We start from the raw sequence: 72,089 nt of genomic DNA, 5'->3' as shown, positions 1-72,089 counted from the left end.
TCCATAGATGCTACCTGAGCTGCTGAGTTCCTCCAGCGTTTTGTGTGTGTAGCTCAGAACTGTAGATGTGCTGGAGGGAACAAGGTCATTCATTTATTAAGTGTTCATATAATCACCAAGGAAAGAAGTCACAGAGGGAGACAGTCAACAGGCCCACCTGAACCCCTCATATATCATGGCTTATGATCTGTTCCCTTCTAGCACTCCTACACTCTAAATCTTGGGATGTCCCCACAAAACTTCTACTTATGATGGGATCTCTGCTGTCTTTTAAGAGTCCTGAGTGGGGATGCACAAAGAATGATACTTTGTCTTAAAGTCCATAAACAAATCATTTAGACAACATTAGTTTACAGAGAATTAGATTACAGAGAAAATGTTTGTTTCCACAATTTATTGATTGGTTGATACTACCATTGTAGGACGAATATTCCAAATCCTTTTCTATATAAAGCCACAGTAAAGTGGGTGGGTAGAGGCGCAGCAAAGGACAGTAGAGAATTTAAAGAAGCATCTAGCAAAGTAAAGTACCTAAGTTAAAGAAAATGGAAAATAATGTCCATAATACTTTTAATATGTATGCTTGTGAATGTAAGAGCCAGTTTTGCTTTGCCTGAAGTGGTGCAATCACAAAATCAGTGCATGACTGTAACGATGACATAATGTCAGTGTTCTGCTGCTGATACTGGCAATGTGCCTGGTCACTCCCGATCTCTGCTGGTACTGAATGAAAACCGTGTGTGCGACGTTTGTACATCCAAAATACTGCAGGATGTTGGATGAGGAAGAACAGAGGATTCTCCCACTCCCCTGGCCAAAGTTCTTTTCTCCATCCACACCAGCAAATAGTACAGTGAAAACTCACAGGTCATCTTGACATTTGTGTGAATTGTTTGGCCATAAGTGGTGATTTAAATATTTATCTACTTGCAGGTAGTTATTTCTTCAAAATAATGACTTTATATAGAAGTTAATATCTTGATCAATATAATTATGATTTTCCTGACACTAAATAGAATAAGATCTTGTCCAGATTCAGATTACATACTGTCAGTTTTATTACAAAAATTGACAATATTTCAATTAGCCATTCCACAAAGTAGATTACAAAATATGATGTATAATTTTGTCAATATTGAACAGAACAGGGAATTGTTATTATTTTGAAGTTCCAACTACAGAGTTTTGAATGTTTCAATGTTGGGTTGAAATAGTGTTCCTGCCAATTATCAGGAGTAAGAGTGCAGGATCTGAAATGCAAATAATTCATTTCTATCATATTCAGAAATGAAGAATGCTGATGAGGAACCATCTGAGACATTGAATAGGTAGGATCGTAAATGTTCTACAACCTAATGTCTTGTGCTGTCTTGCCGTATACTTTGGGTAGCACAGCAATGCTTGCAAGTGATTGAACCATCATTAATACCAAGTATAATGATCACCATAGGTCATCATCCTCAAACTAAGATTCACCCTAAATCAAGTAGAAGATAAATGGGTTCATGTATTTTTCCTTCTGCTACATTTGGATGGACATAAATGATTTGCCATGATCACTTCAATGCCTATGTTGTAAAAGAATCACATAGATGAGATCACATAAATGCATTTGTTAACAATGCCAACTCTAGAGTACAACTCATTGGCATTTATTTTCCTATTTGCTGTCTTTGATATCTAATTTCACATTAAATCCTTACAGGTGAAAAGTCTATTTTCAACAGTGTAGTATTGATTCAAATTCCCAAGTTACCAAATAAAATGTCAAAATGCTTGCACCAAATGCATTGCAAAACAAAATCAATGTAATAGTTATTACAGCCATTCAGCAGAATGTGTTTCTATAAGCAGAGCATTGGAGGCAACACAACATGTACCCCATAGCTGTAACAATGCTGCTGCTAAGTATCAGGATTCATCCACCTCCTCCTGTCTTGTGCATTTGCCAAGAAGGAAAAGGATGCAATGGTCCTTGTCAAGGTTCATCCTGAGCAGCTGAGTAATGTTGGACTCTGATCTGCAGGCTGTTCCCAGGGTCACCTACTGAGACAAACATCAACTGCTGCTGGACGATCATCAGCTCAGTGAAAGACACCCTTTGGTCTGCGTGGAACTTGTTGCTCCTCCAGTGTAAGGAGATGTCACATTCCATGGTGCCGGACTATGTGCTGAGGGATGCACTGAAGCTTAGTGCAGGCTCTGTGGGGACAGACCACAGTCCAGGGTCCACCATTGGCATTGTTTAAGGAGGAACCATGAGTGCCATTGACACATTGTAAGAGAATGAATTGAATTGATGCATGTAGACAAAGACATGTAATGATTGTATTTACTGTATATATTATGAATAAAGTATATTTTTGAAATTAAAGAAATACTGCAAGGTGCTCTGAGACTGCTCCTGACTGGAGTGAGGTAAAGCTTTGGGCCTTTAGAGTAACTGCAGGGGGGGGTCTTGTCAATCAATGTTGTGGCTATCATGCACAGGCAGAGTATTTTCCTTATTTTGAAAGCAAGGTGGTTAGTGTGGCTTGCTGTGTTATTGAGGCTGCCTTTGGGAGAAGTACAGATGTAAACTGGTAATTATTGTAAAATTGGAAGAAGAATGAATAACAGTACACTCTGGTGTAACCAGGTGTAATGGACAGAATAAAACACCATGGAGATAAAATATCATTACAGGGTTCACAGCTCATTGAATTGTTTGTCGCCGCAATTAATGGGAAAAGTGTTGGAACCTCCTGCGAAATTCCTCAGATTTACATACATAGAAGGCAGGATAACCTAGCAGTGTAGTGGGTGAAAAGGCCACTGGACCAATTATTTTAATTCTATAAACATAATTATAAACATTAACACAGGTGTCATGGTTCCGAGTGCTGGTTCTCAATTCTGCCCCTTACCCCCATTGATGGTGCCTTGTTGTGCAGCACATGGTTTCCATGCACTACTAATTGCCTAATGACACACACCTGAGTGCCATCATGAGACCAGTATAAGAACCCTGGTTTCACAAACACTGGTTGCCAGATTATTGGTCTATCTCTGGGTATACTTTGTCTCCTGGCTGCATAGAGCTGTTAACTCTAGAGCAGTCCTGGTTTCTCCTAGAAAACCCTGTTTCTGTGTTGGGACTCTGTCTCAGAGTCCTGAGGCAAAATTCCTTCTGTTTGCTGTTCTGCGTTTGGTACTGAGGAAGCATCCCAACTCCAGTCGTGTTCTGCATTTGGGTTCTCGGATCTCGCTCTTTGTGTGACGTTGTGACAACAGGGACAATCACAGATTAAATAAACTAAGATCTACAGATCTTAATCAAAATGCCATGGTTTGATCTAATAATACTCTTTTAGTTCTTTAACTATAGTCCAAGATTATCCATAACTCAAAAAATATACAAGCCTAAACTTCATGACCAAAGTGATTCTTCAAGAAGTATGTGAGAATTTTAATAAATCCAATGAATATTTGTTTTATAAACTTTATATAGTTTGATGCTATTTCTTTACTCAAAGCATGATCAAAAACACAGATGGTTGAGAGGAGCTACTTGCCATGTTCTTGACATTGCTTACATTCCTTCATGTATTCTCCAACTCCACCAAACAAAACTCTTTGCAGCTTGATAGGAATATATGTGAATGTACTCCATGTAATTGCTTTAGTAATATTGCTTTCCCTTGTGATGGACAAACAACTCTGGACACACAACAGAGCACTCCAGCCTGGGTGTTTATCTCATACCCTTTTCTGTAACAATAAGTGATTTTCCCATTCCCATTCCCATTCCCCTTCACACTAAATGTGCTCATATGGTAGAAAAAGGGTGGGATCATGTCTCATTTGGTAGCAAGCTGTTGGGTTATGACTGGAAAATTGTCATTGTGTCTCACCCAAGATTGAGAAACACATCAAGGTGCAGTTGACTCAATACTGATTGAATTGTCCAAGCTTATTTCCAGAAAATGTTAACCCTCATCTCTACACTGTAGCTGGGGCTACCTAAGATGCTCTTAGAATTAACTAAAAACATACGCCAAAGGAAAATCGTGGCCATACATGCACTGTGGAACTTTGCCATTCTGTAGACTACAGCTAATCATTCTTTTTCCAGTTCTGGGTAATGTTACTCTGCTTTGGAAAGAGACCGTGGCATCTGTTTCCTCCATCACATTTGTTTTGATTGTCAAAGATGAAACCAGCGTGACAATGGATTAGAATTTGGAATCAGCAGTGATCTGCCCATGGTCATGGTCAATCTACAAGTAAAGTTCCCAGTTACTTTGAGTGGTTCTCCCTGTGAGAACCCATGGATTGGTGTCAGCCTGATACTCAACGGCAAGGGCCTGTCTGTCTGTGACACAAGTCCTATCACACTTGCAGGCTAGGCATGCTCCAGCCATAAAACTGCTGTAGCCAGTTAAACCACATAACCAATGTAGTGGGCCAAAACTTGTCCAAAATTTGACCAAAACTTTTACCATCAGAAAGATTAAAAAGCAATAAAAGATTAGTCGAACTATTAAAAAAGAGTGAAACAAATATTCTTAGCACCATTGAAATTAACTTAATCCATGAATAAGATCTAAAAGTACTGAACTTGCCTGAGTTCCTCCAGTTGTTCATGTGGATTTCCCGGAACCTCCAGAACTTCACACGCCTGTGCTGGAATTCAAAAGGAGGCCGATCAACCAAACTGAAAATCTATCAGTACAGTGGCACAGCTAGAAGAGCTGCTGCCTCACTGTTCGAGTGACCTGGGTTCAATCCTGATCTCCAGGGCTGCCTGCGTGGAGTTTGCATATTCTCCCTGTGAACATGTGGGTTTCTTATGGGTGCCAGGCAGCATCCATGGAGAAAAGCAGGTGGTCAACGTTTCTGGTCAGGACCCTTCTTCAGGACTGAAAATAGGAAAAGGGGAAGCCCAATATATAGGAGGGAAAAGCAGAGCAGTGATAGGTGGACAGAAGAGGGGAAGCGGGGTGGGCACAGGGTGGTGATAGGTAGATGCAGGTAAAAGATTGTGATAGGCCGGAGGAGGGGAGAGCAGATCCACTGGGGGATGGGTCAAAGCTAAGAAGAGAGAGAAAAGAAGGCTAGGAAAGGGAAGAAGAGAAGAAGCGTGGGGGGGGGGGCGTTTGGGGGAGGGAGTTGGGGATTACCTAAAGAGGGAGAATTCAATATTCATGTAATTAGTCTGCAAAGTTCCAAGACAGAAAGTGAGGTGCTGTTCCTCCAGTTTGCATTTGGAATTCTTTGTTTCTCTTGGTATGGCAATTGCTCTGCCCGAGACCGCAAGAAACTGCAGAGAGTTGTGATCACAGCTCAGCACATCACGGAATCCAGCCTCCCCTCCATGGACTCTATACTTCTCTGTGTACACTTCTCGCTGCCATGGTAAAGCAGCCAGCATAATCATAGACCCCACCCACCCCAGTCATACTCTCTTCTCCCCTCTCCCATCGGGCAGAAGATATGAAAGCCTGAAAGCATGTACCATCAGGCTCAAGGACAGCTTCTATCCCACTGTTATAAGACTATTGAATGGTTCCATAGTACAATAAAATGGACTCTTGACCTCAATCTACCTCGTTATGACCTTGCACCTTATTGTCTATCTGCATTGCACTTTCTCTGTAGCTGTGACACTTCACTCTGCATTCCGTATTGTTTTACCTTGTACTACCTCAATGCATTGTGTAATGAATTGATCTGTGTGAATAGTATGCAAGACAAGTTTTTCACTGTACATCGGTACAAGTGATAACAATAAACTAATTCCTAGATAGAAGATATAATGATGATAACAAAATGGAGAAGCAATCAATTGCAGATGTTGGATTGCTCCAGCATTTTCTTTTATTATTACACTAAAATGGGGACTAAACTACCAAGACAACTGGACACTTTACTCTGTACTGTAATTGTTTTACTTGTACTACCTCAATGCACTCTATACTAACTCAATGTAACTGCACTGTGTAATGAATTGACCTGTACAATCGGTATGCAAGACACGTTTTTCACTGTACCTCGGTACAACTGACAATAATAAACCAAGACCAATACCAATACACTCACAGAGAAATATAAGAGCAAAACATTGCAGATGCTGAAAAACTGTCATTTTAAAACAAAACATAAAATGCTGAAAATACTCAGCAGGTCTGGCAGTATCTGTAGAGAAAGGAAAAATGTTGACCCTTCTGGGACCAGGGGTGAAATTAACTTAAATTTCTTACTGGTGCAGTCATATCCCAAACATAGCATCAGCCACTTCCTTACCAGTGCATTGTCCCAGCCTACTATGGCATCTTTTACTTGTGTCAGTGGCCTGTCATCAGCATGAGATAAGTTTGTAACAAGTTTCAAGCAAAAGAAGAAAAAAGGGGAAAGGAAGGAAAGAACAGAGAGGTCTCAGATCAGGTGAAAAACATAAAGGGTTAAATGGCATAAGATAGCGTATGCTAAAGATAAATTTTACTGGGACCAGAGACAAAAAGGAAGAGGAGCTGTAAATTGGAATAGAAGAAGAATTATCTGAAGTTGTTACTTTGCATCAACAACTTAAATTGATATAACACCTTTGTATATTAAAACATCTCGAGGTATTTCATGGGAGCTGTATTCAGGAAAACAAACTGATGCTGAGTCAAATAAAGAGAAATTAATAGTATTACATAAATACAAGTTAACATTAATTGTTAACGAATATTGATTTTGTTGCGGTCTATGTCATTTATCTAATGCATCTAATTACTAGTTGGAAAAAGTTCAACTATCATTAAGAAGTTAAAAAGGAGTATCAGTTTTTTATCACATACTGGTTATGAACAGCACAGTACTTGGCTGAACTTAAAGTGCATTTCAATCAAAAATAACACCATGTAATAAAAGAATAATTGTTTTATTTCCATTTGAATATTTCACTGGAACATTAAATTGAGTGCTGAGAGTTAAGACTGATTTGTTTTATTTTCACCTTTCATCTTTACTGTTATTCTGGTGAGCACATAATAATAACATGCTTATGTTAATTAACCATTGGCGGCTGTGAGTAGAATTGGTGGAATTCTGCACAGCTGTCAAGGAAACCCTTTCCCAGTGTCGTCTCCTGGAACTTTGTCCCTTCAATGCAGTCTTTTAAACAGATAATTTAACAATGTTACATCTCTAAAGCTTTGTCTTTTCTCATTTCATGAAACTGTTTTAGGTTAAAGTATTGTTACGTACCAGCAACGAAAGAAACACACCAAGTCATGTATAAGTGTTAGAAACTATTTTATTAATAACTACTTGTGATAATAAGAAAAAATAAAAGTAAAAATGTTAGAATGTTAGAAGTAAAAAATGTTAGATATCAAATATTAACCCCAAAACTAAACTCGAAGTGTGTGTGTGTGTGTGGCAAATTTCCAAACTCCAAGTCCAGGAATAGTTCTCAAAGTTCAGTTCAGCAAGCCATAAGGTGAAACGTGAGCAAAGGCTTCTGCAAAACCACCGTTGACTGGAGAGAAGACGTAGAGAGAAAATAGAGAGAAATTACGTAATCCAAATGTTCCATGATGGAACCCATACAACACTTCAGTCACTGACGATCTTCACTGCTTTGTTCCAAGGTATCTGCCACCCTGAAAGGCATACGAGATGTGGCCGTCCACACAAATACCTGGTTCCTTCTACAGGTTAACGACAAAGTGGACTCCACTGAATTATTCCAAAAATCCATACGTGGATTGTAGTGACGGACACAGTTATTGTTTTTCATCCATCGATACAGAGACCAGCAGGCAAGGTGTCTCTCTCCCTCTCTCTCTTTTCTCTGACTGTCTGCTCCAAAACGTCAGCACGTCGTTATCTCCTGTTGTTGTCGTAATCACACCACACACAGAGACACACACACACACACAGACACACACACACACACACACACACACACTACTGTGCTATGTCTTAAAGAGACATTCACCAAATAGTAACCTAATCCGTAACAGTATAATTGTATGATTTGATTAATGTAATAAACCTCAACAGAACCTTTCATTGAGAAGGAACCATTATCTGCTAATGGAGCAGTTGCTGGAAATCTGAAATAAAAAGGAATACTTAAAGTACTCGGCGGGTCAGGCAGCATCTCTGGAGAGGGAAACATTGATTTGATGTTGCAGATGGATAACATTACATCAGAACTGGCCTATTCTGAAACAAACAGGAAAGGATGGTTATCTGATATTGTTGAAATCAATATTGAGTCAGGTGGATTGCAATGTGCCTGGATGTTATTCCACAGGCTTATATTGGCCTTTGTTGGAACAGAGTATGAGGTCAAACACAGAGATGTTAGAGTGGGAATTGGATGAAGAATTAAAGTGACAGAAAATTGGAAGCTCAGAGCTGACCTTGCAGATTGAGCAAAGGTGTTCAACAAAGAGGTCACCTAATCTGCACGTGGTTTATCCAATGTAGAAAGGACCATACCATGAACATTGAATGCATTACACTAAAATCGAGGAAGGGCATGTGAATGGTATCTTCACCTGGAAGGACACTTTGGGTCTGTGGATGGTGGGAAGAGAAGACATAAAAAGGCAGGAGCTGCATCTCCTGTAGTTACGTGGGGAAATGCCACAAAAAGGGGAATTAGATGAACCAGGGAATCGCAGGCCCTTCAGAATGGTAAACATTCCTCCTTTTCAATCTCCTCTCAGCAGTCAGAGAATTTGGAGAAACTGTCAAGCACATGATGGGAAAGGTATCTTTCAGAAACATTTTTAAAGGCAGAATGAAAAGTAAGAGGGAATTCTACACATGCAGAATTAAAATCATAATCCAGGCAAGAAATAATACAAAGCATGATAAAAAGAACTTTACCATCAAGATGAAGATGAGAGAATAGGAACTGCATAATAACAATTCCAAAAACTGCTCTGGATTTTAAGATGGTCTAAAAGCATCAAAAGTTGACTTTCTTTTTAAGTCAAATGGAAACCAGGAAACAGTTTGCTGTGACTAGTATGTTCCTATTAATATAATGTTTTGCAGTGGGAAGAGAGTCTGTGTTTGCTGATTTATCTTCCTGTGTGCAAGTCAATTTGATAGCGAGAACTTAAATCAATGGAGAAGCAAACAACAGTGGGAAATTAGCATCAATCCACTGTGCAATCAGGATCACTGGCTTTATATGTGTTACTCATTTTCAATCTTTTGTTTTGTTAGGGGACAAAGAAGAAATTTACTTCTGGTTGCATTTTCTAGAACAGTGCATGAATATTAGCCACCAGTTGGAGTAATTGCATCCCACACATTCAAAGCTGTTGTCTTTAACAGAACCAAATGTACAGAGAAGAGTACAGCTGGCTGTGAGCAATGCGTTTAGCAATCCCGTCATGTTAGTAGGCGTCCGGCAGTACTATGGCTTTGTGACTAGACGTAGAGTGCAGGATATTTGTAACCAAATTCCATTGTAGTTAGCAACAACTAACATAGAATTAATATTGGCCACATTTACTGCTGTTGTACATTTAATGCAGTACAACTTGTGCTGTAGATACTACATTAGATAAATTGTGTTTTGGAACTTCCTAATGGATATGATAGAAGATTTCAGAAGATGATGTGTTAACATATTAATGTGCTACCACATGCCACAAATATTTCATTACTCACAGAAGTAGCCAGCTGGATATTTACTTAACTTGATACAGGGACCTCGGCTGTTTTAGAAGGAAGAGGTCAAATAAAATGCTGCACTCAAGGCAGCTCCAACTTCCTGTCAATATTTGCAACTCTCAATGTTCCAACCTCCAAATCTGCAAAGCACAACTGACCCTTTGCGCACAGTGAATCAATCTGTTAAGAAGAGCAGTAGCTTCTCAAGTTTTAACATAATTTGAAGGTTTTACTTAGAATGGCTGTCAACATGTGTAATTATCTTTCAAACAAGATATGCTGAAATCTCAGAAACATCTGTATGAAGTATCAGTCAAGCTTGCGTTGTAATGCACAACTACTTTTCATTCTAATGTGGAAATCAGGTCTTTTTTTATTTTTTGAAACAACTAGGAATTAAAAAATTAAGGATTATTCCATTTTCTCAATCAGGCATCCTACTGCCCCTGTGAAAATGGAATTATGCAAATAAAATTGCCTTGGGTTCGATCATCTGATTGTGCTGAACTTCTTTTGGGGAAGTGATAAGACCCTGCAACATGCTTCGGAACTGTGGCTTGGGAGGAGAAGAATTAAATTTCCTGTCACTAATCACCAACAGGCAACTAAAGTTGAAATGTTCCCAGATGACACAAGAGACTGCAGATGCTGGAATCTGGAGCAACACACAATCTATTGAAGGAACTCAGTAGGTTGAGCAGCATCCGCGTGAGAGAAGGGAACTGTCAATGTTTCGGGTAGAATCATGTTGTACTCTGATTACCCCAATGGTTGAAAACCTTACTGTTGTTCTCCATGTAGGTTTAAGCTTGAAATAAGCCTCCTTTGCTTATATAGGCAATATTTTGATTGCCTGATGGCAATGAGCCATTTAACAAAATGTGTGAGATTCTAAATTCATACAGATTGCATGTTTTATTCAATTGCAGTTGTTCCAAAAATCTACCTCATTAAACTCAATAGAGTCAATGACATCAGTATATACTCTTAGATTGATGTTGCAGCCTAAGATTGTGAATTGAGCTGTCCGCGGAGTCATCAGTTAACTCCATTTTAACTGACTATCCCACTTACTGTTACCACCCTCAGTGATGACCTACTTTAGCTTCTCAGCAAGAAGTAATTCAGTGAGTTTCTTGGTGGTCACAATTGATAAGGTTTCCGCTGTATTATCTTCCATCACCCCTTTGAAACAACACAAGTAACTGTGCTGTCTAGATTTACTCTAAAACATTTGAAAATACTCACACATCTCCCTTTCAATTTTACTGCAGGTTCACCATTGAACAAAGAGTAAGCCATAGTCCCAAGCCACACAATTATGCAATGGTGTCTTTATTGCATACTGTCAGATATTCCAAAGAATAACAATATTTAGATCTCACATGGCTTTTGCTTTTCACAGCATTACTAGTTGATGAGGGGAAAGGTGTTGATAAAATAATAAAATACAGAAGAAGCCCAACTAATTGAAAGAGTTGTCAAATTAACCAGTACCAATATTCATATTAATATAATTGGTAATAATAAACCAACCAAAGACTGTTGGAAATCTGGAATAAAAGTGTTGGGAATACTCATTATATGAAGTTGTTGAACACATTGTTGAGTCTGGAAAGCCATAATGTGCCTGCTCAGAAGGTGAGATGCTGTTTCTTGAGCTTACAATGAACTTCATTGGAACAGTGTGGGAAGCTTAGTTATTTTCCAATGGCTACTTTGGTCAGGCCACAGGATAACACTAGACACCTGAAACAGATGATCCATTCCAATTTCTGTCATAGGAGGAGATTACCAGGTGGACAGAAAAAGAGATTCAAGGATATACTTAAATCATCCTTGAAGAAGTGTAATAACATCCCCACTGACCGCTGGGAATCTCCAGCCCCTGACCTCTCAAAGTGAAGGAAGAGCAATCGAGATGGTATTGTCGGTATTGTTGGGTATCGGTAGCACACAGAAGCACTGTATGAGCAGTGGAAAGAGTGCACCACCTCACAAACTATCCACTCACCTACCATGTCAGCCACCTCCTGCCCATCTCTGGAAAGGTCTGCACTTCCCACATTGGCCTTGATCGACACCTAAGAATCTACAACTGTTGAATTAAGGAAAGTCACCATCAATCCCAGGAGCTTGAGAAGAAGAATAGGAAGCTGAGGACAGATTGGGTAAAAGGCAGAGACTTAAAACCACAGACAACGAGAAGTTCAATATCACATTGCAATTCATGGTGAACTGCAAAGTGGTCACAAAATATGCACATCGTAGATGAGATCACAACATTAGCAGTCAACACAATTAATTAAAATTTAAGAAGTACAAATAAATCAGTACTTCACATGGAAAACATGTTTAAGGCTCTTAAAGAGTCTCCTTGTGGGCATATTCTCTAGAGCCGTAGAGAGATACAGCACAGAAGCAGGCCCTTTAACCCAAAGTCTGCATTGATAATGAGTCGCCACTTTACACTAATCCTACATTAATCCCGTTTCTTATTCTCCCCACATTCTCATCAACTCTCCCCAGATTCAACCACTTACCTACACACTTTACAGTGACCAATCAACATACCAACCCACACATCTTTGGGAAGTAGGAGGAAACCGGAGCACCCAGCGTAAATCCAGGCAGTCACAGGAAGAACATGCAAACTCCACACAGACAGCACCCAAGGTCAGGATTGACCCCAGGTTTCTGGTGTTTTGAGGCAGTGCCTCTACTACCTGTGCCACTGTGCCACACACATTCAGTTCTCAGGTCCAATGCATCAACGAGCGTGTTGGTGACAATTCCTGCTCTTGCTCTGAACTAGAAAATCTCATCACTTTTGCTGCCAACTTTCACCCTGCTCTCACCTTCACCTGGCAGTTTTATTAAATATATTATTGAGCAATAACTAGGTTACGAGAAAGATGAATAACAGAACATTAGTAACTTGGCAGGCTGGTTTTAGAAGATATGCTGTGAGATATTTTAAAAGACTACTTTTGCAAATGACGCTTGCATGTTCTATTTATCTATCCTTGTGGGAAAGGAGTAGAAATAAGTAATTTAAAAATATATATTTCTTTCAGTATGCCTTGTAGACTAGCAAAGAGTTATCAGGATGTGATAATATTCTGTAATGTGTAATTTGACCATTGTAGGGCACTGTTGGTTTACAATGGTGAAATGATGTGTACCTCTCTTGCTGGGAAAAACACATAAACATACAATGGCAAACGGGAAAAGCTTTCTTGATCCTTAGAACCCTTCAAATCCTTATGGGATTCTGATCAAAAGGAACCACTTAGGCTAATCTTAGTTCCAAGTTCTGTCTATGCCCTTGCGGATTACCGCACCAGTATTTATCCAAATGTCTTTTTATAATTTGATGAGACTTTCTGCTTCTACCACCTTTTATTTGAAAAGCTTTTCCTTAACCTCCCCCCTAATCCTTCTACTAATTGTCTAAAACCTCTTACCCCCACTTAGTAACCTCTCTGTTCAGGGAAATTGGCCTTTCTTGATCACTTGATTACAATTTTATGTACCTCGATTTAAACTTTCCCTCCACTTCTTCTGTTCCAAAGAAAGCAACCTGGTCAATCCCCTCTCATAGTAAAATTTCTCCAGCCCTGACTGCACAAAGACTGTTCGCCATCTAAAAAGCACAAGTTGGCAGTATGATGAAATACTCTCCCTATGCCTGAATGACTGCAGCTTCAACAGAATTCAAGAAGTTGCACTATCCTGAACAGAGCAGCCTGCTTGATTAGCACTCCAAGCATCACTGTAATCATTCAATCCCTCCACCACTGGTGTGCCAATGCTCCTGCCTGTAACCAGCGAGAAGAGAGCTGCAAATCCCTTGGAAAATGAGGCACGCATGCTGTAAATGTTGAGAGTCCAACAACTCAATGATGTTGGTAACTGGGAAAATGCAGAACAAGAGACACAAGAAATTCTGCAGATGCTGGAATCTGGAGCAATACACAAAAATTGCTGGAGGAACTCAGCAGGTAAGGCAGCATCTATGAAGGGAAATAAACAGTTGATATTTTGGGCTGAGACCCTTCATCAGGACTAGAAAGGAAGAGGGCAGAAGAACGAGCTGCATGCCAATGCTCTTCTGGCTGTACATTGCTTTTGTTTATTCATTCTAAGATATTCTTCTTATTGTCCATACTTTCTTGGTTTAACATTAGGAAATATCTTCAGGTGATTTGTTCTCTGTTAGTCTCTATGTAAACACATGTTGTTGTTGTAGAGGTATTGTAAAACACTCTTCTTGAAGACACTAAGTTGCTTAGGAACTTAAGAAGTATTTGGAGGAGCTCTTAAAACACCATGGCATAGAAGACTAGGAGGCAATAACGGATTTACCTTGTATTGATCTGCCTCGTCACACTGTCAAGCACTTACCATTGCTCCATTCCCCAAACACACACCTCATAGCTTACACACACTGTTAGTTATTCAACCATGGCAGGCACATTATCCAGCGGAAACAGAGGATAACTGATGATACTGCACCCTCTAGGGGAGAACTGCATAGGAACAGTAAGACAGACAATGCAACAGGGAAGGTAGCACTAAGGTTATAAGCTAATTATCTTCTTTGCCTAGGCTATACATGTGGTTTGATATATAATTGGTTTGGTCTTGTATTCCTCAATTCTGATTGCAAAGATGCAATTGCAAAGATGTGCTGGTCAGCAGGTTAATTGGCCAATGCATGGGTGAATTGTAGTATCTGGGGAGAGTTGATAGAATGTATTGAGAAAGGGGTTAATATATGATGAGTATACATGAGTGTAAATGGTATGGAGTCGGTGAGTGGAAGGGCCTGTTTTCCATGCTGGATTTCTTTATAATTCCATGAGAATTCTAGCAGAATCCTGTTTGTTTTTTGTTTCTTTGCTCATGGGATGTAGGCATCACTGGAAGGCCAGCAATGAATAGTTATTCAAAATTGCCCCTGAGAAGGTGGTGGTGAGCTGCCTTCTTGAACAACCATGGCACTTGTGGGAAATGTTAGATAGGGAAACATTCTTAGGGCAAGATGGTGCATGATTGGAGACAGACTTGTGGATAGTAGTGTTCCCATGCTGCTTTTGTTCACATATTTCTCATATTTCCTTATGATTTAAAAGGAGGACATTGAGCCCATTGAGTCTGTTTGGCTTCCAACTCATTCCCATTAGTCCTATACATCCAACTGTATCACTCCCAGTGGACCACTGTCAAGCTGTGTCAATGCTAAGGCATCGAAGTCCAGTTTTTGATGTACTCCATGAGAGTTTTGGCTTAATCCTTGAATGGCTTTGTCACTGCAGATCACACAATATATTGCAGAGATTTCTGTTGGAGAGATCTCCTTGGATGAAGCATAATAACCTGGTTAATATCTGTTCCATTCCAATGTCTGGGAAAGCACATTAAAATTCCAACATTAACTGTAAGCACATTTCAGCAGAAGACCCTTGGGAGAGTCTCATCCCACTGAGGTCTTAATAATAAATCCATTTAAGACAATTGACTAAAACATTGGAAATTTTCAGAAATTGGGGATCTTGCAGGCAGATCTATAGAGTGCAGCAAAGATGCTGGAAAATAAACTAATGAAACAATTGCCGCCTGCCCAAAGTGAACACAAGCAGGCAAGAAGGGAACATTGCAAAGCACAAGATTTAGCAATTTGTTTCATTCTTACCTCAGCAACTGTGCTCTACACCTATTTCCTCCACTGTGATGAAATGGATGTTGTATTTATATAATAACACGTGTACTTGGTTTGTGGATCCAATGGAGGAGTTGTTCAGTGATTTATATTTAATTCCAATTTTATCAAAATTGCCTCTCAGAAAGATAAATTGAGTCTGAATATGCTGAATGTTTAAAACACCTTAAAGTGCTGGAAATTAATTCAAAATGTATAGATAAAGTAAACCAAAGAAAAATAAGCAAATCACTTACCTTGGTATGTAGGATCAGTTCTCCTTCAAATCAGTGGAGCTGCCCCAGTTATGCCAAACGTTCCTTATGTAAAGCAAGGGGCATCCAGCCCATCAGCTCAGTTTGCCTATACTCATTGAAGAATCCAGCCACAGCGTGGAAGGTTAGATGCACTAATATCCAAACCAAGCTTATCACTGACTACTGTGCTGTAATGCACCGGCACAGAAGTCACCAGTGAGGAAGATAACTGGCAGCTCTCCGAAAAAACAATCGCCAGATGGAAGTATGCTTCAGCCCAATAATGATTCTGGATGTTTTTAGAATCTATTGGCCTCGTGCCCTAATCCCAGCTCTAAATTTACAGGATGAATGTTGTAGTTAAATATCTTCAGAAAAGCAATCTTAGTTTCTTATCTTGGTTGAATAAGGAACTCAATTCATTGTCCTATATATTGATGGGGCAACCTGTGTGTTGCATTCAGATGGCACAATTGAAATGCTGATCATACCTGTTTCATAGTTTTGAGCATAAGAATATAAGAGATAGGAGCTGAGTAGACCATTCAGCCCCTAAATGCTGCCCCACCATGGCTGATCTAATCTTTGTACCAACTATTTTCTGATTGGTTTGAGTAATCGCTGACCACCCCTACACCCACGGGACAATAACCTGCTCATCTCAGCCTTAAATATAACCAATAACTCAGCCTTCAGAGCTCTGGGACAGAGAATTTCAAACACTCACATCACCGAGAGAAGCAATTCCTTCCCACTGACTTTTCTGAAACTGTGACCCCCAAATTCTCCCACCAAGGGAAACATCCTCACAGCACCTACGCTGTCAAGTCCCTCTCATTCTACTAAACTCCGTTCACTATTGGACCCAACTGCTCAACTTCTCTTATTAGGGAACCATTTCAACCAAGAATCATCCTAGTGAGCATTTTTTTCAAATGCCTTCAAATGCATGTATACCTCTCCTTAAAAAAGACCATGTAATTACATATTTCTTAAAGTGAGCACCAAATCAAGCAGTTGAAACTAGATCTCTATTTTTTTTCTCTTTTAGAGTTAAGAGACTCCAGAAACCACAGGCTTTTCATAGGCAGTTCTTCTAATAGGTTGGGGGTAGAGCAATATCATTCATAGTTCAGAGCTTAGGCTAGTGGGGGATATACATCAGAACCAGGGTCTTTGAGCAAGTAGTAGAAGAGTCCAGGAAACAGCTTGGTATCCAGCATTTGACCAGAACACCACAGAATAGAGATGGAAGTATTGAGAGTCCATCAGACTGACTGACAACAGATCAGTCAAGCTTCCCACACTTACTGAGATGCTTGTTCATGCAATGTCAGAGAGCAAGAATGAATCAGGGTCATTGTTGCTTTTACATGGAGCATCAGCCAATGCAGCCAAAATTGGGGTGCATATTCAGCTCTATGGACACTACAGCAACATAGCCGCAGACGGCAACTCCGAGAGGTAGGACTGCAGTCACTTTTGCTCTGACAACTTTCCTTTCACCATTCCCCACAACCTTGTTTCATTCTTGGTCTCTCTTGACCTCCACCCTACATTCCCTGTGTTCTCTCTGTCTCTCCCCTTTCTCTGCAACTAAAGGAATGCTTGAATTCTAATTATTCCTACTTCTGATGGAAGGTCATTGATCTGAAACTTTCATTCTGTTCCTCTCTCCACAGACAATGCCTGATCTGTTATTTCCAGCATTTTCTGTTTTTATTTCAATTTCCAGCATCCACAGGTTTTTTTTGCTTTTTGTCTTCTCCACAATTTTGCTCCACGATGAAGATCTGCCTCAGAGCTGTCTGTGGAGATAGTGAGAGACGTGGTAGACATGGGGGAATAAAGCTTGCAAGAGCCCCCCAGCAGCCCCTATTCACCAACCTCACACTGAGCTTTACATGAACTGAGTCTGAGCTCTCAGGTGAGTGGCCGTTTCCCACTTAGCCTCCTAACCTCATTGATGCAAAACAGATGGACTGGACTAGCCAGGCCAAAGCTCAGCTCCATTGATCAACTATTAGCTAAACAGAGATAAACCATTCCAACTGCTCAAGTTTTGCTCTTCACATAAAGCGATGTAGTATAAAACTGTTATACAACCAGGGTCAGAATCAGATTCAATTTACTATCACTGACTTATATGATGTGAAGTTTATTGTTTTGAGGCAGTAGTACAGTGCAAAGACATAAAATTACTGTAAATTGCAAAAATAAATAAATAGTGCTAAATAAAAGGAATAACAAGGTAGTTTCATGGGTTCATGGACCATTCAGAAGTCTGAGGGCAGAGAAGAAGCTGTCCCTGAATCGTTGAGTGTGGGTCTTCAGGCTCCTGTACCTCCTCCCTGATGGTAGTAACGAGAAGAGGACATGTCCCGGATGGTGAGTATCCTTGGTGATGGATTCACTACATTCAGTTGATAGAAGTTAATTCACGCATCGTGAATCAGCTTTGTAGATGGTGCCATACACTAAGTTACATGCCTTTGGATAAGATAGTTTATAATACAAAGGCTATTAATTAAACAAAGTCATACAATGAGATAAACATTAGCAAGTACTCCACCATTGTTCTTCACATAAGAGTAGATTACAATAAGTCATACAGCAAAGAGATTCAGTTGATGGAAGCTAGTTCATACACTGCCAGTGAACTTTGCAGATGGTACGTCCTCAACGTTAGGTGTCTTTGAATATGATAGAGTACTTCATACTGCAATGGCTATTAATAAAACAAAGGTCAATGGCTCCATTATTGCACAGAAGAGGAGGTAAGACCATGATCATACTAAATGGTAGGGCAGGCTTGAAGGGTCTGGTGGCCTATTCCTGCTCCTATTTTTTTCTTCTTTTCACATGAAGAGAACTTGGCTGGTGGTAAGAGGTGCCCTCACAGATGAAATATCATCCCCAACACACTCTGCCCATGGGACGGCTGCAGTGGGGAACAGCCAGTCACCCACCTCTTTGCAGACTGTGGATTTGCTAAGAGGCTGTGGAGAAGGAGGCAATGGTCCTTGTCTCGTTTCATCCCAAGCGGTTGCATAACAGAGCACTCTGATCTATGGGCTGTTCCCAGGGGCACACACTGTGCAAGACATCAAGTACTGTTGGAAGATCATCAGCTTGGTGAGAGACACCCTTTGGTCTGCCAGAAACTTGTTGATCTTCCAGCACAGTGAGATGTCCGTAAGGGAATGCTGCCGACTGGCACATTCCAGACTGCAGGAGTACGTGCTGAAGGACGCATTGAAGCTCGGTGCAGCCAATGCAAAGGCTCTGTAGGGAAGGACCACAGTCTTAGCTCCTTCCACTACTGCACATGGAGGGGTTGAGTCCGTTGGCGAAGTCCCTCAAACACTGAAATGGTATATTACCCCAGGGGGACACATGAGTAACAATAGTGCTATGGTTTTATAGAAATAAGTTAACACTACTGAATGTATTGACCATGAATGTAAAAGGTTTTGCACTGTTTATTCTTTTGTATGTCTTTTTATTAAAAATAAAGTTTACTTTTGAAATTTAAAAAATTAACAAGCTATCACCCAACAGGTAGATTCAGTTGAACAAAGTTACTTGATTCATCACGAATGATGTTTGCAGATGGTATCACATTCTCAGTTAGATGTGTTACGGACTCAGTGAAAGTCCCTTTAAGATAGAGAGTGTGTGTGTATGTGTGTGTATGTGTGTGTGGGGCGTGCTTACGTCAATAGAAGATAAAGGACGTAATGACGTTGTTGAAGAAGTAAGAAGAAGAAGAAGGAGAGAGAGAGAGAAGGGAGAGAGACACCAGCCTGCTTGTTTTCTCTATCGATGGATGAGAAACAATAACTGTGCTTGCCACTGAAATCCATGTATGGAAGTTGGAAGTAATCCGGTGGAGTTCACTTTGTTGCTGACCTGTAGAAGGAAACAGGTATTTGTGTGTGGACGACCACGGTTCGGATGCTTTTCGGGGTGAGGAAGTCACTACCGAGTAAACACTGAAGTGTCGTTTGGGTTCCATCGTGGAACATTTGGATTTCGTATGTACTCTCTCTCTATGTTTTTCTACATCTACATCTTATCTTCAGACAACGGCGGTTGTTGAAGATACCCTTGCTCATGTTTCACCTTATGGCTTGCGGAATTGAACTTTAAGAACCATTCCGGAACTGGGAGTTTTGGACTTTGTCACACACACACACGAAGAGTTTAGTTTTGGGGTTAACGTTCGAGGTTTAACATTCTTGAATTCTAACATACTAACATTTTTTTTAACTTTTATTTTATGTATTATCATAAGTAGTGATTAATAAAATAGTTTTTAACACTGAATCATGCTCAGTGTGTTTCTTTTGTTGCTGGTTTGTGACAAAATTGGGGGCTCATCCGGGATTGAATCCCGAACAAATCTCGTCAATCTGGGGTACAATCCCAGACGACACTCGTTAACCTTGGGAACTATCCCAGACGAGATTCAATCCAAAGATTTTTGAGGGAGGTCTGATAAATTCTTTTTAATTGGCTTGTGTGTGTGGAAACCAGCAGCAATGGATATTAAGGCATTTTTGGAGTCACCAACCCAAAAGGGATTGGAGGTGGCGAAAAAGGATGATTTGATAAAGACTTTCCAAGGCTAACCTTACAGTTAACTTGGCTAAAAGTGAATTTGGCCATGCCACTGTGACGTATCTTGGTTATGTTGTAGGTCAAGGCAAGCAAGCTCCTGTTCAGGCAAAAGTTCAAGCAATATCTGAGTTCCCTATTCCCACAGGTACGAGGACTGTTAAAAGATTTTTGGGAATGGTTGGATATTACCGAAAATTTTGTAAAAATATTGCTGATATTGCTCTTCCCCTAACTAATCTTCTGAAGAAGGGAGTAAAGTTTGTTTGGACAGATTCTTGTCAAGAAGCATTTAAGAAGCTGAAAGCCATTTTATGCTACCATCCTGTGCTCAAATCACCTGACTTTGAAAAGCCATTTTCATTAGCAGTAGATGCCATTGATGAAGCTGCAGGAGCTTTGTTGTTGCAGAAGGGTGACCTTGATGATATTGACCATCCTGTAGCTTACTTTTCAAAGAAATTTAATGAGCATCAAAAGAATTATTCCACCATAGAGAAAGAATTACTGTCGCTTGTTTTAGCCTTGCAACATTTCAGTGTACATGTTTGCACCGCTCAGAAACCATTGACTGTGTATACAGATCATAACCCATTGGTGTTTCTGAGCCGAGTCAAAAACAAGAACAGAAGGCTATTAAACTGGAGTTTAATTTTGCAAGAGTTTGATCTCATGATAACTCACATTAAAGGCAAAGATAATGTGATTGCTGATTGTCTTTCCCGATGTTAAATGGGAAAGATGTATCTGTACTAATCTGATAGTCTGTAGTTGTGTAGCATGATAATTATTAACATTACTAACTGTATGCGCGGTTAAAATTTTCTTGGGAAAATTTTTTTTTAGGTGGGAGGTGTTACGGACTCAGTGAAAGTCCCTTTAAGATAGAGAGTGTGTGTGTATGTGTGTGTGGGGCGTGCTTACGTCAATAGAAGATAAAGGACGTAATGACGTTGTTGAAGAAGTAAGAAGAAGAAGAAGGAGAGAGAGAGAGAAGGGAGAGAGACACCAGCCTGCTTGTTTTCTCTATCGATGGATGAGAAACAATAACTGTGCTTGCCACTGAAATCCATGTATGGAAGTTGGAAGTAATCCGGTGGAGTTCACTTTGTTGCTGACCTGTAGAAGGAAACAGGTATTTGTGTGTGGACGACCACGGTTCGGATGCTTTTCGGGGTGAGGAAGTCACTACCGAGTAAACACTGAAGTGTCGTTTGGGTTCCATCGTGGAACATTTGGATTTCGTATGTACTCTCTCTCTATGTTTTTCTACATCTACATCTTATCTTCAGACAACGGCGGTTGTTGAAGATACCCTTGCTCATGTTTCACCTTATGGCTTGCGGAACTGAACTTTAAGAACCATTCCGGAACTGGGAGTTTTGGACTTTGTCACACACACACACGAAGAGTTTAGTTTTGGGGTTAACGTTCGAGGTTTAACATTCTTGAATTCTAACATACTAACATTTTTTTTTAACTTTTATTTTATGTATTATCATAAGTAGTGATTAATAAAATAGTTTTTAACACTGAATCATGCTCAGTGTGTTTCTTTTGTTGCTGGTTTGTGACAGATGCCTTTCAATAAGATAGATTACTTTATAGCACAAAGGCTATTAACTGAACAGAGTTAAGTCTTACAATGAGATAAACATTTCCAATTACTCCAGCATTGTTCTTCACATAATGAGAAGCAGATCACAATCTGTTATAAAGCAATAAGATTCAATTGATGTAAGTTACTCCATACTTTGCAAATGAGCATTGTAAATGATGCTGCACTTTCTGTTAGATGCCTTTGCATAACAGAGTATTTCATACTTCAATGGCTATTAGCAAAACAGAGTTGAACATGACAGGGAAATAAACCTTTCCAACTGCTCCAGCATTAATCTTCACATAAATGAAAATAGTTTACAATCTGTCATACAATCTGTCAAATAGAATCTGTTGAAAGAAGTTACTTCATAAACTGCAAATATGCTTTGTAGTATGTGCCATACTCTCAGTCACTTGCCTTTAAATAAAATAGTCTACTTCATATTTCAGTCATCATTTACTAAACAGTTTTTCAAAGACCTAAACTGATACAACTACTCCAGGATTACTCCTCATATAAAGAAAAGCAGTTTTCGATCAGTCGTACAATAAGTAGATTCATTTGATGGAAATCATTTCATACATTATGATAGAACTTTGCAGATGGGGCCACACTCTCAGTTAGATGCCTTTCAGTAGGATGGACTAGTTTATAATTCCATGGCTATTAACTAATATAGTTGTGTATTGCAAAAAGATAAAGTTTAACAACTACTCCAATATTGCTCTTCACATAAGAAGAAGTGGTTTATGATCTCCCATGCAACAAATGGAATCAATTGAAGGAAGTTTCATATATTGCAAATAAGCTTTTGTAGTTTGTGCTGAAATCTCAATTATATTCCTTTGATAAAGAACTTCACATTACAATGGTTCTAAACAAAATAGAGTTAAGTCTTACAATGAGATGAACCATTGCTCCTACTCCAATTCTGCTCTTCACAAACAGCAGAATTGGATATTTGGATATCAGTATTTGGATAGACAGGGCCTGTTTAGGGATGGCTTTGTGCATGGTAGGTCATGTCTAACCAAGTTTTTCGGGGAGGTTACCAAGAAGGTCGATGAGGGAAAGGTGGTGGACGTTGTCTACATGGGCTTTAATAAGGCCTTTGATGAAGTCCTGCATGGAAGGCTGGTCCAGAAGATTGCTTGGCATTCAGGATAAAGTAGCCAATTGGATTCAACATTGGCTTAGTGGGAGAAACCAGAGTGCGGTAGTAGATGCCTGTCTCTCTGGAGGCCTGTGACTAGTGGTGTGCCACAGGGATCAGTGCTGGGTCCATTGTTGTTTATCATCTATATTAATGATTTGGATGATAATGTGGTAAACTGGGTCAGCAAATTTGCAGATGACACCAAGATTGGGAGCATAGTGGACAACAAGGAAGGCTACCAAAGCTTGCAGCGTGATCTTGACCAGCTGGGAAAATGGGCTGAGAAATGGCTGATGGAATTTAATGCAGACAAGTGTGAGGTGTTGCACTTTGGGAGGACAAACCAGGGTAGGACTTACACAGTGAATGGTAGGGCACTGAGGTGTGCGGTAGAACAGAGGGACCTGAGAATACAGGTCCATAGTTCCTTGAAAGTGGCCTCACAGGTAGATAGGGTTGTGAAGAGAGCTTTTGGCACTTTGGCCTTCATAAATCAGGGCACTGAATACAGGAGTTAGGATGTTATGTTGAAGTTGTACAAGATGTTGGTGAGGCCCTTTTTAGAGTATTGTGTGCCGTTCTGGTCACCTACCTACAGGAAAGATATCAATAAGCTTGAAAGAGTTAGATCTTATAGAGGTACACAAAATTATGAGGGATATAGATAGGGTGAAAGCATGCAGGACTTTTCCCCTAAGGTTGGGTAAGAGGACATAGGTTGAGAGTGAAAGGTGAAATACATAAGGGGGATCTGAGGGGAAACTTCTTCACTCAGAGGGTGGCGCAAGTGTGGAACGAGCTGCCAGCAGAAGTGGTAGATGCAGGTTCAATTGTAACATTTAGAGAAGTTTGGATAGGTACATGGATGGGAGTGGTTTTGCAAGGGATATAGTCCAGGTGCAGGTAGATGGGACTAGGCAAAGATCAGGTCGGCATGGACCGGATGAGCCGAAGGGCCCGCTTCTGTGCTGTGTGCTCTATGACTCGCTCTCTGTAAGAGAAGTGGTTTACAGTCATAGATTCAATTGATAGACGTTACTTCACTCATTGCACCTGAGTTTTGCAAGATTGCTGCCACTCTCTGTTCCATGTTTCTAAGATAAAGTACTCCATTCTATAATCACTTTAACTAAACAGTCCTTACTCAGAGAAAAATGCATTCCATCTAGCCAGTTATACTCTTCACATAAAGAGTAGTTTCCATTTGTCATACAACAAATAGATTCAATTAATGAAAAAATATATCATACATTACAATTGAACTTTGGTGCAACACTCATTGTTTCCATGCCTTTGCATAAGATAGAGCTCGTCAAACGTGCATTGCTATTAACAACAGAGTTGAGTCTTCCAAAGACATAAGCCATTCCTACTCCAACACTGATGTTCACATAAAGAGTAGTTTGCAACCAGTCATACAACTGGTGGATTCTTACTTCATACATTGCAAATGAGCTTTGAAGACGTACAACACTTGCTATTAGATAATCTTGCATAAGATAGAGTACTCCATACTTCAATGCCTTTTAATTACAAAGTTAAGTCTTACAATGAGATAAACAATTACCACTGCTCCAGTATTGTTCTTTCATAAAGAGAAGTAGTTTACAATCTGTCATATAGTAGATAGATTCAAGTTGATGGAAGTTACTTCATACATTGCGAATGTGTTTTGCAGATGGTGCTGCACTCTCTGTTAAATGCCCTTGAATAGATAGAGTACTCCATGCTACAATAACTTTTAATGAAATAGGCTGAGGAGAGAACCAATAATGGTCTTTGAAGTTATTAAATCAAAAGCTCCAGATGCTGCATACCTCTGCCTTTGGTCTTACACACCTCTGCATAGGGAAAGGTTTCTTACTATCTACCCTATCTATGCCTCTCATAAATTTGTATAATTTGGAGAGGTCCCCACTCAGCTTCCTCTGCTCCAAGGAAAACCCAGCCTATCCAATCTCTCTTCGTAACTGAAATGTTACATCCAGGCAACGTTCTGGTGAATGTTACATCCCAGGCGACATTCAAGCATTATTGTGATTCTATTGGAGTGATGGGGAGTGTGCGATTGATTGCATTGGTGAGGTTAATATTACTCAGATAACTGTTAGGTTAATTGAGACCGGTGTGATGTTAGTAGGGTTGATTTTATTTGATTAGTTTTGGTGCATTGCTGTTGATATGATCACTGTAAATGTGCTTGCTACTGGGATTAAATGTTCACTTGTTTCCAGAAGTATTATACCTGTTCATGGTAATTCCTGTTAGTATTAATGACATCTGTTTAACTCCTGTTTCTGTGACTCAAATTGGTTTGATTGCTGTTGGTATGTTTTCTGTTGCTGTGATTGCTGTTGGCATAATTGATGTGATCTATATTAGGAAGATTCCTGTTGGTGAGATAGCTGTTGGTTTATATCCGGCTCAAGTTATTGCTGTTGATTGATTTTTGTTGTGTGATTCCATGAAATGTATTCTATTTGCTGACATTTCTGGTGACATTCCTATTGACGTGATTCCTCTTGGTGCAATTTAGTTGATGTGGTTCATGCTGGTGCCATTCCTGTGAGAGGGATTGGAATCTGGCCATCAACATTCTCACAAAGGTGAAGAGGGTCAAAGGCACACCTTATGACAACAAACTAAAAGTAATGAACACATACCATGATCACAATAACAACTACCTAACTAATCAGATTCGCATTCATAATACTTATATTAACAGAAATCATGTCAAAGCTGTTCACACCAATTGCAAATATTCTCTGGGATTTAATCAACCTAAGCAATATCAATCAATTCTAATCAATTAAATCTATGAAATTACATCAGTAGGATTGACACCAATAACAATTATACCAAAAGGAGTCTCGCCATCACTAACAACAAAGGGAAACATATCTTACTGATGGCACCAACAAGACTCACACCAACACCAACCACACTATTCTAAGAGGAATCAAAGCAACAGAAATCAGATGGCAGGAATATCAACAGGAATCACATCAACTACATTCATGGGCTACAACTACCACTCAACGCTAATAATCATTGCTAATGATCATCACACCAACAAAATCATGTCAGAGGCAATGAGACTGACATGAATGTCACCAATGTCAATCCCACCTTATTTGAAAATAGAAACGAGAGCAGGGGAAGACCATATGCTCAGTCATTAATTAAGATTATGGCTGATCTAATCGTGGCCTTATTTCCAAACTTTCTCTACAGCAGCCCCGTATTTACTCAATCAGCTGCCCCAGCTCTCTGGGGTGGAGAATTCCAAAAAGCCACGGCACCCCTGCCTTAAATTGGCAACTGCTTGTTCTGAAATGTGTACCCTACAGGGGGGACACATTCTCTCCTGTTAACCCCCTCAAAATCTTCAATAAGATCACCTCTCATTCTTCTCAACTTCAATGAATGTGGTCCAAACTGCTCAAGCTTTCTTCATAAGAACAAATCCTTCATCGAAAAGATCAACCTTGTGAAACTACTCTGAACTGCTTCTACAATAGTATTCCCTCCTTAAACACAACGGGCACAGTACTCTAAGTGTGGCTTCACCACACACTGTACATTTGTAGAAAGACTTCCCCTTTGTACTCCATTCCCCTTGCACCAAGACCACCCTTCATTACATTTCTATTACTTGCCATGCCTGCACGCTAACTTTTCTGTGTTTCTTGTACATGGACACCCAGATGTCCTCTGTACAGTGGCATTCTGCAGTCTCTCTCCATTTAAACAATATTTTGCTTTTCTATTCTTCCCACCAAAGTGAATAATCTCACATTTCTGCAGACTATATTCACATTTTGCCCATTCAATGTATCCATATCCCTTTTACAAGGCTCTTGGTGTCATCCTCACAACTTACTTTTCCATCTGCCTTCATATCATCACCAAAAGTGACTACAATGCACTTGATGTCCTCATCTACATCATTAATATAGACCACAGCTATTGAGGACCTGGCAGGGTCCCTGTGGCACCCTACAAGCTAGAGATTGCTAAACATTAAAAAAAACCTTTATCCCAACTCTCTGTTTCCTATTATCTCCAACGTCATGAATTACGTCATGCAGTAAGTAACCAATTATTGAATACTTCCAGAGATCCAAATATTTCACATGTACGGATTTCCTCCTTGTTGCATCCTCAAAAACTCTGATAAACTTATCAAAATTGATTTCCCTTTAATTAAACTATTTTCATTCTACTTTATTGTGATATAATTTCCCCTAAGATAGATTCCAGCATTTTCCCATGTTAGGTTTTAACTTAACTGCTTTCTGGCTCCCTCCTTTATTCAATAGGTGTATTACATTTACAGTTTTCCAAAGTGCTTAAACCTTTCCAGTTTTTAGGGAATATTGGACAATTACAACCAATACATCCAACATCTCTACAGTCACTCCTTTTAAGATACGAGGATGCAGGCCTGGAGACATCAGCCCATTAATTTGTCTAGTATATATTCCCTGCTGATAATTATTGTTTAAAGTTCCTCCCTCTCTTTTGCCCCCTGATTTCCCACTATTATTGGGGTGCTTTTAGTATCTTCCACCAAAATACAAAATATTGTTCAGCCTCTGGGACTTCCTTATTTGCACTGTTAATTCCACAGTCTCAAGCCATAATGAACCAATGTTTACTTTGGCCACATTCTCTTACATACTGGTAGAAGCTCTCACTGTCTGCTTTTATATTTCTTATTAGCTTAATCTCTTAATTTCCCCTTTTAAAGTCACCTTTTACTGGTTTGTAAATTTTTTCCATTCTTCTGGTATACAACTAATATTTGAAACATTGTACACTATCAATATACAGTATGTTATCAATCAAGTAAATGGGAATCTCATGAAAATCATCAATTATAACATCAGGAATTGTAAGATCAATGACAACCAGTAGGAAGCATACCTAATTATCACACCCCACAGCAAGCACATCATTCCTTCCATTTGGAATCACAGCAAGAATTAACGGTGGTGCAGCCAATAGAGCTGTCACCACACAGCTCCAGTAGCGCTGGTTCCACCCTGACCTTGTGCTATGCGGAGTTTGGCATGTTCTCCAGTGATTGTCCTCTGAGTGAGTTTCCTCTGAGTGCTCCAGTTTCTTCTCACATTTCAAAGATGCACAGGTTGGTACGTTGGACAATGCCTCCAGTGTTTGGCTAAGTGGTAGAATCTGGTGAGGATAAAATGGGATTACTGTAAGATTAATGTAAGGGCATGCTTGACTGTTGTCACAGACTCGATGTGCAGAAGGGCCTGTTTCCATGCTGTATTACTCTCTATGACTTAAAAAATCAGGGTAGCAAGAATCACACCAATATAAATAACTCCAACAAGAGGTGACAGGATTCAAAAAAATGCTGTTGCTGTTGTAATTTCTGGTTTCATTGCTGTTTTTGTGATTCCCATCAGTTGGTAACATTTCTATTGGTATGATGCTGGTGCCGTCCCTGTTCCAGTGTAATTGTTGTTGCTTCAGTTGACGTTGCTGATTGTCCATTCATGTCATTGCTGTTAACCTACCAATGGAATCTCTACTGGTGGAAAAGCTGTCAGTGTGACAGATGGTGTGGTTTCAATAGTTGTATTTTTTTGTTGATGTAGTACCTGATGTGATTGTAAGGTTTGTTGGAGTGATTGCTGTTGTATTACTGTTGATATGTTGGCGTGGTTCCTATTGCTTTTGATGGTTGTGAGATTCCTGCTCATATTGCTGTCATTCCATTTGATGTGATACCTGTTGGTGTAATTTCTGTAAATCAGATTTCTGTTCATCTAACTCGTTGGTGTGATTGGCGGTTTTCCTGGAGATCTCCTTGCTCTTTGTGTGATTATTAACCAAAGAATCTCTGTTGGTGTGATTCCTGTTGGTGAGGTTATAGCAGGTCTGATTCCTGTTTATATTGTTCCTTTTGGAGTAATTGCAGTTGCTGTCATTAATGTTGGTGAGTTCCATCATGGTGTATCTGCAGTTAATAAACTTGGAAAAATAGAAGCGAGAGAAAGCTATTTGGCCTTCAAGCTTACTCCACCATTCATACTGTCATATCTGATCATCCATCTCAAAAACACAATCCACTTTCTTCCAATATTCTTCAATGTCTTTTGTATCTAGAAAGTTATTTCTTTAAATATATTCAGCAACTTGGTCTCTGCAGACTACAAAGGTAGAGAATTCAACAGGTCCACCATCCTCTCTGGAGAAATTTCTCCTCAGCTAAGTCCTGTCATATCCCACATCCTGAGACTGTGACCACTGTTTCTGGAACACCCCCAGGTAGGGGAAACATACTCCTCGCATCCAGACCCTCTATCCCTGTGGTATTTGTACATTGAATGGGATCTCCTAAACTCTAGTAAATAAGACCTGCAGTATATGACCCAATTTTTCCACAAATAATTCTTATCCACAGAAACCAGTTGGTCTGTTTGCTGTTGGTGACATTTGTTTTGATGACAATATTGAAACTTTAACACACATTCATTAGATTCCATGAGATTGTCAAGTATAATTCTAAATTGTGTGATTTCCATTAATATAATTATTACAGTTGGATTGATTGATGTAAGCCATTGGTGTGATTTTTGTTGGTATGATTAATGTCGATGTGATTTTCCCTTTGTTTTATACCTACTGCTGATTCTGTCCTACTGCTTTAGGTGATAAGCTGTGATTGATGGAGAAGATTCATGTTGATATAGTAGGCAACGCACAACCATTTTTAGTATGATTTATATAGGATTCTTGCTGATGGGCTTCCTGTAGGGGGAGATTCCTGATGATGGGAATCCCCATGGGCTTCCTGCTGGTGAGATTCCTTTTGATGGGATTCTAGATAATGGGACCCTTGTTGTTGGGATTCCAGTTGGGAAGATTGCTGTTGATGATATTCCTGTTAGGGAGATTCTACGAATGGAATTCCTGCCAATAGGATTCCTGTTGATGTGATTCCTGTTATTAGGATCTATGTTGATTGGATTCCTGTTGGGGGGGAATCTGGTTGATGAGATTCCTTTTGGCAAGGTTCCTGGTGGGGATAGACCTATTGATGAGATTCTTTTGATGAAATACCTGTTGTGGAGATTCCTGTTGATGTGATGCTTGTTTATGGGTTTCCTGTTGGGGATATTTTTGTTGATGTGGTTCCTGTTACAGAGGTGGTTCCTGTTGATGAGAATCCTATTGATAAGATTGTTGTTGTGGCGATTCTTGTTGGTGAGATCCTGCTATGGGATTCCTTTTGCTGGGATTTCTGTTGAGGAAACTCATGTTGACGGGATTGTGATTGATGGGAATGGTATTAATGAGTTTCCTATTGGAGATATTCCCGTTGATGGGAATCCTGTTGATCAGATTCCTGTTGATGGGATTCATATTGATGGGATTACTGTTGGGGAGATTTCCTGATGATGGGATTTCTGCGAATGGAAACTCGTGATGATGGGATTCCTATTGATGAGGTTGATATTGATGGAATTCCTGTTGGGAGAATTCTAAAAAAAAGGAGGATTCCCTGTTGAGGAGAATCCCTGCTGGTGGAATTCTTTGGTGATTCCTTTGGTGCTGTTTTCCATGGCGAAGTTTCGCTCCTGGTGTGCTTACTATATCCTCGGGTCGATTCCCTCCGGTGCTGGTCCATCCGACCCGACTCCCGTCGGCGGCATCCCCGATGACCGGGACCCTTCTGCTCCCGTTCCCCCTGGGTCGGGGTCCTGGCGGGATGCGCGCCTCCTCCCCGTCCTCCTGCGGATTGGCGGGCGGCGGGACGCGCCCCCATCCCCCGTCTCGGTGCCGGCGCATGCCCACAGCCGCGCCTGCTCGCCGCAGCCCAGGACTCTACCGGATCCGGAGCGGCCGCAGACGCGGGCCCCCGCTCTCCGCCGATGGGGCTCGCCGCTTGCCATATAGCTGCCCGAGGGTAGGCGTGATGCCAGCCTAGGTCCGGGGCTGCAGCGAGGGGGGGGTCGGTGGCTTCACCCGGCTCCGGTGACGAGGGGGGGGGGGTCGTTCCGTGCCGGGTTGTGCGGGCAACGAGGCCGTCCGAGGATGAGACGCGCTCGGAGGTTGGTCCATCTGGTCGTCTTCTGCCCGTTCTCCAGGGCTCTGCAGGTACCCGGAAGCCCGGGGCTTTTAAAACGCGGGGGAGGGGAGGGGTGCTGGGGAATCGCCGACCTCCCTCCCCCCAAAATCCAGCATCGAGAGCGTTACCCGGGCTACTCAGCAACTAACAAGTTGCGTTTATGCAACCCCATTTAACACAGCAGAGCTTTATCCAGCGAAAATTGTCACGCAGCCAATTAGATGTTAAAACAGGTGACCATAAGCTTTGCAAAGGGGGTCGGTTTTAAAAGTGGGTCTTAAAGGATAAGAGGGGTTTAAGGAAGGGGATTCCAGAGCTCATGGGTCGAGCAGCTGGGGACAACCCATGCCCATGGTGGAATGATGCGGTTCAGTGACGATCAGAGATCTGTAGAGATTTCACAAGCTGGGAGGTCTGGGGTCACGGGCACATTTGTAAACAAGGCATCGAGTTTATAAAGCCCGCTTCGTTGAGATGGGGCAGTGGTTGAAACTGCCCCAAGCCATCTCTTCCCCAGTGTCACTTTCTCTTGCTGATCCTGATTGGAGTCATAGAATAATGCAGCAGGAAAACAGGCCCTTCGGCCCAACTCATCCATGCCGACCATGGTGCCCACCAAGCCAGTCCCATTTGCCCATGTTTGTCCCATATCCTTCGAAACCTTTCCTATCCATGTACTTATCCAAATGTCTGTTAAATGTTGTTATTGTACCTGCCTCAACCACTTCCTCTTCCTCCATCACTTGACTGTAATAGCAAACATCTTTTATACTTTAGATGGGATTACTGGGAATATTAGGGAATCACCTTCTAATTTTTACACAAGCCAGTTATTCTAAATGTCAGTTTTTATGTGGCATCCAGTGTATCACTGGTCTCTGTACCTCTAGTCTGCACCACGTTGGTTCCTCTACGTCACCCAACCAGTTTCCTCTAGTTTTATGTATTTTCCTTTCCATTGTGCACTCTGTACTAACCCCTGTAATCAAAACCTCTCGTCTGAACAAGAAGGCTGAGGTTTTCAGACATTTGTTGCTGGTGTGCTCTCAACTGCCTCATTACGGGACAGTGATGATTCTTCCGTTTCAAAGTATCAAGTTTCAAGTATCAAAGGATTTGATATTAACTAGGCCCCTGGAGGTGTGCGATTGCAGAGAACAGCCATGAATGCACTTCCTTATGCAAAAACATGGTTACCAGAGAATTATTCAGCCCATTGTAGACTGCTGCCATGTCTAGAAGGACACTTGATATACAACCTTTTGAATAAATAACCTTTAATCTAGGTTAACACTTCCGCAGTATTGTAGAGGTGCTACACTATAGGCAGCACTGCACTGATAGAGGGACAGGACTGAGGAGTGCCAACCTGTTGAAATATCAGACTTGAAGGAGTGCTGTGCTGTGACAGGGAGCTCTCCACTAAATGATGTGGCCTAAGTGAATGTTGAATGTGCCCATATTACAAATGTGATGTTAACTGCTGCAATACTAATTCAATGAAAAGCCCAAAGTTTACCTGAATGCCCTAACCTGTATTAATCTCTTAAGCACATCTAAAACTGATGATGTTGTCACTTACCTAATTCTTTCGTTGGATCCCATTGTGTACAAATTGGTTTGTCCATTTCCCACACTTCAACAGTAACCAGACTTCAGAAGTATTTCGCTCATAGTGGAGAGCACGTGGACACCTGTGACTTTGCAGGCAAGGTGTCGGATGGTGTGCTGTTTATAAGGACAAGGTCACAATAGAATTGGTCGGCAAAAGAAGCAGAAGTGATATGAAAAGAACATTTTTCATGTAGTGAGTTGCAATTTGTTTGAAAGGCAGATTCAATAGTAAGATTTAAAAACAGAACTAGATATACAGTTGAAAGAAAATACACAGCAGTATTAGGAATGACCTTTTACATGACTCCAACATCTTGTAATTCTGCTTGGGTGGTACAACCCCCTAGTATGAACACTGAATTTTTCAATTTCAGGTAACCCACACCCCCTCACATTCACCTGTCCACGCAATTGTCTTCTCCCTTTCCCATCTCCTCCCTTTCCCCTGCTGGTTTTCATCTGCCCATAATCCCTCCCCAACTGGCCCCACCCTCCTTGGACTGCTATGTACTGGGAATCTTTCCTCTTCTCTCTCAGCCCTGATGCAGGGTCTTGACCCAAAATGTCAGTATACCACCTTTTGCCTCCACGGATGCTGTTTGAACCTGCTGAGATTCTTCCAGCATTCTTTTTTTGTTCAGATTCCAGCATCTGAAGTCTCTTTTATTTTCAGTCACAGTGATGATGTTGCTTTACTGAAGAGGCAATTTGATCAGCAATAGTCACTGGGCTTCTCCTGTGCAGTTTCATTCTGTGATTCTAAATCAATTTACACAATAAGTTTCACCCCAAAAATGATTCATACTCACACTTTGGAAGCTATAATAATATAGTCAAACACAGCAACCTCTTTCAACAAAGCCAAACCCCACAACTGCAGTAGATGATACTTTGATGATATTTGTTTAAAGGTACACATTGTCCAGAATACCGGGAGAAGTTGAATGTTCTATCTGAAAGGACTTTGGAAATTAATTCAATAGTACTTTCAAAAAGGACATTGACAAATACTTAAAAGGAACCATTTGCAGAGCTTTGGAGAACGTTCCAGGGAATGGATAGCTCTTTACAGAACCAAGTGCTTCTGATTTTGCTGCTTGTTTTTATGAATTCTCCTGTTCTGGAAATGGTGCTGTGGGATATTTTATGTCGAATTGGAGAGCGTGGATGGGCCTCAGTTTAAAGGAAGCTGCCCTCATCTCAAAGTCACAGCCTGGACCATTTGTTCAATTTCTGAAGCAGAGTTTAAAGCCACAACCAGTACAAGGTGAATTCAGATTTACTTCTGTGGTGAGTGAGGTTTGTACACTCAAAGATTCCTGTAAATTTCAGGCAATTGCTTGGTGAGACATGGAATTGAATATTTTCTTTCTTTTTTCCTCTTTAAAAAAATATACAATTAAATTGCATTAACTCTTAGACTTTACCTGTCCAATTACAGTCCCAGCACAGAGAGCATAGGCCAAACCCCCAGTTCAACACCAGTCTAAAGGCCATGTCAGCGACACTGGTCTTTATTTAATTCTCATCACTATCTATCGATTCCTGTACCCACTTCTGCATTTTACAATCCACCATTCTTTGTTCTGCAGTTCAGTCTGCTCTGTCTTGTCAGATCAGACTGGGTTTTACCTCTTCTCCCAATCTGCTTTCTTCAAAGAACAGTGTTTTCTTTCTGATTGGTCATTTGTGAGGTGCCCGTGTGCTGGATGAACACAACTCCCCTCCCACCCACGGATTCAGCTTCTCCAATGGATGCATGTAAATCACTTCAGCCACAGCAAATGCACGCGCCCCAGTGGTTGCATGGTAACATCCCTCTCACTTCCACTGGCTGCATGTGACAAATCCATTCACCATCACTGGATGAATGTAACTACCACCACCGATTTTCTTTCACAACATGGGGCATATCCATCCACTGGACTACAACGTTCCCAAGTGTCCACCCTCCTCAGTAACTTACGGCAGCCGTAGGATCCTCATTTTTTTTCCGATACAATCTTGAAACTGACAATGTTGTCATTCTCCATTGTGTCACTGGTTGGTGATCCCACATATTCGTTATCCCTTTGGTGATTAATGCAACTTGTGCAGTGAAGCTGTGAGATGAGCTGTAGTACAACCTATTTGGGATTTAAACTACTTGTGTTTCTTTTTGTAGAAGCGTCTCCCTGGTGTCAAAGTGAAGTACCTGTTCTTAATGTGGTTAGGAATCCTACTCGGCAGTTGGGTGCTTTATATGCATTACTCCTCCTATTCAGAATTAATGCCGAGGTCATATCTGCCAAATGATAATTGTAAAGTACTAAGGGTGTGGACAAATTAGCCTTTTTCAATCAATGCATGTGAAAAGACTGAAGAATTACTTCAATAGTTGATGCTGAGTTATTAAAGAAATCATTTAATTTTTAAAAAATCAATAAGCAAGTGAAAACACCAGAACCGCAAAATAAGCAAATCTGATTTTAAAATGGTCAGGATTTGTGGCTCATAATGTTATTCAGTATCATCATAGTAAAGTGTGATGCCACATAGTAAATGCCGCAGCCTGCATCAGGTTTATACAATATCTGTAATTTAACAAAATCACATGTGCGATACTATAGGGCATGCACTTAGGGTGGGGGGGGGGGAAGGAAGGTTCAAAGGAGACATGTGGCACAAGTTTTTTTTTAACACAGACTGGTAGGTGCCTGGAATGTGCTGCCAGGGGTGGTGGTGGAGGACCGTTACGATAGAGGTATTTAAGACGTGAATATGCAGAGAATGAAGTATTATGGGACAACGTGCAGGCTGAAGGGATTAATTTAATTAGATTGTCATTAGCTTAATTAGTTTCAACACAACATGGTGGGCTGAAGGCCTGTCCTGCACTGTACTGTTCTACGTTCTATAACTGAGAAAAAGGGTGTTTATTGAATCCTTTAATTTCATGCAATTTATTCTAGACCCTAAGCTTCCATTCAGGCCGCTAAACTCAAAAGCAGGACCTCAGATAAACGAAGGCAATGAATGATAAGAGGCAGAGGGAACCCTTAACAACATCAGAAGAGAAACTGACCAAGTTTTAGGCCCTCAGCTCTGTCATTGTTCGTTGAACTGTGAAATGGGAAGCTTCATACATCAGGAAATTGGAATGTTGTTCTTGTTTTAGGTAATAATTATTAAAAGCACTCTGATCTACAGTATGATTTATTTTCAGTGCGATCGTTATAAGAAAGGGAATTATTTCTGGATCTGCATGCAAGGACCTGTGTGAAGAAAAACAAACTGCTCTTTCAGCAATGCCTGTCATCAAACCCTGTGAATCAGGTAACTCGATTTATTGATGAAACCAATACCAGTGCTTATACAATGGTCGCCACATTGTGGTTGACAGCTGGGCTCAACGGGGACTGGGAGACATGTTTATGCAAAGGAACAAGGAATAGCCAGGCCAACACTCACCAGAATTCTAGTTCCTCTGAAATATAAAAGGCAAATTTGAACAATTCACCCCCATGGCTCTGAACTTGGGTATTCTACAGCTCAGATCCAGGATCCAAGGCTGCCCCACCCCCAAATTGCTTTGGAGTAAAAATGGCCATCTGAAATTCTGGGACATGGACTCAAGTTTAGTTAAAAAAAGGTAAACATTTAAGATGTAATTTTTTCATTCAGAGGTCGATGAGCACATCACTCACTCGTATCAAGAGTGCTAAGGAAATTCTACATGTAAAGAGGATGTTATTGCATTTGTGCTAAATGGGACTTTGGAGGGTATTCCTATGAACTGAAGCTATTGACAGCAGCTGTCATCCTCATTACTAATCTGCACTGCCCAAGAGACGGAGTTGGTAATCAAACAAAAACACAGGAGATGGTTTGTGTAGCACTCATTGAGGGCTGTCATAAAAAGACATTCTCAGCACGGGCCAGCTCCAGGCTTAATCCAGCTCATTTCCTCCATCACAAAGGTAACAAGAAATTACAGGAAACAATCAAAGAAATCTTTATTCTAAGCTAGTGTCAAATTGTAATAAATAGTATTGGAGGTAAATCTGGAATATGGTATTTATGATCCTGTGTTTCCCAAGATATTAGGCTATGCCAAATGCGAGTTAGTTGAATGAAATCCAGAGATATATCATGTGTAGGCATGGCTTTGCCTTCAGAATCTTCAGGAGGCAGAGGGGGAATATGCAGAGACTTTTTGAGAAAATGTATAAAATACAACAACTTGTATTTGTAGTTCACATATATTTTAACAATCAAGGCATTTCTCAGAAGCGTTAACAGACAAAAATATGGCTCCAAGTCACCAAGGGTGACATCAGAATCTGTGGTGATATTTGAACAATAATTGTAGTATCACTAGAATGAGAACTAATATGGGTGAATGGTGTTTGGTGTGAGTTAAGACAGCAGAACTTTGAATGACCCAATTACGTAGCACTCAACATTCAAACTCATCCAGGACATCATGCAATAGTTGAGACTAGATGAAAGATTAATATGAAGGAGCTTGCACCAACACACCACCTTACATCCTCAGCATATGTCAAAAGACTTCACAATCAATGAATTATTTTGAACATACAGTCAATGTTGCTCTATTGACAAATAAAGCAGCCAATTTGTGAAATGAAAGATCTCATAAACAGCTAAGATCAAGAATAATGTGTGTTTAGAACTTGTTTGGTTAAAGGACTTAAGAAGTCTGGAGTACTGGATTCAGTTATGGTCACCACACCATAGAAAAGATGTGATAGTGCTGGAGAGGGTGCAGAGGAGATTCACCAGGATGTTACCTGGGATGAAGGGTTTCAGTAATGAGGACAAACAGGCTAGATCTGTTTTCCCTGGAGTGGAGGAGGTTAAGAGGGACATGATTCAAGTATATAAAGTTATGAGGGGTATTGATAGGGTAGACTGCATGAAATGTTTCCCCATATCAAGGTAGACACACTAGACAATATAGATGCAGGGCAAGGGGTAAGAGATGTAGAGGGGATCTAAGGGGGATCTTTTTCACCTAGTGAGTGGTGAGTCCCTGGAATGCACTGCCTGAGTGAGTGGTGGAAGCAGAATCATTGCCAGCATTTAAGAAGTGTCTAGATGAGCATTTGAATCACCCAAGCATAGAAGGCTATGGACCAAGTGCTGGAAGATGGGATTGATACAGATCAGCGCCCACTGATCCGCATGGATCAGGTGGGCCACGTAGAGCCATACAGCATGGAAAAAGGCTATGAGAATGATACTGTACTCATCCATGCTCAGTGTCATGGGACCATTCGCATCCACCAGAACAGGTTGACAAAGGGGCTCTTATCATTGCTTCAGATGTCACTTCTGGCAAACACAAACTCAGATTCTGAGCCCACATTCTGAAATGAAGTGTGACTCAGAGCAAAGGATCCTATCAGCTGTACTTGAGGTTTGGACAAGTACTTTTATGGAGATTAAACAATACAATGTGTTGGTTGAGCATGAATGAATCTAATGGACATTTCTTGACAGAGGTATATACGTGGACCATAGCTTGATTACAAGTGTTAGAAAATTACATTTTAAGATACAGCATATAAGAGTGGATAGTGCTAACTATAACATACCTTGGAGGCATAGGTGACTTTGGACCTAGGATTTTCAAACCTCTTAACTTGCTTTATATCTGGGCCTGTTTCAAACTAATTGATTGGGATTGATTGCCGTGATTAGTCACTCCATTATCGCCACTTTGGTAGAAGGTCACTTGATGACTTTTCATTTTTTTCCCCCCCAATACAATACTTCTCTGATCACACAAGTTGGTGTTGAGACACACAATAATCCACCATACACAGCACCAATGCACTCTCTAAAAGACTACTGGTCAGGAGAAATGCAAGAGGTACAAATGAGAAGGAAGGTGTGGTGAAGGCAAGTTGAGGGGCTGGGAGTGATAATACCATTGCCTTCCCATATGACTTCCTGTAATGTTGCCATGTTTTAAACCTCCCCCAGGTTTATGGTGGTGTCTGGAGAGGGAAGGAAGTCATTATTAAGTGTGGGATAGAAGATGCTTTCAGAGCAGATCTAAACCCTGAGACTCTGCCTCGGAGAGACCTGTGCTGTTTGACAAACCAACCAGAGGGACCTCAATGGAGGAGTTCAAGGAGATGCTGCTAACATTCCTTAAGGTTGGTTTAATAGAATTTCCCATCAAGTGTCTGATTCTGAAACTCTAATCTGACAGATTGAATCAGATTCTGGATCTGTCATGATAGTCAAATTTGTTTCAGGACAAATCAAATTTAAGCCCAAAGATTCCCTCCATTTGATTACAGTAGATTATGAAAGGCACACCTGTTGGAATTCTTCCCAGTTGTACAGAATTCCTCAGAAGTGAATATCACCTCTTATAAATGGCAGGATCTTTAGCCACTCTGCCAGTCATAGGGGAGGCACTTACCAGATCTTGAATAATAATGGAGGTGAAGAGGGAGCTTCAGGAACACTCACTTGCCCTCTGAAACATCCTTGAAACCCTTCCTGGGCTTCTGTGGAGACTTGTACATCACTAAGAGATCCTGTACCATTCCCTCTATAGCATAAACATGCTATGTTTCCTTTACTTGTTACCCGACCATAAATATTAGAACCATGATTTTAAAACAATTTGTTCAAGAACTCCTAAAAAGGTTTCTATAACATACATCCACACCCGACCTCCAGGTAAACACTACTCACACCACATTCATCCATCATCTTTAAACCCACCAGCTCTAAACCACAGACAGCTTATGAACCTCTCCCCCAGAACCCCTTATTGATCCACTTGGTTTAGTTTTCACCTTTCTCCTCCTCTGCACCATATTTCCACCTCACTGAACTCCAACTGACACTTAGTGTACAAGATTCACAGAAATTTGTGCTTATAGTTTTCTTGTTGAGACTGTACTTAGTATTCCTGCAGCGCTGTCAATCACAATGCTTTCACTTTATTTCAGGCTAGTCTTGGAGATCAACAATCACTTGGAAACCTTGTCACAAGAATAATCAGCATGGCCGACATTACCAGGATTAAGAAGGTGTCCTTAGCAGAAGCCAAGTCTATCTGGGCTTTGCTTCAGCTCAATGAGTTTTTATTGATAGTTTCTCTACATGAGAAAGAACACACAGCACAGTTGCTGGGCTTCTGTGGGGACTTGTACATCACCGAGAAGATCCCATACCACTCCCTCTATAGCATCAAGATGCCACGTTTCCTTGAGGCAGTTTTGCCTTCAGTGGTGCACAAAAGCCTGAACAGATGGTTTGCTCCTGCATGGCCCAGGCGAGCAGAAATCACCATTGGACTCCTAGAATTTGTGGAGGAGATTTTTCACGGGCACTTATGGTAGTTTTTACATCTGCGACACCGACCCAGGTAACATCGGCTACAATGAGAAATATGATTTTAAAATGGTTAACCTCAGGAAGGTGGTAACAGAAAATGACTCTTAAAGATTTCTATAAAGGGCGTCATTGTGAACACAACACAGACTGCACACATGGGAAGGACTGCATGGCAACTTGTGACAAACTCGTGAAGCAATGCAATACTGAACTGATACAGCCAAATCTGGCCAAAAATTTGTGGTTTACTGCAGGAATATTTGCTGTATGGGGCACCCACTGATTTCAGAGATGAACTACAGAAACACTTACAAACCTGCATGACACTGAATGGCTTAGCAAGCCAGATGGAGGTACATCATTCACTGCTGTTAAACAACATCAAAACACTACTTTTGGAAAAAAATCTCTAACACCAAGTATTCTTAAAGGGTCAGAGGTTCTCTAAACATTGTATCTGGTGGTCATTATCTAACATAATTTATAATTAGTATCATTGGTGTCAACAACTTTGTAAAGTTCTAGGCAAGTAGCTGTAGGTCCTAGTAAGACAATTTAAAATACCCTTTACATTGTCAAATCTTAAGCCTGTTATAGTGTGAGGGATGAAAATGTTTATTAAAGATGAAACATAGCAGTTGTATAACAAGAAACATTCATTTGGTTGTGAGTTTTTGCTGAGTGTTAGGAAATTGTCCCACTCATTATAGTCTCAATCAAGAGTAGAACTTTATCAACAAAATGAGATCCATTAATAATACCTTCACCCTGCCATCTCCTTCACCTTTCATCTCGTTTAATGTACATTCACCATGGGTTGAGTATGTCCAGAATATAAGTGACTAGTAAAATCATCAGTCCCCTGAAAAATGACAGAATTTAAACATTCACCTTCTGTAGATGCAAGAGACTGCAGTTGCTGGGATCTGGAGCAACAATCTGCTGGAGGAATTCAGTGTGTCAAGCAGCATCTCTGGGAGGAAAGGAATTGATGCAGGGCTTCGATCCAAAAACACCGACAATTCCATTCACCTTCTGCACATTGACACTTACATCTCCAATCAATTCCAGTCCTCAACTTTGCTTATGACCTTGTTCTCATCACCAGCACCCCCCACTCCTACCACCTTCGCTCTAGAGCAACATCTCCTGCACACCATGCCCTACTTTCCTTCACCCAAGCTTCACTCAGATTTTCTAACCTCACCTGCACCATATATGGGAGACAGCAAGAGAGATGTGCCACTTTGGACTTGCTGATCAGTCTGTCCCAAACTTTTGCCACCAACTGAAGTAGTTGCATTCAAACTCTCACCTTCATTGCTCAATGTTTGATCCAAGTCTTGGTTCCATGCAAGGGGGTGGGGTGTTGAATACTTCATAATGTACCCTCAGAATCTTATAGAGGGTTAGGAGGGAAATGTGAACACTTTAAATACAGTTCCAGTTCTATCCAACAATTCTCCTTTACATGTGAATGATCCGAGCAGATCATGCCAGCTTTTCCCAGAATTCTTCAAAAGAAATTTTTTTTTAATACTCTGGTTGGTTCCCTCAACCCCATATTTCCATTAGTTTTGACTAATGTTCAGTGTCAAGAGAAACATTTTTTGCAACACCACTGTCACATATACTGGGTGCTGGATCACGTGCAATCGTGAGCTGCTGCTGTTCCATCGAAGCATCACTCATCCCTACAACAGCATCAGTCAATAACTTCATGCTTTCCTTTAACATCCTTCATCCCAGGTGATCCTGAAGACAAAGATTCCTTTGCCAGGTTGTATCTGGTGATGGTGTACCAGATCAACGTCAGGAGTGCATTCTTCACCAAAGTGCAGAACTTCATATCCTAACCTACGGCAAAATTTCGTTTAGATATTTAGCATTTAGTTTCACCTTTTTTTTTTGGAGATGTTTGAGTTGCAGTCTTGACCTCTTCAAGAAAAAGACCCAAGAAAACCCACAACCCTTTCAGGCCAATGCAGGGAAAGTCATTATCAGGCAGGGCTGACAGTGAGTTGTGTCCATTCCATCTCCATCATTCTTCCACAGTAGTTCCATACAGACTGCTTGAAAACCATCGATTAGTTCAAAATTCTAGTTACAATCCCAAGGTAGGGGGCTCACCTGACCCCACAATGCCCTTCTAACTTCTACAAAGGCACATGTCAGGAGTGTGATGAAATACCATCCACTTGCCTGGACAACTGCAGGACCAAGAAAACTCGAAGTTTATACATCCAGGACAAAGTAGCCACTTGACTGACATCCCAACTTTCACCCTAAACATTCAGTCTCTCCACCACAGCACATATGGACTGCAGTACCAGTTACAAAATGCACTGCTGTAAACTCATCAAGGCTTCTTCAACATTTTTTCCAAATCTACAACTTTTACCATCTGCAAGGCAAGGATAATATGCATAGGGGAATGCCACTGCCTGCAAATTAGTCTTCAAATGGTCCATCATCTTGCCAGAAATATGGTTACTTCAGCATGAGTGAGCATCCATTCTGGAACTCCCTAACTAATGCCACTAGGAGTACCCTCACCAGATGGTCTACAGCTGTTTCAAGGTGACTCACCAGCACCCTCTTAAAGCCAATCAATGATAGGTAATAAATAACTGCTGTGCCAAGAATATATTGTAAATTAATAAATAAAAACTTATCGATAGGAAAGAAATAGGTGGATCATTAATTGTGTCAACATATATTTACTGTTTTCTCAGCAATCTGAATGTGATGTTTTATTGCACTTCACCACTAACTCATCCCCCTCCCTATTCATCACAATGTCTCAGAGACCAACTCTTCAAGTGAACCCAGAGAACGGCCCAGAAAGGCTCCTCCCAGGTGTCCTTGACTATTCCAGAGCAGGAATTAAAACTAGATTCCCTCTCATTTGGGGAGGGGGAGAGGGGTACATGCCATAACAGCATCAATCAAGCATTTCATAACCTAGGAAGTAAACTGAGCCTTTCAAATCCTCTCATTCCAAACTAAAATGTTCACATGCAGTTTATTACTATAGGTAGAGGATTATATAAAGTTTAAAAGCAGCAAAATGGATAACATGAAATGCTGAAAGAGTTGCAATTTAATCATTACTCCCTTATTTCCTATGGGACCCAAAACATTTCCCCATTTCATAACACTGGGATTTAAGACTCTTGGAGCAAGAGCATCCTGGAGTCTGGCTTTGAGCAACGCTTTATGAATGATATTGTAACAGAGTCCACAGTGAAGTTGCAAACCATGTGAAAGTCCCAGACCCACACTGAAATCCTAAGTGTTGATCATGCATGTCTGGAAAAACCAGACTGTGCCTGTGGGCCTGGAAACAGAACTCATTCCTGATCAACAACCTTTCATCACTGCCCCCCTTCTTGACTTAGTTCTGAGGCAGCTAGCAGAGCCACTGCCTCACAGCACCAGAGACCAAGATTCAATCATAATCTCAGTGCTATCCGTGTGGAGTGTGCACATTCTCCATTTGACCACGTAGGCTTCCTCCAGATGCTCCAGTTTCTTCCACACCTCAAAAAATGTGCAGGTTAGTAGGTTAATTGGCCACTGTAAATTGCCTCGTGTAGGTGAGAGGGAGGTAGATTCTGGGAGGAGTTGATGTAAATGCAAGGAGAATTTAAAAAACAGGATGAATGTAGGATTAGTGTAAATAGGTGGCTGACAGTTGGTGTGGACTTCGTGCACTGAAGGGCCTATTTCAGTACTGAATCTCTCTGTTTTATCTCTGCTTCTCTCTCCTTGTGGGTCCTACCAGCAAGATGCTTTCTTAATGTTTCAAAACCATTCAATTATTTGGACTCATTTCAATTTTCCTTTAAAAGGGATTGTCAAAGTTGTTAATTCCATCCCATTGCTGACGACCAGAGAGATCTAGCCTGCCAGAAGAAGCGATATTGAGGCAAGTGCTGCATTATGGAAGGGTTACCATCCAGTGGGAGTTCAGCTCTCAGCTGTATCATCCTATTAATGTGAAGATTCCCACCAGCCCATCAGTGGAGGCAGAAGATCTCAGGGATGCTATTCAGAGTAGGAAGATCACACCAGTCTCTTGACCAACACCTATCCCTCAATGTCGCTACAGGTCACCTGGTCCTTTATTTCGCAAGGTCACGTTTTCCTTACATACATTGGCTGACACAATTCCTACATGTTAAGGGAAACCGTGCATGTTATTCCTCAGACAATTCCCAGAATCTTCAGTCATTTATATTGGTTATGTTTCCCTCATTCATGGCTACTGATTTTCCTTACAACGTTACCATAGCCACCGCTTGGGGATTTCAGTGTGAGCACCAACTCCACTGATCAGCTAAATCCAAAAGTTCCCAAGTATGTAGTCAAAACCATATTTCTACTTTAAAATAGGTTTTGACCAATAACATCATTCAGCCGACTCTAGGGCATTAACCTCCCCAATACATTGGAAGTAAATGACCAAAGCTGGGGTCTCATCAGATGCACCTGCATTTCACCTTGCAAAAACAGATCCATGCTGGGTTACAAAAGCTGGAAATTCTGTGTCTTCAATTACTGGCCTGTCCTCTCTTTAACAATGCTCTGCTCCCTCAATATCGTCATCTGATAATGCAGTGCTCCTTCAGCAGTGCCCTCCAGATTGTGCAGTGCTCCTTCAGTGGGAGGTGTGATCTCTCCTCTCTCCCACACACACCGCAACAAATCCCACACCCTCTCTTCCCACCACACAGTGTGGCACAGCATTTTCCAGATTGCTGAGGAGCTCTCTTAAAACTGATTCATCAGTAATAACAGTGGCTGAATCATTGGTGTAAAATGAGTCAAAAACTACACTGAATTATCACTGCCAATAATTGCAATGCCTTTACATCAAAAGCTGCTATTTTTAGTTTGCCATTACTATTAAAATGGGAATAGAACTAAAGGCAAGTGCTATTTGAATTTTAATGGTAATCATTTGAAAGAACAAGCAGTGGCAACTGCACCACATGTAACGCTGTTCTTTGGCAAACACCCATAAATTTAAATCACACTTGATATAAATAACTGTGAATGGCACTTGGATGAGATTGTGTTATTAGGGAATCTGCCTGCCCCCTCCCACCACCAGGTAAACATTTAAATCCAATGTTAAGTCAAAATCAAGATATCTTGAGCATTAGGTATCTATTAAGATTTTGTAAAGCCTTGCAACAATGCCTTATTAACCACAGAAGTTAGCACATCTACCAAAGCACCCCCCATGCTTCAGAGAAATGGAGGTCCCTTTGGTCCAGGATACAAACCTGCCAGTACGCTAGTCTAATTTCATCCGTAAACCACGGCAATTTCCCCAAGGATTGGCACCGCCACACAGGAATTACCCGGACCACATATACAAGTTCAATCTCCCACACTCCATGAGATGGAGAGATTGTTGGATATTAATGGAATTGAGGGTATGGGCTAAATGCCTGCAAAGTAGCACCAAGGCAGAAGATCGACCATGAATTGGGGAGCACACACAAGGAGCCAAATGACCTAATCTTGCTCCTACTTACTTACAAATCTCTAGCTGCAACAAGTTTGTGTTGAAAGCTCAAAGTTAGGTCAAAGTTCCTCAGCTGAATTCTGATGAGCACTGGTCTACCTGTGGCATGACTGTTTCTCTATCCATGCTACCTGGCCTACTGGGTATTTCCAGCATTCTCTGTTTTGTTCCAAGGTCCTTCAGCATCTGCCAAACAGATTTTATCAGCCTCAAAGAACTTTAAAATATACTGAAACTCAGCAGAGTCAATGCAATAGCCACAGAAATCAAATCAGCAAGTAACATAAAAGTAGTCGATGATTCCTTTCAATAGAACTAAAAGGGACAAGTTTGGCTGGTTCTTCCTGCTGCTGAATGCATTGTCCCTACTGGAGGCAGTAGTGCCCACCTTATATTTTTGGACTTCCCAGAAGTAGAGACATTTCTCATATCTACGTCAAATAACTATTCCAAACCTTTCCCATTGTCTTCCACTCTTCTCTTAACCATTTTTTCTGCTCTGTCCCATAGTAGTGAGAAGAAACCTGCGAGAAAATCTGGGCTGCTAACCACGGACTAATTTAATGTATTAATTTTTTTTAATTACAAAGGAGAGTTCCTCCTGCTTTTACAGATTCCAATGCCTGATGGCAGTTCTATATCTCAGAATATTAAGTACTTCACTTGGTTCATTCTTTCTGGAGTCCATGCAGAAGGTCCATTTGACGTCTTTTGTCCTTTGCCCGGAGAATGGTCATTTTAAAAAGTTTACAATAAAGTTTAAAACGGCCGAGGGAGAATCATCATTCCCTGGAATGGGGTAAGTGATGAGACTTGGATTACAGTTACTATCCACTATCCCCACCGTTGGGATGTTCATCTTGGCAGCATCTCGCACTGCAACATGCTGTTCAAATACATTGCTTAAGGTGTTGACAAAGATGATGAGGTCAGGCAGACGAACACCAGTGCCGTATTGAATGTGCGCATTGGTCAGTAGGGCCACCTTGCCAATACCTGGTGTGCGCGTACTCTCCACTCTCCTGCGCCGTTTTTTCTATCAGGTGAGAAAAACTGACTGGCTCGACTTACAAACAGGATGATGCCTTTCCGATATGCACAATGGGCAGTGAAGTTCAGCGCCTGCTGAAGGTGAAGAACAGACTGATCCAAGTCAATAATGTCTTGCTCCAAACGGCAGCCAAAAAGATATGGTTCCATCAGCCTAAAGAGAGAGGAAGTGTTTCCATTATCCCCATTCTTTTCACAGACAAAACTCTTGGAGTGGCCTTCCTCCAAGACACAGCTGGTAAGTAATGCCAAGTCCATCATCCAGACACCAAACACTCCCACCCAGAACATAGAGGCCAGATAACCTCACCCACTGAGGCTACACGGCATGCATGTCCAGAACACCTTCCCTTAGCAAATGAGGACAGAATATTTGTGTCCATGCCCCTCACCATTCTCCATTCCAGCTATCGACTTCAGAGAGGCACGGTAGTGTAGCGGTTAGCGTAACGCTTTACAGCGCCAGCGACCCGGGTTCAATTCCCGCCGCTGTCTGTAAGGAGTTTGTACGTTCTCCCTGTGTCTGTGTGGGTTTCCTCTGGGTGCTCCAGTTTCCTCCCACATTCCAAAGACATACAGGTTGGGAAGTTGTGGGCATGTTATGTTGGTGACGGAAACGTGACGACACTTGCGGGCTGCCCCCAGAACACTCTACACAAAAGATGCATTTCACTGTGTGTTTCGATGTACATGTGACTAATAAAAATCTTATCTTATCTAGAGACTCTGAGCATACAAAACCAAATTAGCAGCTATCTGCAAAAGTGCAGCATCCCATGGGTTCCCTAATAAGCTCCTGGTGCAAGGCCATGTGATCTTGGAAACTTTCTCCTCTCTCTGGACAAGTTCCAACACCTGAACAATATCACCCCATGCTGGGAGCAGTGTTTCAGATGTATTTAACACCACATTTCAATGCAATCCACACACTACCTCTGATGTGACCCTACCTAGATAAATGACAACTTCTCTCAGCTGGCTAGTTTTCTACGTTCAGGGCTTCACCTCAAGCAGAATGGAAAATAAAGGGGGAAAAATGAGTTTCAGGTTGTGTTACAGGTAACAGAGCTCTGGACATACTCCTTTTGGAGTACAGAGTTCATTACTACACACTGTGTCTAAGACAGATGCATTGCCTTTGGAAGGAATGCTGTGCAGATTGATCAGAATAGTACTCTGGCTAAAGGGATTAAGTAATGGAGAGAGGTTGCAGAGGGATGTACTTAGTTGAATATAAAAGATTAAGGTTTTATTGAATCAAGTTTAAAATGATTAAAAGGAATTGTGCAGATGTAGAGAGAGAAAACCCATTTCCTCTAGTGATAAAGTCCAGGACAGAAGTCTGACCTTGAAATTAAGAGCCAATGTGTTCAGATAGTAACATCAGAAATATTTCACAACACAAAGGATGACGGAAATCTGGAATTCTATCCAAAAAAGTATTGTGGGTGAATGGCAGGAGTCACTCAAGAATTTCAAAACCGAATGATAGATTTTTGTTGGACAAAAGGTATTACAGTTAATAAAACCAAGGTAGGTTCAAGAAGTTAAGGTATAGGTAAGCCACAATCTAACAAGGGGGGGAAAATAGGCTCTAGCAGCTGATTATGCCTCCTTCTGTTCCTAAGTAACAGGCTGCACTGACCTGCCTTTCAACATTAAACATGTTTATTGAAGTGTTTTGTTGCTCTGATGTGATACGGTGACAGAGAGTCGCTCATCTTAGTCCCCCAACGCCTTCCTCACACCGGTCTCTGTCCCTCTCATACCATCCTGTTCCACTCTCCCAACCTACCACCAATCCCCACTTCAGCAACTCCTGGTTACCAGCCACATTGGTTTATCCAGTCTAAGCCCATGAACAGCAAACACCTACCTGTGCCGACAGCCTCTCTTGTGACCATAGTGCACCCTGGCATCGAAGAGGTCTTTTACAGTGAAGAGCTCATTGACATGGAAGAAATCAGGATGTTTCAGGGGGTCGTTCAACACTCTGTCATCCACTAGAATAGTTACACAGCAGAGAGTTAATGTTCACAGTTCAGACTTTACATTGAGTTGACAGCACAAGCCGGCTGTACACATTCTGACCTCTATCCACAACATCTACCATCCCCTCCTGCAAGGTGGTGAATGGTTAGTGGAATAGGCAGGAATGCGAAGTTGAAGTTACACTCAGATCAGGCATGACCTTATTGAACAGTGGAGCCGGCTCAAGGGGCTTCGTGCCAACTTTTGCTTATAATTCATACAATTGTATTCTCTTCCAAACAGATCACTCACAGCACACAAAATCCTTGACATCTCCAACCTATCAACTTTAACCAAAACTGGACTGATGAGTAGTGGACCTCAACTGAAGCCTGCGCCTTGGTTATACCATCCCATCTCAACCTACCACAACAAGAAGTTTGATTTACACAGCAACTATAATAGAGTAAAAACATTGAAAGTCCTTTCACAAGAGCATTATCCAACAAATTTCAACAGTGAGCCACATAAGAAAATATAAAAACCAATGATCAAAAGGTAGGTTTTAAAAACCTTAAAGGATGACCTTCAGGGAGGGAATTTCAGAACTTAGGACCATGACAGCTGAAGGCATGGCAAACAGTGGTGGAAAAATCCAGAATCAGAACAGCTCAGTGGGCCAGAATTGGATGAGTACAGAGAGAGAACTGTTTCACTTATTCATAAGACACGGACACCAATGGCAGCAACAACATTTACTGTCCATCCACACTACTCTGAAGAGATAGTTAAGAGTCAACCCTTTTGAGAGTTTGGACTCATGCAGAGGCCAGAGTAACCTGGCAGATTGCCTCCTCGAAAACGATGCTTGTTTAACGAACAATTCAATAGTTCACAATTACCATTACTGATGCTTTTCTTTCTTTTAAAGAACCTAGATTTACTTAATTTGATGAATTTAAAATCCTGAGCTGCGTTGGCAGGATTCAAACTCAAGTCCAAAATGTGAGCCCAGTAACTTCACACTCCGCAACCATGTCCTGCACCAGGTTAGAGACAACAGAGACAGAGAAGGGAGCCCTGCAATGGATTCAAAAAAGACCAGGTAATGTCTAACCAGAAACCAACATAATTCAACAGGGAACATGGGTTTTGAGTGAAAAATACAAGTTAGGCAGCAGAGATTCACATCAGGTTTACAGAGGAATGAAAATGGAAGAGTGGCCAGGAGAGAATTTGAATGATCAAATTTAGTGATAAAGTCGTGGATGAAGATTTCAGCAGCAGATGGGCGAAGGGAGGACCAGAATCGACAATGTTATTGAGTGGAAATTGGCAGTTTTAGTGAAGAACCAGATGTGCGATTGAATTCTGGGGTCAAATATGATCACAAGGTTACAAATAGTCTGCTTCACTCTCAACCCACTGCAGGAAAAAGGACGGACTTACTGACTTGGAAATGTAGCTTGTGGTGGAGATCAAAATCAGTTCCTTCAGTCTTCACCATATTTAGTTACAATAAATTTCCACCTAGCCACTAACGTACACTAAAAAAAAGCAGCCTGATAATTTAGAGGGAGTAGAAACAATCAAAAGAGATCCCAGTGAAGTACAGACGGCTGTAATTAGCATACTTGCGGAAAGTGACACTGCATTTTCAGATTGATTTTACCACAGTAGATGAGAAATAGGAAGTGGACAAGGACAGTGGGAGTGTGACACCCCATCTCGCTCTAGTCCACCCCCACTCACTTAAATCCATCACTGTCTAATCAACATCCATAACACCATGCCCACAAGCTGAACACATTAAACTATAACCTTCCTCCCACCCTCTCCCCTTAACTTCTGCACCAAATAGCTTCCAATTTTCAGTGACTTAAACGTTTATTGCAGCTCCCTTTCTCTTCAGCTTTCTCACTGCCCTCGATGTCCAAGTGGACGGCAAACCTACCTCAAGATTACTACCTCCTGTGTTGATCACAGAGAGGACCATCATTTTCTCATGTCAATCTTTAACCAAATTTCCTTTTCTCTTCTCAACCCTACTTCCTTCCTACTCCTAGAGAAAAAAAAACTCTCCCCAAGCCATGTTCAACTGCACTTTCACATTCAAAACTTACAAGTTGGCACCATGGCATTTCTGCAGATACCCACTTGCTCAACCACACCATTAATGCCCTTTCCCCCATAAATAACAATATCGTCTCCCACATTTTCGTTGGTACTGCAGTCATCTCTGCTACCATATGCCCATATGGGACAGACTTTAATGTATCTGGCCAAAAAAAATGGAAATATAATTTATGCCAGATACATGTATAATTTATATTATGTTAATTTAAGTTTATGTTAACTCATGTTTGTATTGTACTACACTGCTTCAAAAAGCTATTTTTCATGGCATTTATACCGTGTATGTATGCCTATGACAACAATAAACTTGAACTTGCCATTCAAGTGGGACCTGATCAAATTTTCTCAGGTTCATCTTATCTCCAGCCAAACAACTCCAAGATGACACTGGATACCAAAAGTAACCTCCAACTTCCTTTATCAATTACAAAAACCCCAATACACTGTTCACTTTGTCCCTCATCAAATATAATGAGCTTATGCAATAAGTGACAAAGATCATAACCACTTGCTTGGCAGCTTCCCTCCATTCTCCCAGAATGCAAACTGAACTACTTCTAAAATTTCCTCCCTGACCTAGATATAGACTTGCAATGCTTTCTCATTCCAGTCCACTCCACCGCACCCCCCCCCCCCTTCAAGCTCATCTTGTCCACAAGGCCCTCCTTATGATTTCCTACATATTGCAATGGAGAAGCAGGTTCCAATGTCCATGTGCCCAAATGTTCTCAAGTGGTAAGCTCATCACTGACCTGTCTGTGCTGGCTCCTGTATGGCTGGGAGAGGCCCTGCAGCATGCCCATACGGTTGGCCTTTCAATTGCTGGTTGGAAGAAAGGACAGATCGGGCTACGAGGCCCAATCGTGGCAGTACTAAGAGAGTCAGAGAGAAGATACATCAGATTTGAAGGTGAAACAAGGGACATTCGGCCAAAATCAGGGGAGAGCGAGGCAAAAAACAAAAATTAATGTAGTGCTAGAGATGTAAAATTTAAAAATTGCTGAAATACTCAGCAAGTCAGAGAGAAACAGAGGTTGTGTCAGGTCGATGATCCTCTCATGGGGAGAGGACTGGTGGGACATGGTCAGGGAAGTGACCCCAGGGAACACAGGAGGAAAATGGAAATGGCCAAATACTGCAGATGCTGCAACCTGGAGCAAACAGGCAATCTGCTGGAGGAACTGGAGGTCGAGCAGCATCTGGTGCAGGGTCTCGACCAGAAACGTCGACAATTACACCCCCCCCCTCCCCGCCCCCACCACAGATGCTGTTCAACCTCCAGTTCCACCAGCAGATTGTTGCATGGAAACGGCCGTCCCAGTGACAGAGGCGTTTCCTAACACAGATTGGCCGGATCCTGGGCAGGGAGGGAGGTGGAGCTGGGCCAAAGTTGCGGCAAGTCCGAGGACAAGGCATGGCTCTTGGTGCTTGGCTGAGGGAACCTCTGATCAACCAGTGCACGGAGTCCCTCGGAGCCTCCTCACAACAGGGGGTAATGGGTGGCAGGCAGTGACTCCACAACCCTCGCTCTCCTACCCCGACCCCCCTCTCCCTCCCAATCCCCCGACCCTCCCTCTCCCTCCCGACCCAACCAACCCCCCCCGAACACCCCCCTCCCTCCTGACCCGACCGACCCCCCCCGAACACCTCTCCCTCCCCAACTCCCCCTCTCCCTCCCAACCCCTCCTCTCCCCTCAAAACCCCCATCTCCCTCCCCTCTCCCCCAAAACCCCCATCTCCCTCCCCAACTCCCCCTCTCCCTCCCAACCCCTCCTCTCCCCCCAACTCCCCACTCCCTCCCAAACTCTCCCCCCAAAACCCCCATCTCCCTCCCCAACTCTCCCCCCAAAACCCCCATCTCCCTCCCCAACTCTCCCCCCAAAACCCCCATCTCCCTCCCCCTCTCCCCCCAAAACCACCATCTCCCTCCCCAACTCTCCCCCCAAAACCCCCATCTCCCTCCCCAACTCTCCCCCCAAAACCCCCATCTCCCTTCCCAACTCCCCCTCTCCCCCAAAAGGCCCCTCTCCCTCCCGACCTCCCAAACACTCCCTCCCAATCCCCCGACCCCCCTCTCCCTCCCCCAACCCCCACTCTCCCCCAACCCCTCCTCTCCCCCAAAACCCCTCTCCCCCCAAAACCCCCCTCTCCCTCCCAACTCCTCTCCCCGCAAAACCCCCTTTCCCTCCAAAACCCCTCCTCTCCCCCCAAAACCCCTCTCCCCCTCCCAATCCCTCCTCTCCCCAGAAACTCCCCTCTCCCTCCCAATCCCTCCTCTCCCCCCAAAACCCCTCTCCCCCTCCCAATCCCTCCTCTCCCCAGAAACTCCCCTCTCCCTCCCAACCCCTCCTCTCCCCCAAACCCCCCCTCTCCCTCCCAACACCTCCTCCTCCCACACCCCCTCCCACTCCTCCCCAACCCCCACTCCCTCCCAATCCCTCCTCTCCCCTCAAAACCCCCATCTCCCTCCCCAACTCCCCCTCTCCCCCCAAAACCCCCATCTCCCTCCCCAACTCCCCCTCTCCCTCCCAACCCCTCCTCTCCCCCCAAAACCCCTCTCCCTCTCCAACTCCCCCTCTCCCCCCAAAAACCCCCTCTCCCTCCCCAACTCCCCCTCTCCCTCCCAACCCCTCCCTCCCAAACCCTCTCCCCCCAAAACCCCCCCTCTCCCTCCCAACCCCTCCTCCCCGCAAAACCCCCCTCTCCCTCCCAACCCCTCCTCTCCCCGCAAAACCCCCCTCTCCCTCCCAACCCCTCCTCCCCAACTCCCTCCCAGCCCCTCCTCCCCCACCCCCAACTCCCTCCCAGCCCCTCCTCCCCCACCCCCAACTCCCTCCCAGCCCCTCCTCCCCCACCCCCAACTCCCTCCCAGCCCCTCCTCCCCCACCCCCAACTCCCTCCCAGCCCTCCTCCCCACCCCCAACTCCCTCCCAGCCCCTCCTCCCCCACCCCCAACTCCCTCCCAGCCCCTCCTCCCCCACCCCCAACTCCCTCCCAGCCCCTCCTCCCCCACCCCCAACTCCCTCCCAGCCCCTCCTCCCCCACCCCCAACTCCCTCCCAGCCCCTCCTCCCCCACCCCCAACTCCCTCCCAGCCCCTCCTCCCCACCCCCAACTCCCTCCCAGCCCCTCCTCCCCCACCCCCAACTCCCTCCCAGCCCCTCCTCCCCCCACCCCCAACTCCCTCCCAGCCCCTCCTCCCCCACCCCCAACTCCCTCCCAGCCCCTCCTCCCCCACCCCCAACTCCCTCCCAGCCCCTCCTCCCCCACCCCCAACTCCCTCCCAGCCCCTCCTCCCCCCCCCCCCACTCCCCCCCAGCCCCTCCTCCCCCACCCCCCACTCCCCCCCAGCCCCTCCTCCCCCACCCCCAACTCCCAACCCCTCCTCCCCCACCCCCAACTCCCAACCCCTCCTCCCCACCCCCCACTCCCCAACCCCTCCACCCCCCCAACCCCTCCTCCCCCAACCCCCCTCCCTCTAACCCCCTCCTCCCAACCCCTCCTCCTCCCCCCTCCCTCCCAACCCCTCCTCCTCCCCCTCCCACCACTCCCCCCCACCCTCCCAACCCCTCCTCCTCCCCCTCCCACCACTCCCCCCCACCACTCCCCCCTCTCCCTCCCTCCCACCACTCCCCCCTCTCACCACTCCCCCCCTCTCCCTCCCTCCCACCACTGCCCCCCTCCCTCCCACCACTCCCCCCTCCCTCCCTCCCACCACTCCCCCCCTCTCCCTCCCACCCACCACTGCCCCCCTCCCTCCCTCCAACCACTTCCCCCTCCCTCCCACCACTCCCCCCCTCCCCCTCCCTCCCACCACTCCCCCCCTCCCCCTCCCTCCCACCACTCCCCCCCTCCCCCTCCCTCCCACCACTGCCCCCCTCCCCCTCCCTCCCACCCACCACTGCCCCACCCTCCCTCCCTCCCACTCCCCCCCCCCTCCCACCACTGCCCCACCCTCCCTCCCTCCCACTCCCCCCCCTCCCTCCCACCACTGCCCCACCCTCCCTCCCACTCCCCCCTCCCTCCCACCACTGCCCCACCCTCCCTCCCTCCCCCTCCCCCCTCCCTCCCACCACTGCCCCCTCCCTCCCCCTCTCCCTCCCACCACTGCCCCCCTCCCTCCCCCTCTCCCTCCCACCACTGCCCCCCTCCCTCCCTCCCCCTCTCCCTCCCACCACTGCCCCCCTCCCTCCCTCCCCCTCTCCCTCCCACCACTGCCCCCTCCCTCCCTCCCCCTCTCCCTCCCTCCCCCTCTCCCTCCCACCACTGCCCCCCTCCCTCCCTCCCCCTCTCCCTCCCACCACTGCCCCCCTCCCTCCCTCCCCCTCTCCCTCCCACCACTGCCCCCCTCCCTCCCTCCCCCTCTCCCTCCCACCACTGCCCCCCTCCCTCCCTCCCCCTCTCCCTCCCACCACTGCCCCCCCCTCTCCCTCCCACCACTGCCCCCCTCCCTCCCTCCCCCTCTCCCTCCCACCACTGCCCCCCTCCCACCCTCCCTCCCACCCCCTCCCCCCCCCTCCCACCCCCCCCTCCCACCACTCCCCCCCCCTCCCTCCCACCACTCCCCCCCCTCCCTCCCTCCCACCACTCCCCCCCCCCCTCCCTCCCACCCACCACTCCCCCCCCCTCCCTCCCACCCACCACTCCCCCCCCTCCCTCCCACCCACCACTCCCCCCCCCTCCCTCCCTCCCACCACTCCCCCCCCCTCCCTCCCTCCCACCACTCCCCCCCCCTCCCTCCTCCCACCACTCCCCCCCCCTCCCTCCCTCCCACCACTCCCCCCCCCTCCCTCCCACCCACCACTCCCCCCCCCTCCCTCCCACCCACCACTCCCCCCCCCTCCCTCCCACCCACCACTCCCCCCCCCTCCCTCCCACCCACCACTCCCCCCCCTCCCTCCCACCCACCACTCCCCCCCCCTCCCTCCCACCCACCACTCCCCCCCCCTCCCTCCCACCCACCACTCCCCCCCCCCTCCCTCCCACCCACCACTCCCCCCCACCCACCACTCCCCCCCCCCTCCCTCCCACCCACCACTCCCCCCCCCCCTCCCTCCCACCCACCACTCCCCCCCCCCTCCCTCCCGGCCGCTCGGTTCTCACTCACCGCCCCGTAGAAACCTCATTGCGCTGCAGCTCCTTAATTTCAACAAACTTTATGAACATGAGCGGAACAACAAATCAGGGCCTTTCCGCCTTACGTCATTGTCGAGCCGCCTTTCAGTCCTCACCATCATGGCGCCGCAAGCACACGAAGGGCTCTCGGTGAGGGGTCCCGGCCCGAAACCTGGACTGTTGATTTCCCTCCGTAGAAGCTGCCTGACCCGCCGGGTTCCTCCTGCATTTTTGTGTGTTGTTCATCTCGATGTCACGGCGCCACACGTTCATGCCCTCAACATCATGGCACCCCAGTCACTGCTGGCCGATCTTCAGCACAGCGCATGCGGGGTTGGCCCGGTGACGGTCCCGCCGCTGGGGCGGGGGGTGTGCGGTAGGAACGCAAACCCGGCGAGCATTTTGCGGGCGCCGGCGGGCTGCCGGCTCCGGCTCACCGGGCCTGCCGGGCGTCCCGATACCTTCCGTCAGTGTCCCAATGTTCCCACGGTTCAGTTTTATTTCCAGCGATGCTCCGGGTCCCGCTGCTCCAGACGGAGCCTCCCGGACCGGGCTGTGGGCGCCGGGACCCCACCTCGGGGACTGGGCTGTGGGCGCCGGGACACCCCCCCCCCCCCGCCGGGACCGGGCTGTGGGCGCCAGGAACCCCCCCCCCCCCGCCCCCAGCTCTGCCCCCGGGCGGGGGGCACCGGTGTGTTTCCCGGACCGGGCTGGACTGGGTGATATCCCTCGGGTCACCGCCCGCCTCCTGATCCCTCCCACCCGGGAACCGGACCGACCGGTTCGGCTCCAGCGATGGAGGAGAGCGGAGGCGAGTCCCGGAGCCCGGTCCCGGGCGGAGGCGCGAAGCACCGGTTCACAGAGCCCGGGAGCACCGGCGGGCGAGTGGCTGAGCCCGGACTCTTGCCCCAACCAGCTGCCCCCAGCCCAGTGACGCCAGCGGCGTCCCGTGACCCAGGTGAGCGGAGAGAAGGTGGGCGGGTGGCCGGGGTGGGGAGGGTCCCACCGCTGGATCGGGAGGCTGCGACGGTTGCACAGCTTAACAAAAATCTGGGAATGAGGGTGAACAGCGGGGGTGTGCTGCCCTCTGCGCTCCCCAAACCATCAGGCTCCACAGCCGCAGTTTTACTTTCACCTTTGGCAAAGCTGAACGCAACGATTCTCTACGGTGGAGACTGCGGATGCTGGAAATCTGGAGTAAAACAAAAGCTGCCGGAAGAACTCCGTAGGTCAAGCAGCATGTGTGGAGGCAAAGGGATTCCTGTATAATTTAGGTTCTGTGTGTTGTCTGAATCTAGGTGCCGGTAATGCTGCTGCAAGCAAGTTTTTCATTGTACCTGTACCCGGCCATTCTTGTGCACATGACTGGTATTGGTGTTGGTTTATTATTGTCGCTTGTACCGAGATACAGTGAAAAACTTGTCTTGCATACCGATCGTACAGGTCAATTCATTACACAGTGCAGTTACATTGAATTAGTACAGAGTGCATTGATGTAGTACAGGTAAAAATAATTACAGTACAGAGTAAAGTGTCACAGCTACAGAGAAAGTGCAGTGCAATAAGGTGCAAGGGCACAACAAGGTAGATCGTGAGGTCAGAGTCCATCTCGTTGTATAAGGGAACCGTTCAATAGTCTTATCACAGTGGGATAGAAGACAATAAACTCGATAACTCCACTGCATTAGCTGATCACAATGGCCAAACCGGTGTTCCCGTGACCAAGGTTTGATCCCATCCTTGGGTGTCCATGTGGAGTTTCCACATCCTCCATGTTACCATGAGTACTCCAGCTTCCTCCCACATCCACAGAAAGAGATGTGCTGGTAGGTTGACTGTTACTGTAGTGCTGATGGGTAGTGGAAGCAAACCAGTGATCACAATTAGCAAACTGTATCTCCATCTCGATCACAGTCATGGAAAATGCTGAAATATCTATTTGGTTTCTCCCTCCACAGATATTGCTTGATATTCCCAGAGTTTCCAATCTTTGGTTCAGATTTCTGGAACCTGCAGTATATTGATTGTGACCTCTGGTTTGTAAACCTCTGTCACAGTTACCAAACTTTCATGGACACCACTGGTGAATTAAAATCGTATGGGGAAACTTAGCTCATTTACTGCCTTGCTCCATGTTATGAATCTAAGTCACTGATAGTTTTATTTACCTCAAAATCAAACGTTATTCATAATAAATATGTGCATACAAAAGAAAAATCGCAGTACATGGCTCTTTACATTGGTAGTGTTGTTCAGTCTACACATTTGCAGTTCTATGCCTTGGTTGTGTTTGCACCTTTTTGTGTTCAGAGCAACACGTGCCTCCTGGGGTGATACAAACTTTGGTTGGTTGAGGGGTTTCCACACCAGATGCAGCCTTTCAATGTCCAGAGGGTAAGGAAACTCGACTGCAGTCCTTTCCTGATAGTTGACCCAGATCCAGCAGTTGACCAATAACCGGTTAACCAGCTCAACCGGCCGGTGTAAAATCGTGGAGATGTCCGTTTGGGAGCAGCCACATTAAATCCAGCCTGAAGATTATGTGGCCACAGAGGACAGGTTGGTGTCGGGGCTGCTGACGGGGTGTCACTGCCTGACCTAACCTCTTTAAATGAAGGCAACTGGTGTGAATGTGAAAGGTGGCAAAAAATGCAAAGGTATGAGAGGCAGGAGGGCCAGCAGTAGTATGATTCGGCGACACACACTGTGACACCCCTGATGAGAGATGTCCTGCTTTATCCACATTCCCGAATCTCTGTTGATTCTCCAGAAAGCGATGAAGGCACCTCTTCAGGAAACAGAGTTTGATGATAATGATTGTTTATAGAGAAAGGCATCACGGTAAAAGGCCCTTCAGCCCACCGGGTCCATGACAACCATCAGTCACCCACTTACACTAATCCCGCATTAATCCCACTTTTATTCTCCCCACATTCTCATCAACTCCCCCACTCATCTGCACACTAGGGGCAATTTACAGGGGCCAATTAACCTACCAGCCCTCGTGTCATGTGGGAGGAAACTGAAGCACCTGATGGAAAACTACGCGGTCACAGGAAGAACATGCAAACTCCACACAGTCAGCACCTGAGGTCAGGATCGAACCCAGGTCACTGGAGCAACGAGGCAGTGACTCTATCAGCTGTGCCACTGTGCTGCCATTCAGGAGTGCAACTGGGGGAGGATTGTGATTATTAAGGTTGTGTTAGTGTTCCTGATGTTTATTGGAATTGGTTTATTATTGTCACATGTACTAGGGTACAGTGAAAATCGTCTTGCACACCATTCATACAGATCAATTCATAACACGGTGCATTGAGGTAGTACAAGGTAAAACCATAACAGAATGCAGGATAAAGTATTACAGTTACAGAGAAAGTGCAGGCAGACAATAAGGTGTAAGGTCATAACGAGGTACCATAGAACCATACAGCACAAAACAGGCCCTTCGGCCCACCATGATTATGAGGTCAAGAGTCCGTTTTATCGTACCAGTCTTATAACAGTGGATAGAAGGTATCCTTGAGCCTGGTGGTACGTGCTTGCAGGCTTTTGTATCTTCTGCCCGATGGGAGGGGAAAGGAGAGGATGTCCAGGGTGGAAGCTTGTTTACTCTTCCACCAAAGATATTGCGGGGAAATCTATCAGTTAATAAGTTTCTAATGAAGCTTGCCATGTAAACTGCCAGGATCTGGTTTATCCATGTGTTTGTCTGTCTGTCTCCTCGTCTGCCCTACATAATCGTTAACCAAACGCGAGGCTGTGCATCTATTATATCTGCTTCATGTATCAGTGACTGGAATGTCACTCCATCTACACAATGTATGTTACAGTATCTGCCCCCTGTCTCTGTTACTAAAGTTGTCCTGTTACTGTACCTGTGCAATGTATCTCTAACTAAACCCTTCCCTGTGGATCTGAAACTTCATTTGAATTTCGGTATTTATTTTATGTGAAGTGATTTGAGATTTTTTACAAGAAAAAGTGCTAAACAAATGAAACACTCTTTTTAATGTTTGTCACAGATGAGACCACGATCAGGGATGCGTCCAATGAACAGATGGCAAATACTGACACAGCTCAGTGGTATAGTTTTCCTGGGGCTGATCACAATTCCTGTGGGTACGAAGTGGAACCAAGAGAGCAGACGACTGCTTCAGTCTCTCTAGAATCAGACTTCTTTGTTTCGTTAAAACTTGCTGCCATTTTAACTTTTATTTTTGTTGCTGTCACAATCTTATTGGTTTGCTCCAAGCAGAATGAGCCTCTTCTCCTCCACCCTGACTCACCAAAGTTCAGTCATCAACATTCACTGAACCAAAAGCTTCATAAGCTGAGGCTGTTGTTCCCAAGACAATCAGATAGTTTTTGGGCAGCGCTGGAAAATATTTTCAATCAGCTTCCCACTGACCCTGCTGAGATTCCCAAAGCTCAGTTAGTTGGAGTTGGATATGGTGTTTCTTGGAACACAATGCTTTGCCTCTCCAAGACTATTGCCAGTTTATTGCTAGTCAGTGCCAGTGATCTAGGTCCAGATGGAAAGAGTAAAGTGCGAGATTACAGCCAGGTTCTTTGGTCTCAAGCTGGTTCCTCTCCCAGTCCAGGCACTTCTCATATTATAATTGCAGAAATTGTGAAAAACCTCTCCTGTACTGTGACCCTGAGCCTGCAACCAGTCACTGAGCCAACAGCTGTGCCAACATCCTTCGTCTCAGTGTGGTCCATTAATGCGGAGCCCAAGCAAGAGACTTTCCCTTCTAATTTCACACTGAGAATTATGGCCAAGGTTTTACATCATCTCAACCAAACAGTACCCATTAATACAGACATCCCAAACACCTCTGTTGTAACAGTGAATCCTGAGGACCACTTGGAAAGTGGCTTTCTGTGCTGAGCCCGGTCACCTTACTGATTGATTTCACTTTTGCTTTATTCGATAAATGAACACGGGAAAGAAAATTACAATGAAAGAAGTATGTGGCAAAAATCAAAATTGTGAGCAGATAACAGTTGACAAGCAAATGTGTAGAGAAGGTGTGAAAATCAGCATTGTGAGCAGGGAAGATCTCTGGGTTAATTGTATCTGGTGGAGCAGCACTTGTACTAATGTTGGATTGTAACCTTGCCATTCCTTCCAGTTAACTGAATATGTCATTCATACTGACCCTGAATATCTGAATTGACAGATATCTGTGCTGCCTGGAGTGCATTTTAAAATTTGTATTGTATTATCTTACCAATTTGAATTGATTCTCAGTGAATACGGGAAGGATAGTAAAAGCACATTCAAAGATAAGGAATGTTATCACTAAATGACAATTCTAACACACATCTTTAACTTTATGATACCCAATATTGCCACATTACCCAACCCTCCTTCAACCCTACTCCACCCCTGTCCATTTCTTGCAGCTGCATCAAATATCTGTTCAAGGTGACAATAAATTTCCCATCAACCATGCATCATGAAATAAAAAGCTGCCAGTCCTAAGAAAAACTATATTTTCTGTAAACAGTGATTTTTATATAAATTTTATATTTGGATATGTATATGTGCATTTTTGAGATGGATACCAATATTAAATTGTAGTAAACGTTTCTCAGTAAAGCTTTTGTTCTGACGTCACCAAAACATCTTCAGCCTTCCACAGCTCCTCAGGTCATTGGCTTCTGCCCTCAGATCACTTGGTCACAATCCCTTCTTCATGGTCTCAGCCTCAGTAGTTGTTCTGAGCAGATGGGAGCACCACATCTCCATTGCTAAAGCTGCCACAAGAATAACAATTCCCTTTCTGCTGTTGGATGTTTTGTAACTCCCTTTAAATCTCTATTAAGTCCAAAAGTTGCCCAGACTATGAGGGATATTTTCAAGAATGATCGTGGTCCGAACTGGAGTGTTGGACTAATTGGAGATATTCAACAAACAAATATCACAACTTTATCTTGAGTTCAATCCCTCACTCTCCACGTCAGAAATCAAAACCTGCCGGGTGTCTCTTCTCTGACCTCCAATATGTGTCCATCTCAGAACCTTGTCCGTCTTTGTTCCTCTTGTCCTGCTCCCACCTGCTTTCCACACACACACTGATGGCTGACCACCCTGTCTCCTGCTCAGCACATACTTTTTCCCAGCACCTTCAAGTTGATTTCACTCACCTTCAATCTCCTTAAGTCTTCCTTCAGTCCACCCATCTTCCTGCCTTGAGACTCAGCATGTTGTGCAACTTCAGTGCAGTGTTTGACTATGAATTTCAGGCCCCGGGTTCCATCCATTGCCAATTTACATTGCCATGTCACTTTGCCTCTCCCATGCACCTACAGAAGCTCACATCCATATCTTTGATACTTTAGCTTCCATCACCATCTAGATCCTGCACAAACTCCACCCTGGTGCCAGGCCTCACTTGATCCAAACCCCCACCCCCCCCCCCCCCCCCACAAGCATTAAATTCAATAACTTAACTTCTGAATCTCCAATGATCTCCTACAGATTATTATTTCCTTACAACAGCTACACTGGTTGTCCAGCCAAGCCCTTTCCACCACCTGATTCCCTGTAATCTGTTCTCACTCACGTTCTTCCACTACCTGTCAGCACTACAGTAACAATTAACCTACCAGCACATCTCTTTCTGTGGATGTGGGAGGAAGCTGGAGTACTCATGGTAACATGGAGGATGTGGAAACTGCACATGGACACCCAAGGATGGGATCAAACCTTGGTTACTGGAGCTCTCAAACCATAGAACCATAGAACAATACAGCACAATACAGGCCCTTCGGCCCACCATGTTATGCCAACCTTTAAACCATGCCTAAGACTATCTAACCCCTTCCTCCCACATATCCCCCTATTTTAAATTCCTCCATATGCTTATCTAACAATCTCTTGAACTTGACCAATGTATCAGCCTCCACCACTGCCCCAGGCAGCACATTCCATGCACCAACCACTTTCTGGGTAAAAAACATCCCTCTGATATCTTCCTTGAACTTCCCACCCATTACCTTAAAGCCATGCCCTCTTGTATTGAGCATTGGTGCCCTGGGAAAGAGGCGCTGACTGTCCACTCTATCTATTCCACTTAATATTTTGTATACCTCTATCGTCTCCCCTCATCCTCCTTCTCTCCAAAGAGTAAAGCCCTAGATCCCTTAGTCTCTCCTCATAATCCATACTCTCCAAACCAGGCAGCATCCTGGTAAATCTCCTCTGCACCCTTTCCAATGCTTCCACATCCTCTCAAGCAGCATTTCTACCTGTTGGGCTGTGGCTCCTTTAGCTTCAGTTCAAAGACTGTCCACCTCATTTCAAATAGAATCTCTGCTTTCATAGACATGTACTTATACATCCTCCCAGCAAGTGGAACCACTGTCTCCCTCACCAGAGACACAGGTTCAATCCTGACCTCAGGTGCTGTCTGTGTGGACTTTGCACATTCTCTCCGTGGGTTATTTCTGGGAGCTCCAGTTTCCTTCCATATCCCAAAGACTTGGGGGGGGGGGGGGTGGTGGGGGTCAGTAGGTTAATTGCCCTTCAGTGTAGGTGAGTGGTAGAGTCTGAGTGGGTGTTGATGTGAGATTGATATGGGGTGGGTGTAAATGGGTGGCTGATGGTCAGAACAGACTCACTGGGCCGAAGGGCCTGTTGCCGTGCTGAATCTCTCTATGAATATGACTCAATGATTCATTTGACAGCAGGTCAGAAGGTTTTAGGTTCCAATCCCATTCCAGAGATCTGAGCACTGTAACCTAGGCAAGGAGATCCAGTTCAGAATTACTTAAGGAGACCATTCAGCTTATTGGATTCATGACAGAATAATCCCATTCCTCGCAGCCTCATTCCCCCTTTCCCTGCAGTCCTGCAACTTATTCCCTCTCAACTCCCCTTTCGCTCTCTGTGCGACTTTAACCATACCGCAGGATCATTTAAAGCAGCCGGTTCACCTTTGGGATGTGGGAGGAAACCAGAGCATCTGGTGGACGCCCACACTGTCATGGGGAGGACATTCAGACTTCAGTCACTCGGCAGCTGAGGTCAGGATTGAACCCACATCCCTGGAGTTGTGAGATCATGGTGCTAACCGCTGCACCACAGCGCCACCCATTGAAGGAGCACATGCTGTCGAAGGTGAGGCACAGTCTGATTGCTCAGGTCACATAAAAGTTCCTGTGGCTCCACTTTGAAGCAGAGAAGGGGAGACGTGCCTTCTGCCCTGTTCAATATTCATCTCTTGAACAACATTCTTGAAGAGCTTATCCAGTCATTAATGTTTTGGGGAGATTGACTAGATGAAAAATGGTTGTCATCTTTGCTACATTATATTGACAATACTTCAAAAGGGTTGTAAAAGTAGTTGGGAATTTCTAAGATGTATGAGAAAGATGCTTTACAAGTGCATGTCTTTTTTCTTCCTCCATCTCAATCACCTTTCCCAGGCTTGTCTTACCCATACTAATGTACATGTGCCGGAAGGTTTACTCCGAGAAATTTTATCTCAAGGGAGTGACAAATGAAATTTCACAGATGCTTTATCCGGTGGTTAAAATGAAGTGTATTAGGTTTCATTTCTCTGAGAAGAGTTAGACTTCTGTTCAAGAGATGGGTATATCTGTTACCCCTTCTTTGGCTCATACAATGATCATACTTATCAAGTGGAAAAAAAAGTGACCTTGATGCATGTCTGTACCCTACAGCCAAGATTCTAACAACGTAAAGTAGTACCAGTGAATAGAAAGTGATTGACAGGTTACCCACTGCTGTTTAAAGGAAACTTCAACTTGTTGAAGTAAATCCAACTAACAGAACTGGTTTGGCAAGAGATATCTCTGGACAATAATCACTTTTTTTTTGAAAATCTCATTGCTATCCATGTCAAAAACTAGAGGGGCATATCAAGACATGAGGGAGGGAGTGAGGTAAGAAAAGCTAAAACAGAGTGGAAAGATTAAAAAAATCAAAATATATCAATAAATATTTTGCATCTGTCTTCACTAAAGAGAACAAAATCAGAAGAATCCTTATGTAGATAGGAATGAGGTGAATAATATTAAGGAGGATAACAGATAAATATTAGACTGGTTAGTCAAGTTAAAGGAAACTGGGATCAGGGCCACTGGATATTTCCCAGGATCCCAAGTAAAGAACTTACCAAGGCTGCAGAAGGAAAGCCTTAATTTGAAGAACATTTTTAGGAGTAGTAAAATGTAGGGACTGTAGAACCTTACCCAATTACATTATTGATCTCATCCTTGATCCTAACAGACTGAATTACTGTCATATTTCCTGATCATAACTCAACTCTATGCCTAACTCAAAGCCACATGGCCAGGCACAAATATACTGTAGGTGGATTGGCAAGTTGTCAAAAGGTTAAGTAAATGAGTAAGTAGGTAAGCGAAGTGATGAAATGTAAGACTATCCACTTTGGAAGGAAAAATGAAAAAAATCATTACTAACATGCATCTAAACTACAAAATGTTTGGGCGTGAAGAGATCTTGGGGTCCCAGTACAGAAACCCAAAAAGTTAGCAGGCAGATACAGCAAGTTGTGGGAGGGCAAATGGGATGTTGGCCTTCATTACAAGGGAAGTGGCATATAAAAATAAGGAAGTTTATGTGTCTTTACTGGGTGTTAGTGAGACCTCGCCTGTGACACTGCATAGAGTCTCAGTCTCCATTTTTAGGGAAAGATGTGCTTACTCAGGAGGAACTGCAGAGAAGGTTCACCAAGCTGATTCCTGGGATGGAGAGCTGGTGTATCAAGAGAGGTTGAGCAGACTGGGCCCATGCTCATTGGAGTTCAGAAGAATGAGTTGTGATCTTATTGAAAGATATCTGATTCTGATGGGGATTGACAAGGTGGCTGCTGAGGGGATGTTTCCCCTGGTGAGGGTATCTGGAACTGGGGCAATAATAAGGGGTTGCCCACTTCCCATGGGGGTGAGGTGGAATCACTTCTCCCAGAGGGTCATGAATCTTTGGAATTCCGTAACACCGAGAGCTGTGGAGGTGGAGTCAATGAATATATTCAATACGGAGACACTTAAATTACAAGGAGTTAAGGAGCATTGGGGAGGCGCAGCAGGAAGTAGCGTTGAGGCTAAGTTGAATCAGCCATGGCTTTATTGAAAGGTGGAGCTGGCTCGATGGATCAAGTGACCTGCTCCTGCTCCCGTGTCTGATGTTCTTGCATTCTTAAGTTCATTTGCAACCTGACTCCATTCCTGACTTCACTCTTACTGCCTAGCTGGCCTCATCCTCACACCCAATCTGACAGCATCCTAACACTGACCTCTATGTCATTCTCAATCCCAGCTCAACCTCAATCCAGAACCCAAAACCACTGCAACCTCAATCCAACATAACTCCTAACTGAGTTATACACCCAATGGGGATTCAAACCCCGGATGAGACCTAATTAACATGCAAACAACACATCATCTTACTATCCCTGATAACATGTGCCTGTCCCTCTGCACCCTCTGTCACAACTCCCTCCACACACGGTCTGCTTCCCTCTTGCTTATTGTCCCTCCACACTGGACCCCACACCATCTGCCTCTGTGTCTGTATCCTCAACTACTTTCAATTAGTAGTTGCAACAGGGGGTAGAAAAACCCATTGCTTCGGGCTCTCCTCACTTTACAGGGCAGTGTAGGGTGACTACCGCAGATGCAAGACACCAGGAAGGATCCTGCCTCACGCCACTATGGTCTAGGGTTCCTGTCCATCGTTATGTGAATCGAGGGTTCGTGTCCCACGCCTTGGCGATGTGGGTCGTGTCCTGGTACACAGGGATCTGAGGGTTGTGAATCTGAAGTTCTGTCCCGCATCACGTGGATTTGAGGGTCCTAACCCCACCATAGGGATCTGGGTACCTTATCCCACATCATGGAGATCTTCAAGTATTTTCCCATGCTGTGGGATTTGGGGATACTGTCCAACAACATGAGGATCTAAAGGTACAATCCCACACTACTGAGATTGGAGGCACTGTCCCATGCTATAGGTGTCTGGGAGCACTGTCTTTCACAATAGGGATCTGAGGGTATTCTGACGTTCTGGATCTGGGGATATTGTCCCAAGCTGTAGGAATCAGGGGTTTCTGTCCTTTTGTTATGGGACTCAGGAGTCTTGGCCCACATCATTAAGATCTGATGGTCCTGCCCCAGCTTGATTAGTTCTTGACACACTGTTCTAAAGTATATGGATCTGAGGGTGCTCTCCCACATCATGGGGTCTTGTGGGGTCTGCCTGAGGCAATGTACTGGGGTGCACATGGATTTCCAGCAAGGATTTGATAAATGTTGAGTGAAGTCTGTGGGACACTGAGGTGTTGTGTGCTTTGAGTTTGGAGATTCCGGTGTGCTGGGTCAGGTTGGAGGGTGAGCTGGGCTTCGGGTCTGGAAGGTGTGATTAGTGGGTGGGTTGGAAGAGAGCTTAAGCTGGAGTCTAGCTAGGTCTAGCAGAGGGACTAGGATGAGCTGAGTTCAGTTTGAAAGGTGGGATGAAGGAAGAGGGTTGGAGGATGGGTTTAAGGTTGGGTTGGTTATCATGATGGGATGTGAAGGATGGGTATAGCTGTGTATATTATGGGATGGAAACCGGTAGGGCTTAGTAGTTGTGTTGGGGCTGGAGAGTTGGGTGAGACATTACCATGGGGTTGGATCAAGTAGGATTGGAGATAAAGCATGGCAGGGTGTGTAGAGTCGGTCTGGGGATGGCAGCAAGGGCAAAAGTTGGGTTGGCAATGGGTGTAAGAAGAGTTGGTACATGAGTTCTACAAATCGTGGGCAATGAGGTGCTGGAGTTCAGAGTGAGGCAGGGATTAGGGTTGGAGTGAGGTTTGACGGCAGGGTTCCATATCATTTTTCCTGAATATAAATGTAAAATAATGAAATGAAATTCTACTCTATTCCTTTACAAAAATAAACATGTTGCTTTGCTGAAACTATGGTTCTGGATTCTGATAATTCACCTCAGGGGAACCATTGAGTGTGAGATAACCCTATGGCTGGGATTACAGGAGTTCTGTGTATGCACAGATCGCACTTAATGCTTGCTGCAGGGCTTGTGTCTGATATTGTTCACAGCCATTGAATAATGATCTGCATCAGAGCCAAGCATGCAGCAGAGTCCTGTGGGTGATCAGCACTGCCTGTTGCTTCACTTTGATCTTCTAATAAGGCAGAGCCTTTGCAGGATTACAGGTACTTGCATTTTCCACTATCCAAAAATATACTTCATTTATAAAATCAAGTCAAGTTTATTGTCATGTGCATAAGTACAGTGAGGTACAGGTAATGTACAGGTGGACAATAATACAATTAAATTGGTAAATTGGCAAACTGTAGCTCGGTTCATGTGACAATAATAAAGCAATTTACCAATTTTTTAAATTAGGACATCAATATCTTCATTCAGTGTACCAAGCATCTCATTACATTCACTGAGAACAATTACAATATATTAACTTGTTACGGATGTTTCATCCCCCGACATTCCACCGGTTTGAGAGATTTTCACACAGGAGCCGCTCCTGGCCCTCAGAATCCAGTGGCAGAAGGAACCTACGCCACGGTCTTTGCAGTGAATGCACTGAGCTTCAGTGCGTCCTCCAGCACATACTCCTGCACCTTGCAATGTACCAGTCATCTGTATTCAGTTCCAGACAACTCTTTGCATTGGGAGACCAACCAGCTTGGGCAGAGCAAAATGTGTCTTTCAATGAGTGGACTTTCCAACAGCGGTCAATGTTTGTCTCAATGTGTGAACAGCCCACAGAGTCCTGTGTTTTGCAGCTGCTCAGACTGAACCTTAACAAAGACTGCTGCGTCCCTTTCCAGATCTTGGCAGACACACACAGTCCACAGGGGTGGGGGTGGGGGGGGGGAGGTGGGTGGGGTGGGATGGTGACAGTCTCATCAACACAGTAACCTCATCAAGGGCTGTGTGTGGTGGGAGTGAGACTCCGGCTGTGCATGAAGGAACTGATGGGAGGGCCCTTCTCACAGCTAGTGAAGCAAGATCTTGGTGTTTATTTCAGAGTCCTGGCGATTAAAACTTCTCCAGTGGGGCCTTGAGAATATTCTGTGCAGACCACTGCTTGACTGACTTGCAGTCAAAGGTGTTTTTCTGCAGAAGCTTTCCACGAGGGATGGGTGGTAGGGTGTGGTCCAACTGAATGGAAGGTTCAGGCCCATCCTTCCCAGCACCAGTAACAGGTGGAGCCTCAGCCCACAGTAACACCTGGTGTTCCACAACCGGGCTCTTCAGACAGCTTGATGCAGCCATGCACAAAAAGGCATCAGGGTAAGGACAAACTTTTTAAAAATTTTATTTACAGCGTGGTAACAGGCCTTTCTGACCCAACGAGTCCGCGCCGCCCATTTTAAACCCAAATTAACCTACCCGTACGTCTTTGCAATGTGGGAGGAAACCGGAGCACCCGGAGGAAACCCACGCAGTCATAGAAGAACGTACAAACTCCTTACAGACAGCAGCAGGAATCAAACCCCGATCGCTGGCGCTGTAACAGCGTCGCGCTAACCGCTACGCTACTGTGCTGGTTATATTTTCCCTCAATTTCTCTGGAGACCTGTACATCCAGAGAAAGGGGGGAATATGTACCCAATATAGCTCTGATCCTGATGGCCACCTTTGCATTTGGCTGCATCAGGCTGTGTGCAGAACCTGAGTTGTTGGAAAATAATGTTGTTTCCTCAGTCGAACAGTTGAAGCGACCTGTTTTATGTTCACAGTCTGATTAAAGGAAGGATCTATGTGGAGCTTTCCATTCTCATCCCAGCCAACCAAACTTTGAATAACTTATTCAAAGACAGGATCTTGAATATATCTTGGGGCTGTGACCATGCCAATGAGTGAATTGAAAATACAGATCTGAATTAACAGAGGTGTAATTCATTGAAGCATCACATCACACATGGCATCCAAACCAGGTGTCCAAACCAGGCATCCAAGGCTCGTCGCTTGTCTGAAACCTTGAAGCTTTTCTCCATTGACTGACAGTTTCCGTCTCCAATCACTGGTACATTTTATGCTCAATGGGGCAAAACATCAGCTCCAGGCCATTCCATCATTCACTGAGAATGGTGGAACAAGATTTGATGATTAGATCTGTAATGCCTTTGTGTGTTGATTTGGTGTGTGCCACTAACATTTAACCTGCTCTTTAGTTTCTGATTTTCTAATCTTAATTTGTTTCTCCTGTACAGGCTAGGGTCGAGGTCATGAAAGGAGTTAAGGCAAGAGGCAAGTATAAGTCTTATTGATAGTAAATAAATGTTTTCACATTTATCAGCTGAGAAATGAAATGTCAGAATTGGGAAAGTGAGTTCAATTATACAGCAGAATGCAGGAATCCATTTCATTCAGTTCTGTAATAGAATGCAGTTCATATCCCGCGGTCACCCTTCACGGACAATCACCAACAGACCCGATTTGGGGGAAGAAAATTAATCAACCTGGAGTTCTTCCCAGAAACATCCACCAGAGGGCGTGCCTGGCCTTCGTATGATTCACCAGAGACAAGACCAGACCTGGTGGATCCAGGTCCTTCACATCCAGCTTTATTTTTCTACAAGATATATAACAAAGGGAATGATCCAGTGGAGAAATGAGGGGAATCTGGAATCCCTAGGTAGTAAGGCAGTGGGTGCAGATTCAACATCAACTTTCAAAACGAATCAATACTTGAAAGGGAAATATTGTAGCAGAGAAAGAGCAGAGGAATGGAACCAATTGGCTCTTTCACAGTAAGGGACAGAAATGATGGGCTGAGAGGCCTTTTTCCGTGGTGTAAGATTGTATACGATAGGCACAGATAGGAATGTTCAAACAGTGCGCTGAAACTGTGACAGATTATTTACAGTCAGTTGAAGGGAAAACATTACTCTTAGCTTTATGCACTGTGCGTTATGTTTTTCACTAACCACAGACTGACAAAATACAAAGACGTTGCTTCATACATTCTTGTGAGTACAAGTAAGTCCATGACTTGAGCATCAAAAGAGAAAACTGCAAAGATATCAGTTAAAGTACGTAAGACCCAATACACATGATACCTAATACACATGATTACTTAAAAAAACACACAAAATAGCTCGAAATCCAAAGCAATATTTAATTCACAAGCATTAGCTGATTACCTGTGGTTCTAGATTTGTGCCTATTCTACCTTTATATGTCAATCCATTTCAAAGTAGAGAAGGACATATTTTACGTTGAAAAACAGACACGGAAAATCTGTTCTGATGAGAGCTCATCAGCCTAAACTGCTATCTCTTCCTCTTTCCATTGATGCTGCCCGACTTGCTAGGAATTTCTTAGCTTAATGTATTGGAATTGGAATTCTACCCCATTAGTAGTAATCTCTCTTATTCCTGAGTGGGTACACAAATCAGCAAGAAGCTGGATAAGTACAGCAGGGTGGTGCAGCAGTTAGTGTTGCTGCTTCACAGCTCCAGGAACCCAGCTTTGCTCCTTACCTTGGGTGCATTCTATGTGGTGTTCGCATGTTCCCCCTGTAATCACATGGGTTTCCCCTGGGTATTTGTTTCCCACCACATTCCAAGGACATGCTGATTGGTTAATTGGCTATTGTAAGTGACTCCTTAGCTTCATCAATGACCTTCCCTCTTTAACTGGCAAAAGAGTCAAAGGGAAGTTGATGGAGATGTGAGAGAAAATAAGTTCTGGTGCAGTGGACCCAATGGGCCAAATGGCCTTCTCCTGTGTCACACACAATGGAAAAAGGATTAGAGAAACAAAGGACTGCAGATGCTGGAATCTAGATGAAAAACACGATGATGCTGGAGCAACTCGGCAGGCCAGGCAGCATCCGTGGAGAAAAGCAGGCGGTCAACGTTTCGGGTCAGGACCTTCTTCAGGACTGAAGATAGGAAAAGGAGAAGCCCAACATATAGGAGGGAAAAGCAGAGCAGTGATAGGTGGACAAAAGAGGGGAGGTGGGGTGGGCACAGGGTGGTGATAGGTAGATGCAGGTAAGAGATGGTGATAGGCAGGAGGAGGGGAGAGCAGATCCACCGGGGGATGGGTCAAAGGTAAGGAGAGAAAGGAGAAAAAGGTAGAAAAAAAGAGGCTAGGAAAGGGAAGAAGAGAAGAAGCGTGGTGGGGGGGAGGGTTGTGGGGAAGGGGGGTT

General features: G+C 43.9%; 3 protein-coding genes across 3 annotated transcripts; 2 read left to right on the top strand and 1 right to left on the bottom strand.

The window, feature by feature from the left end:
* The first annotated feature begins 31,045 nt into the window (after positions 1-31,045).
* On the top strand, positions 31,046-42,726 carry dipk1b (divergent protein kinase domain 1B). Its single transcript, XM_052037155.1, is given in 13 exon segments — positions 31,046-31,145; positions 34,895-34,999; positions 35,001-35,030; positions 35,936-35,950; positions 35,952-35,999; positions 36,001-36,045; positions 38,722-38,821; positions 38,824-38,897; positions 39,708-40,085; positions 40,087-40,197; positions 40,199-40,327; positions 40,329-40,490; positions 40,492-42,726. Coding segments are annotated over 13 exon segments (1,293 nt in total). The 5' UTR covers positions 31,046-31,082; the 3' UTR covers positions 40,525-42,726.
* Positions 42,727-46,176: 3,450 nt separating this feature from the next.
* mrps2 (mitochondrial ribosomal protein S2) lies at positions 46,177-56,008 on the bottom strand. The gene is given in 7 exon segments (XM_052037093.1): positions 46,177-46,395; positions 46,398-46,613; positions 46,615-46,686; positions 46,688-46,838; positions 48,561-48,687; positions 51,544-51,663; positions 55,898-56,008. Coding segments are annotated over 7 exon segments (798 nt in total). The 5' UTR covers positions 55,917-56,008; the 3' UTR covers positions 46,177-46,302.
* A 692-nt stretch (positions 56,009-56,700) lies between these two features.
* Positions 56,701-61,494, top strand: LOC127582093 (uncharacterized). Its single transcript, XM_052037092.1, has 2 exons — positions 56,701-56,863; positions 59,931-61,494. The coding sequence occupies exons 1-2, from the start codon at positions 56,701-56,703 to the stop codon at positions 60,797-60,799; spliced, it is 1,032 nt and encodes a 343-aa protein (XP_051893052.1). The 3' UTR covers positions 60,800-61,494.
* The last annotated feature ends 10,595 nt before the right edge of the window (positions 61,495-72,089 follow it).

Source organism: Pristis pectinata, chromosome 23 (assembly GCF_009764475.1).
Source record: "Pristis pectinata isolate sPriPec2 chromosome 23, sPriPec2.1.pri, whole genome shotgun sequence".
In the NCBI taxonomy this organism is placed as follows: domain Eukaryota; kingdom Metazoa; phylum Chordata; class Chondrichthyes; order Rhinopristiformes; family Pristidae; genus Pristis; species Pristis pectinata.
Note: the sequence above shows the minus strand (reverse complement) of the source record. Positions and strands in the feature narration are given on the sequence as shown.

Bases quoted from the DNA above. Each gene is read 5' to 3' on its own strand.
- LOC127582093 (XM_052037092.1), top strand. From the start codon at position 56,701: ATGGAGGAGAGCGGAGGCGAGTCCCGGAGCCCGGTCCCGGGCGGAGGC. The intron at 56,864-59,930 runs GTGAGCGGAGAG...TGTTTGTCACAG, and splicing joins AGCGGCGTCCCGTGACCCAG to ATGAGACCACGATCAGGGAT.